This window comes from Neovison vison, chromosome 6, assembly GCF_020171115.1.
Source record: "Neovison vison isolate M4711 chromosome 6, ASM_NN_V1, whole genome shotgun sequence".
NCBI lineage: Eukaryota > Metazoa > Chordata > Mammalia > Carnivora > Mustelidae > Neogale > Neogale vison.
This window is the reverse complement of record NC_058096.1, coordinates 85,315,726-85,386,878: the sequence shown is the minus strand read 5'-3', so window position 1 is coordinate 85,386,878 and position 71,153 is coordinate 85,315,726. Positions and strand designations below refer to the sequence as shown.

The 71,153-nt window shown below is 44.4% G+C and overlaps 2 protein-coding genes across 2 annotated transcripts; one reads left to right on the top strand and one right to left on the bottom strand.

Annotated features, from left to right (window-relative positions):
- The first annotated feature begins 17,235 nt into the window (after positions 1–17,235).
- On the top strand, positions 17,236–54,560 carry LOC122910091. The gene is made up of 18 exons (XM_044254814.1): positions 17,236–17,277; positions 19,381–19,805; positions 30,103–30,137; positions 30,258–30,344; positions 32,245–32,286; positions 32,608–32,637; positions 36,070–36,114; positions 36,471–36,518; positions 36,685–36,731; positions 36,840–36,889; positions 37,164–37,381; positions 37,485–37,735; positions 39,735–39,869; positions 42,796–42,934; positions 47,781–47,834; positions 48,549–48,629; positions 51,216–51,485; positions 53,092–54,560. The coding sequence occupies exons 1-18, from the start codon at positions 17,236–17,238 to the stop codon at positions 53,109–53,111; spliced, it is 2,019 nt and encodes a 672-aa protein (XP_044110749.1). The 3' UTR covers positions 53,112–54,560.
- Positions 54,561–60,061: 5,501 nt separating this feature from the next.
- Positions 60,062–66,701, bottom strand: IL12A (interleukin 12A). Its single transcript, XM_044255092.1, has 7 exons — positions 66,686–66,701; positions 65,873–66,027; positions 62,603–62,716; positions 62,204–62,245; positions 62,086–62,127; positions 61,848–61,991; positions 60,062–60,397 (listed from the first exon to the last, which is right to left on the bottom strand). Exons 1-7 carry the CDS (start codon positions 66,699–66,701, stop codon positions 60,242–60,244), a joined length of 669 nt encoding a protein of 222 aa, XP_044111027.1. The 3' UTR covers positions 60,062–60,241.
- Between the last annotated feature and the right edge of the window lie 4,452 nt (positions 66,702–71,153).

Genomic DNA, 71,153 nt, shown 5'->3' with positions numbered 1-71,153 from the left:
CCAGAAGCTAAACGGTACAGTGTTTTATTCTCAACGCAGCTACTTAATATCCCCAGAGAATGTATTTTAAAGTTCTTTCAAAGCACGTTTTCCAAAAATTTCAAATCTATCTTTTTTCTTTCTTTTATTAGAAGCTGATGTGTGTCTAAAAAATGATAGCATATTGGAGGCTTTTTCTTCCAGTGTACCGCTCTGAGTTTGGATTTTTTTGGCATTTATTTTCAAATCTAAATATTTCTTCAACTGATCTGCCTCTAAGTCTGAGAGATGAAGGTGACAATAAATATCTTAAAGTCCAGAATTTAATTTTTTCTTTATTGTTTGAAAGACTTGATCACCCCCATAGTTAGAGTTTGTGCAACGTATTTGTGCTTTTTTATGCTTAGACACATGGCTAAGCAATTTTATCAAACCCACAGGCTTCTGAGTAATGTGAGCCTCTGTGATTCCCTCAGGTTCTTTTTGACGCCATCAATATTTCATTGTTTACCATTTGCTTCATGGTTTGGCATTCTTCCTATCCTCCTCCCAACCCAGTAAAACTGTAGTGTGAGCAGCAGTTGCAGGGAATGAGGCCAGTGAGGCTGGTTGGAGCCTTCTAAAACAGAGGCCCAGGAACAGACGTCTCAACGTAGCTTAAAATGAGCCCTTTGGACTCTGTGGCCCATGAAAGAGAGCTGTGGGAGCTGGAGTTGAAATACGGGAGACCACGCAGTTTATGCAAAGAATCGTCTCTGATTTACTTGGAACTTCAGTGTTTCTGACATAAAATGTGACCCTTAGAAAATTGAACTGCATGGAAATCTGTTTAAGGATTTATAAGAATGTTCTGGACACAGACTCTAAAAACAATAAGTGAGTTGAGTTGGAAACTGGTTTTATAAATTTACAGGGTACATTTCTTTGACAGCTAGCCCAATAAAAAGTGGGATTTTTATTCTGAAGTTGCCTTGGGCATCCAATAAAATTGTCTTTAATTATCCCTGACTTGGCTGACTTTTGTCCCTGTGTGCTGCACAATAGGTCTTTACTGTGTATTACTGTCTACCTTTCATGCCAGTAATAAGAAAACTCTATTGTCATCCTCTGAGTATGGCTCCTCAGTAAGAGCAAATTCAGCTTTTCCTTTGATGCCTAAACTGGTACCTATTTCCCGTAAGGCCCTTTTCTGTCTTGGGGGTCAATGCGGTTGAGTCTACCATGCATTGTGTACTAATGGCCCGAGTGCAGAGTGGATACATGTTTTGTACTCAGGAATGCTCCCCGCCTGGGGCGAGATGGGTGGTAGTGCTACGTGGATGTGCTATAGTCTGAATATGCCATTGGGCCTACCATAGCCTTCTTCAGTGGAGTGAGGCCATTCCCAGCGGAACTCGGCTCTACCATGTGATGCCCACTGCTTTATTCCCCCAGAAAGTCATCGTCTTTTCCTGTTCTGCTTAATACCTTGCCGTCCACCAAAACAAGGGTAGTGTGTATGTGGGCTCAGGACACTGTGGCATCCTGGGTATACTCCTGCTATTTTTGAATGACTGGAGACCTTCATAGTCATTTGATCTTCAAGGTTTACACAGTAATCAGTTGGTCAGAAGCAGTACATACACAATTCAGTGGCCCAGTGGAGTATTTTCTGGACATTGCTAAATTAATGGTATTATTGGTAGTAGATGTAAGGAAAATAAGAGCCAAAAGACACGGGAACATAACTAGAGTTCTGTTTGCTTCTTAATAATTGGTTCAGTTCATTATAGTAGGTGACTAAAATGTCACCCATTATAGTAGGTGACTAAAATAGCACCCAATGCTACTCAGGTCTGCAGATGTCTACTTGTCCTTGTCAAACTCCAAAAGCAGAGATGGTCTTGGCAAACATATGGCTTTACCCTTTCAGGCACCTGACAGAACTGTGCTAGGAGACAAGGTTCGTCTATAGCTTCGAGCCTCACTAAAGGCACCAGTGCAGCAATCGGATTTCTTCTGTTGCATAAACCCATTTATTTATTCCTTTACCCCCAGCTACTATTTCTCCTCTCCATGTGTCATTTGTTTTTACTCAAACTTTTCCACCATTTGAAGGGATGTGAGATTCAGCCACTGTTGCTGGTCTAGAGTGTTTCCCCCTCAATCCACTCCTCTACGAGTAGGATTTGTAGAGCACTGAGCAACACAGCTGCATTCCTCTCAACCTGAATTTTTGCGAGATGGAGTGAAGGCAGCTCAGAGGTCCTTAGGAATTCTGGCACATAGATTTAAAGGCATAGTTAGAGTTCCTTGGTCGGGAGCATCTTTTCTTCCTTCTGCTTTTGGTACCCACAATTGCAGTCCTGGACCCAGAATGATCACTACCAATCAGAAAGAAAGTAGGGGTGATGTGGGAATAATCATATAGTCATACTAACACCCTCCCCATCCCCTGTCCCCCCAATCCTCCAGAGAAGCAGAGGAATCTAATGAGTGGGGAGCCCTCCTTGACTCCCCACATGCCAAGTGTGAGCACACAGGCCTTTCATGCCTTTACGCCCCCAGTTTTAGGCAATAAATGTTCAACTGTCCCTGCCAACTCTCTATCAAACCACTACTCCAAGAATGACAAGCAACATGCTAAGTCCATTTGTGTGAGATCTCTTTGCCCACTCTTGGGCACTATGGGCTACAAAGTGCATCCTTGCTCTGAAGAAATGTAACCCAGCAGTCCAAATTGTACAGTATCCTCTGCTCTGGTCCTTTGATAGTGTTTTGAGCATTTGCATTACCACTGGGTATGCAAAGCCCAGTCCAAATTAAGTGTCTGTTCCATCAGGACCAATTTATAGGCTTCTAGCACTCCTGGCAATGGCCCAATATAGTCCGCTTGCCAGCTGTGCCCAAGAGTCTTCTCTTTGGGAATGTGCCCCACAGCTGCCTGTAGTTTCTGTCTTCCTAGCTGGCAGACGGGACAGTTCTGGCTGGCATTTTGTGCCTCTGGGGGTGCAAGAGGAATAGGTTGCCATCTCTGTGTTGCTGCAGCTACCCCATTGGACCCAGCTGAACAGGTGAATGCACCGAGATAACCACTTGCTGATTCCAATCACCTTCCAATCTGGGAAAGAAATTCTTTGAATAGGGCATTGACATGTCCTATGTAATGCACCCCTTAAATTCCCATAGGTCTTTGTCTCATATGGACATCCCCTTAGTAATCCAATTTTTTCATTGTCCATCTGCCTGACTTTACGGCCAAGCCATGGGCCACTGCCCATGAGCCAGACAGACACACTCTGACTTCTGGGTTCTCACTGTTGTTCAATTCCTCCATCAACACAAGGAGAATAGACGTAATCCAGCCAGTTGTGCTGATTGGCTCTCACCTTCTTCAGTTACAGTTTTTCACCAGCTTGTCATCTGCAGCCTTCCAAATAGGATGCTGCTTGTACTGTAAACTGCCGTCCATAAACCACATAGCTTTTTGTTGGTCAGTCAAGAGTCATTTGTATGACACCACCAATGAGTCAGTAGCATCTGGAGGCTCCAAAAGTTGACCCTGTAGAAACGAGGCCACCTACTCCTGGATACAATGAGAACCTCCTTTTGTTCCTCCAGGAGCATGTTCCTGAGGAGACCATTTTCATTTTATTATGAAACTCTTCACTGTACTGGTTTCCTTATTGGAATGTTTCTGTGACATCATCCAAGATATTATGCATATTTCAGGTTTCAAGATTATTTGGGGTCCTTCAGTTACAGACTCAGTTTCAATTAATGCCCATAAAGAACAAGCCAATAACTGTCTCTCATATGACATGTACCATACTGCTGCATCTGGAAATTTTCTGTCCCCAAATCCCAGCAGTCACTGCTGGGCAGTATTCATGGGCTATGACCATAAGCTCTCGTCCGTGTTAAGTGTGAGTTTGCAGATACTTTCAACATCATCTCTGAGTGTGAATTATGAGAGCCCAATATTGATCGGACTATCACTACTATTGCTACTGTGAAGTCTCCCACTCACACAAGGACTCCTTTCAGGTAGTTTTATGAGGGGAGCGAGTGGTGCTCCCACGTGCGGAATCCGTGCCCTCCACACCTACGCACCGCCACAGGCACTGGGCTCCTTACTCAGTTCCAGGGCTAGGCAATGTTGACTGTTACCTTTGAGTTTTCTGTAGAATGTCAAAGGTGGCTTTCGCTCATGCTACTCCTAATAATTGTACTGTTTGGATGGGCTCTGGGATCTTTGCTGGATTTGTCAACCAGCCTGTGTTAGTTATGTGTGTCACCATTTCATTTAAGTAGTCGTGGCTCGTTCCTCAGTGTCTGACACTGTCATGATATCATCAGTGTAGTATATTATCAAACCGAAGTATGGCAGTAAACTGGTGACTCGAATAACCCTGTGGCAGCGCAGTCATTGTAACCTGAGATCCTTCTATGAAGGCAAACTGTGGTTGGCTCATTTCTGAGACCATGATCAAGAAAAAAAGCATTTGCAAGATCTAGCACCAAGTACTGGTATCTTTGGCTTATATTTTTTGCAGTGTTGAAACCATACCAGGGACTGCTGATGCCGTAGGTGATAGTACTTTATTCAGGCCTTGATAATCTGCTATTTGTCTCTTTGAGTCATTTCTTTCTCATGGGCCACACAGGGCAAACCTACAGAGATGTCATTAAATAAAGTGGAAATCTCTTTTGTCTATGAGGCATCCAATAGTTGGGTCATATTAACAACCTGTGTGGGCACCAGCAAATCTATAGATTACGTCCAATTAATAATAGCCAAAGGGTAACTTCATTGCCTTCACTTTTATAATATAATACATAGGAAGTGTTCCCCAGTCAGACGTAATATCCATCCCCATCATGCATCCAGGTAAAGGAGACAAAACTATCTCACACAGTCTGTTCAGACAACCCAATTTTTACCCAAACTTTGGACTGTTGCATCCTCCTATGCTCCCAAGATAACTGTGGCCCCCTTTAGGACCTCACCAATAGGTTTTGAAATTTCACATTGGGATCCTGCACTAAGGGAGTCCCAGAAAAAGTTGTGTCCTGGCCATTTTGGCCACACATGTGCACAGGGCCTTGGGTCCCCAAGCCAGGTATCAGGCCAAGACACCCTGGTACTTTTATCAACCTTCATCCTGATTAACTTGCCTAACCGTTGGCACCAGTGATACAATGTCATGTTTTTCATGTCGTCTTGGCCTTCCAGCTTTTAAATTTCCTCCAAACCAGGGTAAATAGAGTGGATTTGTTTAGAGCCCTTCAGTGTCAGGGCACCAGCAGGAGCTGCTGTCTGTGCACTCAGTCTCCCATAGTGCAGCATGAAGATCAGTGTTTCAGCCTCATCAGTGTCCTCTTCATTCCATTTCCTAATAACCATTTAAAGACTATCCTGCTGGGACTCTTCCTTGACTATCCTCCTTTCCCCCCATTCTTTAGTGAATGGGCCTAATTTTCTTAGACTACAGGTAAGCTGAGAAAACAATTCTGACATGGTTTCTTGGACTGTTGCTTGTCTTTGCAATGGTATGTCTATATGGGGTATCTATGCACAAGGGGCTCCCTTAGTCATGGCGTTTGCTATGACCTGGCTGGGGTATGTGAAGTGGACGGACTCTTGATCGTCATTAAGCCAAGCCAGCGTGGATTGCATATGCAGCCTTTGAGCTGTCTCATCTGGGCAGTTCCAGTCAGCGTTTCAGGATCGGGACCACCAAGGTACTAACTTATCTTGTAGATCGATTTCATCAGCTCCTTCACACCATGTCCTCTGGTTCAGTAGTCTTGGTTTTGCATTCCCTCTATACCCCCTGCCCTCTACCGTTTGGACTGCTTTCTTGGTGTCCAGAGATTGTAGAGGTGTTATCTATTGTTCGAGCGTAATTTATCCCTTTGGTAGTGGCCATGAGGCTAGCAGCCGTAGCTCTGATGAGCCTAATGGCCTGGCGCCAGGATTTGTTAAAATGCTCTCCTTTACTTTCACCAATTATTACAGATTAAAACAGCCAAGGGATTGTGTATTAAACTTCTTTCCCATCCTTTTCTATTTTTTTTCTGTACCCAGTAAAGCCTGCCCTTTGGGAATTTGGTCTATCACTTCTAAATTCCGTTGGTAACCCTTATACCCAGTAACTGAGGGCCGTGTAGCTGCTGTCTCCCTTCCATCCTGAGAGATCAGACAGCTAATGTGAGGAGAGACAACTAACATGCCTAAGGTCATACAGCAAAGAATGACAGAGCCAGTATTTGAAACCAGGCTTATCCGATGCCAAGGCCTTGCCCTTAACCTTTAGCAAAACTCCCTCCTGTGAATAGATTGTAAACCTTAGAAGCTAGAAGCTTCTCCTATTCCATCGGGCATTTCTTCCATGATTCCATAGGGATTCCTTCTTTCCCACATTCCCTTCTCCTCCTCTTTTTGTGACGGGCTTTCCACTCAATCTTGCTCAGCTTCAGATACACATTGGGAAACAGGACCATTGTCTGGGCTCTCTTTGTGCCTTTGCTGTTTCCACCCCAAGGCCTCTGCTGGGCAGGAAGTGGCAGTTCAAATAGATCAGTAATTCTTAAACTTGGCTGCAAGTTGGCATTACTTTGGGAAACTTAAAAAAATACTAATACCCAGGTGTTCAGTGACTCAGTCAGTTGAATGTCTGCCTTTGGCTTGGGTCATGATCCCAGGGTGCTGGGATGGATCCCCATGCCGAGCTCCCTGCTCCGCGGGAAGTCCGCTTCTTCCTCCGCCCACTCCACCCCGTCCCCCCTCCCCTCCCCTCAAGCTCTCAATCTCTCTCTCAAAAAAGAGAAAAGGAAGGAAAAGAAAATTACTAATACCCATTCCACCCTTAAAGGTCTGATTTAGTTGGTTGATTTCTGTCTTAGCTTACTCAGGCTGCTGAACAGACTGCTGTAGACAGGGTGGCTTATAAAGAATAGAAATTTATTTCTTATCATTCTGGAGGCCGGGGAGTCCAAGATCAAGGCACCAACAGATTCAGTGTGTGGTGAGAGCCTGTTTCTGGATTTATAGACGGCTGTGTTTTTGCTCTGTCCTCACATGGTAGGAAGGGTGAAGTAGTTCTCCGGGACCCTCTTTTAGTAAGGGCACTCATCCCATTTAAGAGGGCTCCACCTTCCTGACCTAATCACCTCCTAAAGACCCAACTTCCAAATACCATCACACCGGAGGCAAGGCTTCAACATAGGAATTTGGGGAGCACACGAACATTCATTCTCTAGCAGCTGTTTGTGGGTGGAATGGGCACTCCCAAAAAGGTGTGTTTACCCCCAGAACCTGTGAATGTCAACTCATTTGGAAAAAGGTCTTTGCAGATGTAATTAAGCCAAGGATACTGAGAGGAAATCATCCTGGATTATCCCAGTTGGCCCTAAATCCATTGACAAGTGCCCTTAGAGAGACACCAGGGAAGAGACAGAGGGAGAAAAGGAGGCTGCAGGAAGATGGAGGGGAGATCGCAACCGTGGGGACACGAGCCCGGGAACATCTTGAGACCGCAGAAGCTGGAAGAGACGAAGAATTCTCCCCTAGAGCCTTCAGAGGAAGCACAGCCGTGCTCATACCTTGATTTCAAACCACCAGCCTCTAGAACTGTGAGAGAACAAACTTCTGTTGCATAAGCTACCATGCCTGCGGTAATTTGTTTGTCAGTCCCAGGGAACGAACACAGTTGGGGTGTGGCCCGGGGCACTGCGTGTTTCTGAGAGTTCCCCTACGGCTTCTAGTGTGCAGCCAGGGCTGGGAACCACTGGACGAGGGCATTTCGAAAGTGTCTCCCCTGGCAGTTTCCCTCAGCTCAGGGTTTAAATGCTTTCAGGAATATCATGATGTCTTCTCAATTGCATTTGTGTTACCTTCGAGTGGAGTAAATACTTGATGCACTGTGGGAGCAGCCAGGGCATATAAAATCTATAGTGAGGAAATTAAAAGCTTTACATACAGATGTTTTGGTATCTGTACCTAATTCCGTATGCCCAGAATTTTTTTCTTGAAGGCTCTTTGGGCTGTATCCGCAGCGTTGTTGGCTGCTGCTTTGTTGGGTTTCTGAGTTATCCTGTCTGCTGCTTCTCCTGCCTTCCTGTCGTCCTGCTGCTTGTCTCTGGGCAGTTTACTCAGGGCTCCTCAGCACCCCTGGAAACCTGGCCTGAAGAAGGAGAGAGACCATGCCAGGTGCTCTGTCTATGGGGCTGAGGAAATGTTGTGTAGAGTGAGGAGGAAATGGCCACGGTGAGGTTTCTGGGATTTTGCCCCTTCTCCACATCCCTGCACGGGGAGATAATGTTTCTGATGTATATACACCTTTCCATATAAACCTTGAGAAAGAAGATGTTGGGGAATGAAAGTGATGCTTGTATTCAAGTACAGAATTTGTTACTCTTTTAGGGGACCGAGGATCAGTTAATTAATTGAACTGACCGTTTGAGAGCTTCCACGGGTTAGAATTCAACACAAGTTTAATAGTCTCTGAAGCCTATGATTTCTTCACCATACCCTGCCTCTTCAAAAAAATACATGGCTATGTAAAAATATATATACTGATACTGATGTTTGTGTTTGCATTCCACAATGTGAATGACCCTTACAAACATGATGTCAACTGAAAGAAGACACAAAAAACTACATAATGTATGATTCTATTTATATAAAATGTCCAGGGACGCCTGGGTGACTCAGTTGTTTAGGCGTCTGCTTTCAGCTCAGGCCATGATCCCAGGGTCCTGGAATCGAGCCAGTCTGGCTCTTTGCTCAGAGGGGATTCTGCTCCCTCACCCTCTGTAGCTTCCCCTGCTTGTGCTCTCTCATGTTCACTCTCTCAAATAAATAAATAAAATCTAAAAAAAAAAAAAGTACAGAAAAGACAAATCTGGAAAGATAGAAAGTAGATTAGTGGTTGTCTGGAGTTGGGTGTGGTAATGGGTATTAACTGTGATTGGGCAAGAGGGATCTTTTTGGGGTGATGGAAATGTTCTAATGGGTGAAAACGTGATGGTTGCACAACCTGGCCGAGTTTACTACAAATCATGGAATGTACATTTATAATTATTTTATAGTATATAAATGATACCTCCATAAACTTGCTTAAATATATATATGTATGTATATGTATATATAATCTAATTTAACCCTGTTACTATGAGAATACATGTTAAATTTTGTAATCTGTAGTGTAGACTTGTGGCAGAGCCTCATTTTCTCTGAAGGGCTGCGCATCATGAACCTGTCTAATCCTGTGACGTCAAGAGGGTGGCACCTGCTCGAGTAATCCCAAGCCCAGGGAGTTTTTCTCACTAGGTCTTCAGGTTAGTCTATAGCCTTTCTCCTGCCAGAGAGTTTGGAAAAGTGACACTGGTTTTCTCCCCTTTCAGCATCCTATCAGGATATGTACAACAGTTTTATTGTAGTAATAATATAGAAGATTTTTTACAAGAAAGTCATTGAAACCATACCACTTCTATAGACTCTAAGTAGGGTCTTGGCTTTACTTTCTGTATCAGTCAGGATGGACTGGGTTATGCTGCAGTAACAAAAGCTATCCAAATTGCAGTGGCTTAAAAGAATAATAGTTTATTCCATACACTGCATGACTTTGAGGGTTGGTGGGGGGCTTTGCTCCATGTCATCTTTATTATGGGACTCAGATGGACAGTCTCCACCATCTAAGACATTGCCAGTGTCATGGTATGAGGAAGAAAATATGGAGAAATACACATGCTAGTTCTTAAATGTTTCTACCCAGAAGTCACAAACATCTTTTCCACTCACGTTTCATTGGACAGAGCGAGTCACATGACATCGCCCAACTTCAAAAGAGCAGAGAAATGTACACCTCCTTCCTGTTGGGAGGTAAAAGGGAAGGGAAAGTGGGTGAACAATAATAATGCTTGTTACATCCACTTTCACCAGAAGAGACATCCCAGTGGTAAGGACTCACAAGCTGCCCTCTGCTGGATGAGGGTGACCATATGTCCCCTTTTGCCCGAGGGGTTTTGTCAGGATGAGGCACTTTTAGTGCTAAAACTGGGAGAGTTTCAAGTCAATTGAGATGGTTGGTCACACTAGTTGAGTTTTGCCTTGAGTTGCACATCATGGGTATGAAGAATGGAGGGATCTCTTTGCCCATGAATACTGCTTTCAAAAATTCTGAAAGTTATAGTCCAGGCCCTAGAGTATCCCAGCAAACCCTTTTGAGTTTTTTTTTTTTTCAAGATTATTAATTTTTTGAGAGAGAGGGAGAAGCAAACTCTCCACTGAGCAGAGAGCCCAACTTGAGGCTTGATCCCAGGACCCTGAGATCATGATCTGATCCAAAGGCAGATGGTTAACCAACTGAGCTTCCTAGGTACCCCATCCTTTTGGGTCTTTTAATTAAAAATTGAGGTTACTATAGAGACTGCTTTAAAAGTTCTCACTGGTCCCTAGCTCTAATAGGGAATCTGAGTACCTGTCTCCCTGGGCAGGGTCTGGAAAATTCCCTTGTTCATTCAAAAGCCTCAAGTTAGTTTACCCCATCTTGAAAGGCTGATGAAGCTTGAGCCTCAGAGCTGCTCACTGACATGGAGCCCTTAATGTGTTTGCATGGTCGATGTGTTTTTATAAAGTTAACAACATAAGATATGTTTGTACTCATTTTCTAAAAGAGGGCTTCCCGAATTATATACTCTTTAGGTGCCACAAAAACCTGGACTGATTCCAGATTGCATGAGAACATATCCACTATGCTCCTCATGTCTCAGATGGAAAAAGGGCATGACTTTCCTCAGGAAAACCTTCCCCATCTTCCTGTGTAGACTTTTCCCCTATTGTACATTTTCAGAGCACCATGTACTTCCTATTCATAATGTTTGGGCAATTATGTGATTAAAGTCTATCTCCCTTAAGAGGTTGCTCACTCCAGCAAGGCAGAGCCCATCTCTACCTTCACTTGGCACTGTTTCTCCAGTACCTACGAGGGTGCTTGGTACCTCACCAGAGCTCGGTAAGTGTTGTATAAAATAATATACATAGTGTATACAGCATGCATAAAAATTTATTTTAGTTGAGTTTATTTTGAATAATTTGTTGTATGCTTACAAATATCTGAAGACAACCTGAAGTTTTGTCAAATGAGGCTAACATCAGTGTTCTAGGCTACTATCTAGATATTGTATCTAGATAATGCAGGTTAACACACATCTGACACCAGTGTGGTCACCATTTCTACCTAGGGAAATGAAACCTCAGTTGTCCAAGAATCTGAAACTATCTAATTTTAATATTCCATTTAGCCCCCAGAATTCCTTGAAATAGTGGTAGGAGAATGCAAGGCAATAATATAATACCGAGCAAAATAATCCTTGTTATATGCTGACACTCTAATTCAAGTTTTGTAGCCATCATACTGTTCTGTTCGTTGTACCTCCAATCTAGTGCTTCAGTCATACAGTCCTTTCAGGATTAGCAGTAGTTACCATTTATGGAGCACTTACTTTGTGCTGGGCACTAAACTAGTGACTTTACATGCACTAGCTAAATCCTAACAATATGCTTATGATCCTACTATCCTCGTTGTACAAAGAACAGAACTGAGGCTCAGAGAGGACAAATAACTTGTCCAAGGTCATAGTCACAGAGAAGTTCAAGGAGGAGAAGGCGCCTGGTTGTCCTAATATTCATTTTTCTTCTCTTTCTTAGTAAAAGCTCTCAATTTTAGGCAAATAAATGGATGTGAATAAAACTATTTCAGTTTAGAGAGGATGGTAGTCACATTTATTATCATATACTTGCATAGCCAGGACTTCATAATAGTAAAATAATAATAATAATAATAATAATAATAATAATCGTTCCTCCACCATTTTAGCTGAAAACTTGTTTCCTTGAGCAGGCTTTACCAAAGATATTTGTCCTCGGGACCTCACCCAGTTAAAAACCCTGTTGAAAGGTCTTTCACTTGATGTAACATCAATGACAAAGGACTGGAGTTAGTGGAATTCATAACAGATGAAGAAGGCACCATAGGGTGTGGCCTACTGTTAAAAGAGATAAAAGGAAACTATTGTGTCTTTCTAGAAAAAAAAAAAATAGAAAAGACCCATTATTGAGACACTCAAAATAAACACTGATTTTGAGAACAGAAAACCTGAATTCTGGTCTAATCATTGTCCTGGTCCCTTGGCTAGCCGCCTTTTTACCTCCTAGAATTGGACACGGGAACTTACAGAAGACTTTATAAAGTATGAGGACAGAGAACAAATCATTGAATTGGTGGCCTAAAATTGTAGTTCTTCAAAAATAGTTCAGAAGAAACGCTTAACATTTTCTCAGACCCTTTCTGCAGGTGACTGTAAACACTGAAAGAATTTTAGTTTACTTAGTTCTTCCATCTGGGTTCCTGTGGTTGCTCATTAATATTCACACCAGCAGTGATACTAATTATTAACTTTTCTTGGCAGTAGTTTTACCATATCACAAGGAGAGAAAGGGGATTCTGGGACCCACAGAATCATCATGGTGGTGACTCAGTCCCACCAGGAAGTGTATTTGTCAAACAATACAGGATTGATAAGGAGCACCTTTTACTGGAACAACACATTGCACTTTCAATTTACTTTCACAGGCATTAACTCACGTGACTGTGGTTATGGGTGACAGTAGTTTGAAGATTCGTGGTCTCAGCACTCACAGACCGACCACTTTGTGCTTCTCTTTTCAGACCTATAAAGTGGACATAACACTACCTTCCTTCTCTATTACATGAGTTGTTCTGTGGCTCCAATGAGAACATGCATATAGGAGTGCTTTGCAAACTGTAAAGCTCAGTGTAAATAAAAAGTCATCATACTAAAATAATATGAAAGACGAGGAAACACATATTCCTGAATTTGCTAAAGGTGATTGGGTAGGTAATGGTAGAGCTGGGCTCCAGCATTCCTCCAAAAAAGAAATACGTAGGGAGTGGAGATCTGCAGTTTTTTATGGCCAGCCAGCAGCTGCCCTTGCCTATGTTTTGAAGATTCCCTCCCCTTCTGAGGCACACCCCTCCTGTCACTACTTAAACTGAAAATACTGCTCTGTTTCCTGGCCTCCCCTAAGGTGGGGGGCCCTAGCAACCTTCTGCATCTGCCTTATGCCTTGTCTGGGAATCTAGAGGGATAAGAAGGGACTAGACCCACACGGGCTCCAATGGTTAATGGAGTCTGCTGCCTAGTAGTGTCTGCCCAGGCTCCGGTCCTCACTGAGCCTGTCTGTGGGATGATTGGGGTGTGTTCCAGACAGTAATACCCCAAATCTGGCTCTCTGGCCTTCCTGGAGAGTCTGTGAACTACCCAGTGTCTTTAGATCAGTGCTTCACATAGCTGTGCAGTGCTTACAGATCACCAGGAGGTTGTGTTAAAATGCCGATAGGGACTCAGTAGGTATGGTGGGCCTGGGATTCTGCATTTCTAACAAGTCTCCAGGGGATGCTGATGCCGCTGGCCTGCGGATCTCACTTTGTGTGGCAAGGCCTTTACTAAATTTGTTCTCAGCGCAAGCTAACACCCTGACCTTACTTACAGATTCTGTCATCAGAAATGAGGAGGTAGGATTTATACATAAAATGATACTAAAACACACTAAAAGGAACATTTCCAATTTTTCTGGAATTACAATTATCCTGTTGTCTCCTAAAACAAAACAAAACAAAACCCGGATGATATTTACTTTTAAAAAATAAAGGTGAGTTAAAATTGTGTTGAGCAATATTTTGTCGTTCTGTACCAGCCCTAGAAATCATCGGAGACACGATGATGTGTCATGAAACTAGATCTGGAAATCAGTCTTGGAGTAGTTACACTTCAGGTGCACTATTAGAATGCGGAAGTCAGGGATTGTAGGAGGGAAGAATGAAAACTTCCTAGCTGAAGTTAATTCCCTTGAATTCCTTCTCACACACTTTCTGTCTCTAAGTAAATGAAGCCAAGAGATAAAGTCTAGCTGGATAAAGGCAGAAACAGAATAGTCCTCCCCAAAATATAGTAACATTTGTTAACAACAGACGGCTAAAGACGAGTGTCCGAGTCAGCTTGGGCTGCCACAGCAAAATGTCACAGCCCAGATGCTTAAACAACAGGCATTTATTTCTCACGGTTCTGGAAGCTGGGCAAGTCTGAGGTGCTGGTAGATTTGGTTTTTAGTGAGACTTCTCTTTCTGGCTTGCAAGTGGCCACTTTTGCGCTATTTCCTCACAAGATGAAAGGGAGCTCTGGTGTCTTCCTCTTTCCATAAAGATGCTTACCTCATTTTGGGGGGTGGGTCCCACCATCCTGACCTCATGTAAACCTAAGTACCTCCTAAAGGCCCCACATCCAGTATCACCACATCAGAGGGTAGGGTTTCAACATCTAAATTATGTGGGCAGGGGACACAAACATTCAGTCCATTACAACGAGATAAAGATTCTTCTAGATAAATGATTTAACTTCAAGGCTGGCAGTCTGGCAGTTCTGGGCAAAGGGCCGTGTTGTCCAGTGTGTTTCACTGGAAGGAAGGTGTACCATTGTGAGCTCTGACTGACAGCGGAGCAGGGGGCAACACTCCTTCTCCATGGGAGCTGGAGGATGGCTTGTTTTGTCATTTGGAAAAAAACGGTGCACAGCAATTCCCTGAATGCCATGAAAAGCATCTTCAACAAAAAATGGATGCCTCATTCTAGAAAACAAACATTGCAAAACTCTAAGGTGGCTCAGAACCCCAGGAAATAGATCAATGGCCTTTAGGAAGAAAACCAAGAGCTGTTTGAATACATAACTACAGACTTCCACTAGAAAATGTCAGTAGCAAAAGAACTTCTTAGGGTTGATATCTTGGCTGCATCTGCTTTTCCAGGCCTGGTACAGAAGACAAGAGTCTGTGACACAGAGAAAACAGATGTGGAGAGAAACCTGAGTAGTTTTTGCCACACGTAAATCAGGAAATGCACGATCTTCTCCTATTCACAACTTCAAGAAACGATTCTCAGTCCTACAGTATCTTTTCTTTTTCTTTCTTTCTTTCTTTCTTTCTTTTTTTTTTTGTAAGTAAGCTCCATACCAAGCATGGAGCGCAATTCAGGGTTTGAACCCACGACCCTGAGATCAATACCTGAGCTGAGACTGAGTTGGACGCTTAACCAACTGAGCCACCCAGGTGCCCCGATGTTATAGGATTTAAGGAATTCTCCAAGACGGCTTCAGGAAACCCTCTTTCTTCAAATCTCTATCCACTAACATTCCATTGTCTAAGAATTAAGATAAATAAACTTACTGTTTAATCTAAAAACAAGCACAACTCACATACAAACTTCATATAGTATCTTTAGTATCAAAATGAGATAAAAATTATATGAATTGAATAGTGCTAAAAAGATAAATAGCAAAATTTGTCCTTAAGATGGATAGGCCTTTGAGATACACTGTAGAGTAAAATCAAACTAAAAAAACAATTATATATCATATAATTTTTGAGACAAACATATATAAAAATGGTATTTTCTGTAATATATAGGAAGATTTAGGAAAAATGGTCTGGAATGAACACTCCTAACTGAGATGAGTACTTACCCCAGGGAAAGGACTAAACAACCACCATAAAACAAAAAAATCCAAGCATGGGCTTTATCAACAGGAGTTTCCAAGAACAAGCCTCATTTGGGCCTCCGAGAGAGAAGACACACCATCTTCATGGGTTTAACCATATGTGTTGGGAAAAATAATAAACAAATATATTTAAATAAAAGGAGAGGAGATGGAAAAGTAATCACTTTATCCCTTGCTGTCCTCTCCCATTCAAATGACGCTTTGGCCTCTACTTCCTCAGGCAAAGAGAGGCCAAAACTGAGTAAATTGAAGTAAATACAAGCAATTTAGTTCTTGGCCAGGACTCCCTGATCATTTGCAGGACACAGGGCTATAGTAAAGACTAATCTCCATATGTGATATGTCTAAATATTTAAAAGTTAGATGAAATACATTCCATTTTCCTGACTTTACAGATATTCCTGTAAAATGATGTGGAAGACCAGGTCGAGTTAGACTTCTCAGAGTCCATCACCAGTGTAAAGCAGCATTAGGAGAGCTGGCTTGGGGTCCATGGGCCACCCTCTTGGTTTTCCACTGCTTGCTTTGTGCACATGGTGAAGGGCTCGGTACACACATGTGGACCACTCATCTCCCACGTGGACCACCCAAGCGCCATCCATATCCCGTCAAGCAGCTGCTCTTGGTCTCCTCTTACTCTGGCCTGTGCACTCTGGGGGTATGCTCTACCCATAGAAAGTTGGACCTGGGAAAAAGGTCTATGCAGGCCCTAGAAGTGGGTTCAGGACCATTTGGACAGGAAATCTGGGGTCTCTCATCCTGAGTCTGGTCTACAAACTGGGTGGGGGAAAAAGTCTCTAGAATGGCACATCCTTTGGGGCTCATTGGCTCCTCAAACTGTGGGAGGTACAAATGGAGGAGGAGGCGGTCCACAGTAGGGCCCACAGTTGGCCCTGGCCCATGGTCAGTACTGCTCTTTGCCTGGAGGACTCCTGGGCTCAGATCTTGATTAGTTAGGGGATTTCAGGGGTTATTTTGACCACATTATATATAGAACCCAAGTTAGTGAATTAACCTCATTTTCTTCACTTTGTACAAAACGTGGATAGTTAAAAATATGAGCAGCGCAGTCAGCATCCAGACTTGCTCCTCTGTGAGAGATGCCCAGGACCGGGGCAGAGACAGATGAATGAAACCAGACCCACTTCTTTCATCTTACCATATCATTGCACCGGAATAGCAGGCAGAATTGTCAACACTGTGTTAACTGTTCTCTCTCCCTCTTTTGCAAACCAACTAAGGTTGAATTTACCGAAGCTGAAGCACAAGTGATGTGATTCCACTGCACTAACCAAAGCATCTTGTTTCCTGTTTGTATTAGTTATTTACCGCTGCAAAACAAATTACCCCCAAATTTAACAGCTTAAAACAACAAACATTTATTATGTCATAGTTTGTGTGGGTCAGGAATCTGGAAGTGACTTGGTGCACTGGGGCTGCAATCATGAAAAAGCTCAGCTGGGGTAAAGGATCCACTTCCAAGCTCACTCACATGGTTGTTTATAGGCTTTGGTGCCTCACAGGCTGTTGGATCAAGAGTTTCAGTTCTCTGGGCCTCAGTTGCTTACCACACTATGTGGGCCTCCTGGAAGCCAAAGAAGGAGAATTTTAGGAAGGGGAGAATGGTCAAGTGAGTCAATGGCCTATGGAAAAGTATCCTTCAGATCTAGCAGCTGCAAGGTAATTGCTGACCTCAGCAAGAGTGGGCAGTGGGTTGAGAAGTGAATGGGAAGGAGGGAAAAGGAGATTAGGCTAGTGGAGTCCAAACCAGGGTTGGCCAACAGGGGCTGGGTTGGGCCACTTGGGGAGCTTATACAAAATATGCCAATGCCTTATAGTTAGTTATAATGTATTATATATTTGAAAGTTGCTAAGAGAGTATATCTGGAAGTTCTTATCATGAAAAAATATCTGTAACTGTGTGGTGATGGATGTTTACTAGACTTATTATGGTGATTTCACAATATATACAAATATGGAATCCTTATGTTGTATACTTGAAATTGATACAGTGTTGTATGTCAATTATATCTTAATTAAAAGAATACCAGTTCCTAGACATCTTCCCTTTTGGGGGGAGGGACAACGAAGTTGAGGTTGAGAAAAGTTAAGTAACTTGCTCAAATTCCCATAGATAGAAGAGGGCAGAGCTGGGGTGAGAGCTCAGGCTCATCTGGAAGCCAAAGTTTGGTGGGTAGGCAATACTCTACTCTGGCTCCCCACAAGCCCATGTGAACATGAACCAGCCTTTCACTGACAGCTGGTGGCCTGGTGTGAGTTCCATTATATGATCTAGAACCCTAGTTAGCTTGTATGTAAAGAGGGTGTAATATTTACCTTGTGTTGTTATTGCAATGATTAAGTAAATTTATTTTTAATGCCCTCTTGCCAAAGACCACTTGGAATACACCTGTAGTTATGCAAGCTGGATTTATTACTCATTGCAGTGAGGGAGACCATGAAGGTGTCTCAGTGAAAGGATGTTAGAAAATATTATTAAAGGATCTGGGCTCTTGTTAACTGACTTGGAGGCAGGCTTAAGAAAGCAGGGATCGTTTTATGAATGTGTGTCTTCATGAATCTTAGCCATAGGGAGGGCAGATTAGAGTAAGGCTAAGGCCATGAGTGGCCAAGAAGCAGCAGTCCCTCATATTAGTCAGGACAGCTGTGTGTTTGGTATTTTGTGGCTTGGACCGTGTTCACATTTTGTCTATGTTCAGACATGATTGGCGAGTCTTGTCTTGTTCTTGTTCTTGTGTTGTTCTTGGTCTTGTTCTTGTCTTGATCCATCGTGGTCCCAGAGAGGCCTCGTCTGATGCTGCTGTTCTGTGAAACTGTTGATGTTCAGCGGGAGAACACCAAGGCCCAGTAACAGTGCCAGGGTAGCTCTTAGAATATAAAGTATCGACTACAGTGTTGGACTCACGTATGTTCCACCAGCAGGGATTATGACTTTTATTGCGCTCGCCCACACTGCCAGCTCAGGACCTTGGGTCATAGTGAGGCAGGCAGGGGGCTGAGACTTTTGGAGGAATCTAAAAGACAGATGTCTCTTCAAGCTGCAATGAACCACTTTCTTCCCCAGCTTCAGGCATTACATGAGGCCATTTCCAGGAGGTTGGGGGTATTTCAGCCTGGGGAGAATTTCAGAAACAGCAAAGAGAAGGCTGGCATCCTGGACTCTGCCTTTGCCTCCTTTCTCCAGTCATCCTGTAGTGAGCCAGACCGGGGCTAGGGGCTGTGACAGCCACCACTTCATGGAAGACAGACAAGCAACCAGGCTGAAAAACAGGGTAAAAGAGAACAGTGATAGGTGAGAGCCACCAACCGTCTAGGCAGTGGTTCTCACGCTTTCCTGAGCATTGGAATCACATGGGAACTTTAAAAATATTGCTGCCTGGGTCCCACTTCACTGGTTTAATTGGTTTGAGATGCTACGTGGGGCATTGCTATTTTAAAAACTCTCTGGGTGATTTAATACATTGCAAAGTTTGGGAACCACTGGTTTAATCCATCCATCTTCATGGTTTTTTGGGGGGGTTAAGACAGCCGTTATTCTGATAAAAGCTGTGGCACCACATTCCAGGCACTTGTATTTTAGATTAAAAACCTGACAATTTCAGGGGGTTTATAGATCCCAAGAAGCAAATTTGGGAACCTCTGGGGGGGGGTGTCTCATGGTCCCCAACTGAAAATCCCCAGATACTGGAGTAGCCAGCCCCAATCTGGATGACTTGAGCTCTCTGACCCTTCTGAAAGAATGGCGCTGGTCCTTCTTCACAGAAACCGCGGGTGGGTTTCTGTGAAGCCGAGTTACTCCAGGGCGAGGGTGCGGATCAGCAGCCAAGGCTGGGCCGGTGTGCGCACGTGTGCGAGTGTGCACGCCGGTGTGCACGCCAGTGTGCGCGCGCGGGGCCGCTGGCGAGCGTGCGTTTCCGTTACCGGAGCCTCGGCAGCCTCAGGCTGCAGCGGCCGCTGCGGATGCGCGCCCGGCACCCCCTCCCAACCAGTCCCCTCCCCCGGTGGCTCTCGCTCGCCCTCTTCCCTCCCTCGTCGGCCGCCTCCGAGTGTGCAGGGCAGCGCTCCCTCCGCGAGCCCCTCCAGCAGCCGCCCCGGCGCGCATTGAGCGCCGAGCCCGGGGCGCGCGTGGAGCCCCCTCCCAGCTGCAGAGCGACGATGAGCCGCGGCGTGGGGGTCGCGGAGAGCAGGTGAGCGCATCTGCAGGGCTGGGGCGTTCGGAAGGAGAAGGGGCGGAGCGGGCTCGGGCGACGGCTGGGCCCAACGTCGCCGGGTTGCAGAAAAGGCTTTGCTCCCTTCGGCAACCCCCAGACCCTCCCGGGCTCTGCCCTTGCCCTTCGCGGGCGGGGGCAAGGGCTCCACTCCCGTCCCGACATCCCCGCTCCGGCCGCGAAAACAAAGCACACTCCGGCGGCGGCGCCGGCCTCACGCGGGCTCAGAGCGTGGAGAGCCAGCGCGCCCCCCCCTTGCTCCACTCCTGCCCTCTAGTCCTGGCCCGGGGTCTCGGCGGGCCGCACCTGGGTAGGGCCCGCGGTGGCGGGGTCGCGCGCAGGTGCCCGCGCGGGAGGCGGCGGCGGCGCGCAGCTCCGGAGGCCGGGCGCTCCCGACCCAGAGGCGGGGCCTACAGGCGGCGCTGCTGTTCCCTGCGGCCGCGTTTCCCTGGGCGCCTGGGCTCGGCACCGCCGCGGTGGCAGGTGGGCCCGAGGTAGTTCACGTCCTCCTGGTGGAGGCGGCTCTGGGCGGCCGGTGGGTGCCGTGGAGGGCAGGTCGCCCTGCGGCGCCCCCTTGCTCCCCGCCGTGGACTCGCGCGCTTCCCGCCTCCGCCGTGACTCTCCGCCCTCGAGGCTCGGTTTCTGCTGTCCTCATCTGCCCCTAGCTCCCGGTCTTCAGCTCTCGGGAGCCCCTGCGCCCTCCGTACTGGAAGAGGACTTGGGAGGTCGCTCCAGGAGGGTGCCCGGCGTTTTGCCAGACACTGTCGGCTTTTAAATTGTTGAGTCGAAGTAGAGGGTAGGATTGGTTCCCTTAACGCCCCCTCCCCGCCCCCGCCTTGCCCAAGTGTGGCGGCCCTACCCACGGCAGCCCCTCACCCCCCATGTGGCGCTAACACGTCTCACGCACGGCAGGCTCCAATAAACATTGCTTGAAGGATTTCTGCTATTACTGTAAAGGAAGCCAATGCCTCTTTGTCACCAGACCTTTAAAAGTAGCTGCTTTTTACATGGGAATGTTTATTAAGAGCTAGTTTGGAGATGCTCTAAGGGTATTGTGGGCGTGCTTTCCAGTTACTATCATTTGCAAAAGGAGTATTTAGCATCGGATGTAGAATTTCAGCAAGTGTGTGATGGGCGCTTTGTGAAATATATCCTTTAGGTAATCCTTTTATTGCCGTTAAGCGCTTGCAGGAAGTCACCCAAAGCAGTGCAGAAACGCTCAGCAAGGAGACTGCAGAAAATTTTCTTTTAGGACAGTCACTGCTGCAGAACCAAGTTTCTACAGGAACAACTAGAGCAAGGAGCGAGTGCCCAAGTTTAAAGTGTCTACGACTTAACTTTTTCGCGGGTCATTAAACATCAGGCCCAGTTTCTCACACGGAGGAGGGAGGTTTTGTTTTTTCTGCCACTGCCCTTTCTTTAAAACACTGTTGCAGTCAGGAAGGCAGCCTAGAAAAGTCTGTGTGTAGATAGGTTTGACTATTTGGTTTCCTGAGGTTAAGATCACGGGTAAAACCACAGGACACGAACGGAGTTCACATCGAGTATCAAAAACTCTGCTTACAGAGGGTGTTTACCCAACAGCAAGTCCTGGGAATGATTGTTAAAGAGCTCTGAATTAAATCTTTTCTAGAAGTAAAGTTTTCCCCCTGCCAGAACAATAAAGAGAGGAAGTGAATTGAAATATAGTATGTGACATTAACACAGTTATTTACACAAACAGAGCTAACTGAATTTTTCTGCTGACTACTCAGGACTACCAGCCCCTGTTGGTATTGCTGGAGGATATGGACCCACCCCTACTCTTTCCACCAAAACTCCTTAGTCCCCCATCTCTGATCTTTCTGGCCTCTTCAGGGAGATTGTTCCTAATGTGTCATTTTCATGTTTCAGTATGGCAACAAAGTCCATAAAATTCAGTATCAGCCAAGGGTGAGGTGCCAGTCTCTGTAAACTGGAAAACACCCCACAGATGCTAGCTACTGTTGCTTATAATTTTTAGTAGCTGCACAGCATTCCCTTCTCACAGTTTTGGCCATTTAAACTGTTTCTTACAGATTTTTAAAAATACTGAGGCATAGATTCTTCATGTCTACCCTGTTCTTTCTGTCACATATTTGTTCAGTGAACACTTTTTCCAGTGCAAATTATATGCCAAACCATGTGTTGGATTCTGGGGATGTGGACTTCTTGGCTGTACACACCCCTTTACTCTCACTCATTGTTTTTTTTTTTTTCAGTTCCCAGACTTGGAAACAAATTACAGCAGAGCGGTGCAATAGCTGTATTCCTGCAGGTGTATATCGCATGTTTTTCGTTCAGGGAGGGAAGAAGAGAAACAGGGTTGAGTCATGGGAATTCCCCTACCCCACACATCTTTAGCTCAGGAGAGCTCTCTTTGTTCACTCTGGGCACTTGGGATTTCTTTCTCTTCTCTTTTCCTCCTTCCCTTCTTGTCTTCTCACTGCTGGAAATGTCCCAGCTGCCTCCCTTCTCCCTGCCAGCGGGGTTCCAGCCCGTTTCTCTCCTGGCCCCACTTCCCTTTGGAGTACGTTTTGCAAAGCTCTCACTGACAGGTACAAGGAGGAGGAAGAAAATAAACCCTGAAACTGTTTCTCTGCGTTCCTGCCACCCCACAGCTAGCTGCCTTTTAGACCCCAATGCAGTTAGCCACTTCATCTTGCCCTCCCACCAGCCAGGGTCCTTCTCCATTCACAACTGTGGTGTGTAAAGCTGAAGTTCTAGATACTTTCCTTTTCCTTTCCCTAGATGCCAAAAACCCTTTGTGTGTGTGTACACAATCAGACAGAAAACACAAGCATCATAAGTTGCACATCACCAAGTGAACATTATGTAACCACTGCCCAGGTCAGGACAAAAACATGGCACCATAGATGGCCCTCTCATACTCTGCTTACTCACAGTCATGTTTCTCCTTCCCAAAGGAACAAGAGATTAATTTTGCTTGTTTGTAAACTTTCTAAAAATAGCATCATGCAGCATATAATCTTCATGTCTGGCTTGTTTTGTGCAACATTATGTTTGTGAGATGGATCCACAGTGTTGTGTGTAAGCAGTTCTTTCATTGTCATTGCTCACGGTACTCCATTATATGATAATGTCACATTTTTGTTCATCCATTTCTTACTCTTAGTGAGCATGATAGTTGCTTCCAGTTTTTGCCTAATACAAATAATATGCAGTGAGTCCTTCAGCCTTTTGTTACCCAAAGACCTACCAGTTCCACCATTGTTTTTTCCTATTGGAGTAACTTAAAAAGGGGATGGGGTGGGTGAAGGAGCCGGCCGGTTGAGCCAGCTCCGTGCATTTTCCACCTTTGCCAGCGCTAAGGACCTTTGGAAGAACTCAAGACTGTGCTTTCATTAGGGACCTGAACATTGAAGAAGAAAACTCATAGGATGGCTTCTTTTGTGAGCGAGCTGATTGGAAGTGGTGATCTTTGGGAAGAAAGAAGAAAAGAAAATAGGTCATGATAGGAAGCCGGCTTGGTTCAGGCAGCATCCTCAAGGGGATGGACAGCTGGTGGCTCCAGGTGCCCACATCTCTCCTGCCCCCACTCCCCCACCTGCCTCTCCCTTCCCTTTATTGAGTCTCTGATCTACCTCAGGGCTGGTCCTGGAGGGCTTGGCATGTATGAAAGTCTTTCTGTCTTGGCTTGTGGGGAGGGCACTGTTGGCTTCCAGAGTTTGGTCCTGAATGAAGACACTTTCCTTGGAGTGTGCTTTAAAAGTTACATAGCTCCCTGGGAGGTTTTCGTCACCTAGTACTACAACTGCCTCAGCAGGGGTACTGGCTCTTGTGGCCTGGGGGACTGAGGTTTTCTTTGGGGAAATGCTTAGGCCTCTGGACTCAACACAAGCAGTGTCTTAACCTGCATGTTGTCAGAGGGTCGTACGCGTTCAGGCAGTTCCCGTGGAAGACGTTGAGGACAGCACATTCTGGGACCCTGCACTATTGACTTCCTTCTCTGCTTTCATGTTTTCAGTCTTCCCAGGATGGAAATGTAGAGACTACTCAGCAGACTGAATAGTTGCCACTAGCCTCCTGGGGGTTACCATCAGTTTGGTTACAGCGTTAGGATTTCTCCCCCTCCCTGACCTTCCTCATCCCCTGCTTCGCTCCCCCTGACCACACTTGCTTTCCTCCTGTTCCTGGATCTTGATCCACTCTTTCCTGTCTCAGATAGGAGCTGCCCCACTACTTCCAGTTCTTCTCTCCTGTCCATTTCTGCTGTACTTTGTCGTTCAGCTTAAATGTCACTTCCCCTGGGAGCCCTCCCCAATTCCTCAATCTTAGAGGAGCTCTCTTGTCATTCTCTCAAGCACTTCCTGTCTCAGATACAGGAAGTCAGGCTTCACCATCAGGCTGATGGGCTGGGGAAGGCACAGACCTGTTCCTTTGTTTACTGGTATCTGGCACACACGCTTCACACGTGTTAGTTGAATAAATTGAGGAAGAAACCAGGAGACCCTGGGACAAGTTGTGATATTGTGTCTGCTTATAACTTGCTCTGTGATCGTGGGTATATATTCACTTACCCTCTCCTAGATTCCCATCTCCCCTTGTAGAATGATGCATCAGACTGGAAGATCTTGTAGGTTCCTTTCATTTTCAGCTTTTTCTGAGCCTAATAGCTAGAGGATCTTGTTTGTGGGGAAGCAGCACTCTTTGAAAATGCAAGATGGCCTTAGCATCATGGTTTAATTGGCTATGTAGTTAGCCATGTGCCTGTGACCTTAGCATAAGAGCTCAGTTCTTCCCAGTTCCTCAGAGCCTGCTCTGGGCTAACACTATACTTATGTTTATTTTTATTTTACTCTCCCTGCCTCATATACAAATGTATTTTTTTCTGATCTGTCTTCCTCCTCCCTTGGGACAAAGTTCATGTGTCTTGTGTTACTTTTATATCCCCTCTGCCTAGTGCAGCACCTGTCATAGGGTAAATAAGCGTTTGTTCTTCTGAGTTGATGGGAAAGAGATCTGTGTTATAGAGAATATTATTTGCATTGGGACTATGTCCTGGGAAGTATAGTTATTTCATGATTGTGCATTTTAGCTCTAGTTTGTGGCTAACATAAAATCTTTTTCACTTTCTTTAACTGATTTACTTACGGGTTTTACTTTACTGGTTATGGTCTGTTTTCTAGAAGGTTGATAGGGGCTAAAAGAAGTAAAACCCGGGGGTTACCATTAGTTTGGTTACAGATGGTTTAATTCTGGTGAGAAGTTAGAGGAGGATTTGGGGCTTATTATGGATGTAATTATGTCTAAAAACTCTGTTTACCTACAGTGGAGAATTACCTTCATCGGCAGTAGGAACCTTAGTAGGAAGAAAGACTGGTGTTTTGTCATTATTCTGCTTGGCAGAATTTTTAGCTTTTTGTTGTTAAACTGTACTGATAAAAGTTTGGACTCTGCAATCAGATAGACCATGATTCTTGAATGAGTCACCCAAGATCTCTGAGCATTATTTCTTCTTCTGTGCAATGGGGATACTTACTAGCCCAGTGTTAGGCACTTAAAAGATGGTCATGATGTTTAAATGAGCTGATCGACATAAGGCTGAGTCCTTGGCTTAATTTCCAGCACACAGCAAACATTTAACACATACAAGTCATTATCATATTAAATCTTTATTTTTACTTTAAGGAAGTATAGTTAAGTATAGTTAAGTTATTTTTACTTTAAGGAAGTATAGATTTTTACTTTAAAAATCTTTAGGTGGAGACTTATTACTTACAGAGCCAGATTGGAGTGAAGTCATTCTTATGCCCAATAGCCACCTGTCCAGGCTGCACAGAGTCAAGCTGGCTGCCAAGGGGGGAGATGGGGCTTCCTCTGAGAGCTTGGAGTGCTTGTGTTCTGGTTCGCTCCTGCCCCGGGTGGGTTTGGCCACATGACGCAAGCAAGACCTCTGAGCTGCAGTGTCCCCATCTGCACGTGGGGATGGCAGTCCTGGCCACGTCTTCCTGGCAGAGTTTGTGTGAGGAACTGGTGCTCTTGTGGTTCTGAAAGCATTCTTGGAAGTTTTAAGGTCCTGAACCTATGTGAGGATTTGGTGTTGCTCTCAGGTTTCATTTAATTGCAGCTATGACTTAATTCTGACAACAACTGGTTTTACTCATTTGCATTTAGTTTCACAGAATCCACATTTTCCAACAAACGGGTAATAAACACTCTCACTTAATATTAGCCCTTTGAAGTTTTTAAGCCCGTATTTTATGTCCTGTAGCAGCTCAGGGACGCAGGGTGTTTTTGTTTTCCCTTAAGGGAAGGGACTGTACCAGTCTGGGGCTGGGAGCTGATAGGTAGGAGGCAGCATTTATAAATATATGTATGTATATACATATATATATATTAAGATTTTGTTTATTTATTTGACAGAGATCACCAGTAGGCAGAGAGACAGGCAGAGAGAGAGGGGGAAGTAGGCTCGCTGCTGAGCAGACAGCCTGATGTGGGGGCTGGATCCCAGGACCCTAGATCATGACCTGAGCTGAAGGCAGAGGCTTAACCCGCTGAGCCACCCAGGCTCCCCGGCAGCATTTATATTTGATGCTGGTGTTGGAACTGCAGGAAAATTCTACCTAGTAACAGTGATGAAATCCGTATCAATATTTAAGGACCTTCAGGTGCTGAATAGATGTCCCTGCCCCTTTCCTACTTCTCTCCAGTCCCTGAATTACACTGAGAGCATTTGGACTAGCTGCTCTCTTTCGATAGTTGCTGTGGTTTTGCTTTAGGACAGTGCCCATGATAGAAGAGAGGGTGGCCACCCAGCATTCATTCTGTTGCAAGGGGCCCTCTGGGTCCCCTGGAGTCTGTTTCCTGAGGCGGGGTGGGGGATGGGGGTGGGGGAGAGAGTTGCATTGTTGGGGGAGAGGAGCAGCGTCCTCCTCATCCGGTCTAAGCCCCACCCCCATCACTGTCCCTCGGTTGGTGCCTGGTGTCTCTGGTCTCTGGGGGCGGGGGGGGGAGCTGGCCTTCTACCTCTGGGCCTCACTAATCTCATCTTGTACACCACTCACTCTTCTACTTCATGGAGAAAATAAAGGCTTTATGCAGAGGCTTTCTGGGTTTTAGCAAAAGTTGTAGTATCTAAGCAGATGGATACATGTCTGAAAACAGACAAGCCTCTGCAGAAAGGGGAAAATGAAAGTGCTAGTAAGGAGAAAAACAGTTTTGTTGAGAACACAGAAGTGGGTTTTAACTAGGCATAATTTATGCAATAAGAATGACCAACTTTCAATCCATGTTCTCATAATTCAAATTAAAAGGCATAGTGACTGCATTATAAGAGGTAGGAGTCTAGAGAAAGAAGGTGTCACATCTGGCTTATTCTTTTAGACATTTCATTAAAAACTATATTTTAGGGGCACCTGGGTGGCTCAGTGGGTTAAGCCTCTGCCTTTGGCTCAGGTCATGATCTCAGGGTACTGGGAACCAATCCCGCATCTGCTTCTCTGCTCAGCAAGGAGCCTGCTTCTCCCTCTCTCTCTCTGCTTGCTTCTCTGCCTACTTGTGGTCTTTCTCTGTGTTCAATAAATAAATAAAATCTTTTATTTTTATATTTTTTATTTAAAAAAATTTTTTTAAAAGATTTTATTTATTTATTTGACAGAGAGAGAGAGAGAGGGAAATCATAAGTAGGTAGAGAAGCAGCAGAGCGAGAAGGGGAAGGAAGTTCCCTGCCAAGCAGAGATCCCGATTTGATGCAGGGCTCCATCCCAGGACCTTAAGATCATGACCTGAGCCGAAGGCAGAGGCTTAACCCATTGAGCCACCCAGGCGCCCCAATCAATAAAATCTTTAAAAAAAAAACCCCAAAAAACCATATTTTAGCCTTTCTTGGTTTCTTAAAGCATTTCCCAATTACAACTTCGCCACCATGGCCTGACCTTTTGAGCAAGAGTTGAGGATTAAAAAACAAAAGGATTTAAGTCTGAAAATGAGGATGTGTATATTTCCTAGAACCATGGAGCTTGGGAAATACCAAATATTTGGGGACGTTTACCTAAAATCTCGAGTTGAGAAGGCTTACAACACCAACATCTGGGGGTCCCAACTGACATGGGAGAAGAAGAGGGAGAGGGAAAGCAGTTGGTCTGCCACCCTTGCTGTCTGGGTCCTCACTTTGCTCCCAGGGTTGGGATTTGGGGGTGGAGTGGTGGGCAGGGAGGGAAGGCACTGGGCCAGGCAAGTGTGTGGGCTTTGAAGTCATAAAGGGCTAGAGTCAGGTGCTCTTTCTCTAGTCCTTAGCTCTGTGACCCTGAGGAAGTTAATTAACCTGTCTGAGCCAGTCTCTGCATTAGTAAAGTGGCCTTCAGAGACTTTTTTGCGGTGATGGAATGAGAAAATAAAGATTTTAAACATGTATAAGTGCAAATAACATCATTGTTGTTTTCTTCCTCTCTTTTCATTTATTCCTCAAAGATTCTGATTCAGGTGGACCCAGAACAACAGTTTTTAGAGGGTACCTCAAATAGCTCTCATGTTCCTCAGACTATACTATGAGAAGTGCTGTTCTTCCATGATGAATAGGAGTTTTGGCATCAAGGGGAGGGCCGGGCTGTCACTTCTCTGCACACACACCTCCCAGAGGTGCCCCAACACCCCCTGCAGAGTGCATGTTCACAGATCCCCCAGAGTTGGGGCACATGATTTGCAAGGCCATAGGCAGTGACCCTAGGTGGGGGTGGTGATACAGAGAGTGATGTGTGTGTGTGTGTGTGTGTGTGTGTGTGTGTGAGTGATCCAGGGTGTGCTTGGGACACCAAAGATGTTTCACTCTGGGTGAGCGCATGGAGGGGAGACAACGGAGCAGGGTGGAGGTCATTGTGCACCCTCCCAAGGAGCTTAGGTTTAGCCAGAAACCAGTGAGAAGCCACAGAAAGGGATAAGCAAAGGTGTGAGGAGACCACACTGATAGTCCCTGATGAGCCAGGAGAGGGAGACTGCAGGCATGCATAGTAATTATGAGAAAATTACCTTGAGGGCCCATGGTGAGAGAGAGAGAGAGAGGAGAGAGGGAGCGCATTGGAACTGAGACAGAGAGTGTATGCTGAGGAGGGGACAGATTTGAGAGGTGTCTAGAGGGAAGCTCAGGAGGACTGGCTGCTTGATGAGCAAGAGGGGGCAGGAGTTGGTGAGGGCCGAGGTCCCACCTAGGTGCCCTCGGGATGTGATTCTCTGCAGAGGCAGGTCAGGAGGAGCAGGTTCTCCCTGAAGATGGAGAGCAGCATAGTTAATTTAAAGTGCTTAACAGCATAGCTAATTTAAAGTAGTTAATTTAAAGACCCTGGGCATCTGGGACTCCAAGAAAAGGACTGGGAAGGAGGTGCAGATTTAGGATCAGAAACCCTGGTGTGAAGGGGCACCCTGAGGTGGTGTGAGGTGGGAAGACAAGGGCGCACAGGGGGGTGATCACGTAGCTGCTGCTACCCTGGGGGCTGATGGAGGCTGGTGGGGGGGTGAAGCACACAGAGATGGGGGAGGTCACTGCCACAGGGGAGGTGGGAGGTGGCAGCAGACCAGGTAAGAAGGGACACGGAAGCCACGGAAAAGCCCACCACCTGCTTCATCTCGTGAGGCCGTGGTCTCTGAGGACTGCAGAGGGCCCACTGGGTCTGTCGGCCAAGAGTCTGTGGCAGCGTGGGAGAGCAGAAGCCAGGTGGCTTTGAGTGCAGGGGGGATTGTGGAGAGGGAGAGTGCATAGGGCACGGAGAGTTCAGGCATGGAGAGGACAAGGGAGAGGCCTTCTAGTTACATGCTTGCTACAGGAGCCCTCACAATTTGGGGTGCCATATGTGAGGGAGAAGGCCAGGGAGGCAGAGCAAGATGACTGGGGAGAGGGAGGATGACTCACGCAACCAGATGGAGGGCTGGATGCCAGTGCGGGATGGGCAGTTAGGACTGTGTGCCTAGGGATGTGACAGAGGAAGGCCAGATGGCTGGGCACGAACTGGCAATCCCGTGAGCCTGGAAGGTGCGGTGCTGGCTCCTGGGGGTGTGATGGGACCAGAAGGGGTCAGGCGCACTCCCAAGAAGCCCCACTGATGAGTTTGGCCTGGCTGTACGTGGGGTCAGGCCACAGGTGGAGAGTGAGAGGGGCAGGAAAACCTTTGAGGAGGGAGAGAGTTCTTTAATTTGCAGCATTTCTGGAGAAACAATATAATGATCATCTTGAAGATTTTTGTAATTATTTTATATGAAATTAGTATCGGTTTTTCAAAGTCTTTTTCTTTTCTTGTTGCAGTGATGACCCTCACAATGCCTCTTCAGAAGGAAAAGGTACGGTACTCCTAAGTCAGTGTGGAGGTGTTAAAAAACTTACACTCTCTGGAGCATTTGCTGTTTTGGAGAATGATCATTTATTTTACTTATGGATTGTGGCTACTCTGTTGCATTCAGGCATTTCCCAACTGCTGCCTTGCAAGCCGGCCTCCTTACACGAAGGGCAAGGAGTGACTGAAGAAGGAGGCACGCCGCCCCAGACTGGTAGGTGGCAGTTTCCCTAAGTGAGGAAACTGACTAGGAGGCTGGTCTTGGTCCGCTTGGTACTTTGAAGCTGGGTAAATGCTCGTTCATACCTTGAGCGTTGTGTGTCAGGGTGGGTGCTGGGCAACTAAGGGGATAAGACATGGCCTCGGTCCTCAAGGCCTTACAGACCAACCGCGAGACAAGCAGCCACTGTTTGCCGATTGGTCCGTGTGGCAGGAGGGTTCGCCGAGGAGGCGTGGCTAAGCCGGTGGGGAGGAGGACCGCAGAAGTGACTTGGGGGGGGGGGGGGTGCCGCCGGGCAGGGGTGGGGGCAGTGGGAAGGTACCTGGAAAGGCTTGGAGAAGGAGCGGCAGTCCTCCTGGCGTTCAAGTTTGGGGACTAGGGGAGTGGTTAAAATAGATTGATTCTAGGCCAGCGGTTCTCAGCCTTGGCTGCACGTTGCAGTCATCTGGAGACTTTAAAGGTAAATACCGCTGTTCAGGCCCCACCCCAGACCAGCTAAATCAGAACCTCTAGGGAAGGGCTGAGTCTGGGCATGGATGTGTTGAGAAAACTTTCCCGGTGGTTCCAAGGTGCTGCGAGCCTTGAGAACCCCTGTTCTGTGCTTCTAGCCCTGCAGGTGGGCTGGCCTCCACTTTCATGATTGGACAGTCGTGAGGAGAAAGGTGTAAATACGTTGTGAAGTGTTTTACATAAATATATAAAGTATACATATACAAAATGAATAAAAAAAATGAGTAAATACATGTAAGCAAGTTAACATATATTCGTACCTGGCACATAGAACACTCAGAACAAGCTGCTGTGGGCTGCGATTATTCTTGTTCTCGTCATTATTCTCAGATCTTTTCCTTCGTCCCTGTAACTGCTGCCACTCCTTCCGTACGAACATAGGGAGGGAGGGTTTGGGAATAATGCTAATAGCTTTTCATGTGTGTACTTGCTGAATCCAGAGGCTGTGTGGAGGGGGAGGCAGTGTCTGGAAACTGGGAGGTATAGAGAATGAGGAGTGGGGGTGGGGGAATGAACCTGGCCGGCAGGTTGGGCCTGGGCAGCTCCTGGGGTCTGCCAGGAGAGGCCCAGGTGTCCCTGGAGGTGGCAGTCGGGATCCTACTGGGGAGTTGGTGCAGTGCCTGCTGAGGGCTCTAGGGGGAAGAGAGGCTTGGAATGTGGGGCATGGGGCATTAATTGGGGAGGGGGGTGGTGGGAGAAGAGAGGAGTGGCAAGGCCACTGGTGGGAAGTTTTGAGAGAGGTAGGAGAACCAGGACAGACATCTTGGGAGGGTCTTGTGGGCAGGAGGGAGTGATGGGTGTCTACCTGCAGGAGTTCTTTTCTGGGGGTTAGTGGTCCTTTAGGGACACCAGGGAGAGGATTTCCAGCAAGCTGTGGGAACAGAAGCGTGATTGCAGTGGACTGAGACATGGAGTCGGGGGTGAGGAGGTGGAGGGAGCGTTCTTGGGGACCACTTTTTCCAGAAGTAGTTGGATAATAGGGACCACATTTGTCCTGTGCTTCAGTCAGTGGCAGGCACACTCCAGGACTTCTGCACAGTTGTGTCACTGGCCTAGTGTGTGTGACCTGTCCAGATGTGCAAATGCAGGAGCCAGACGGGAGCAGGGAGGGCGAGTCACCCCTGAGAAGGGCTTGAGCAACAACCAGAGGAAGTGGTTCCCGCAGCCAGAGGGTAACAGGAGCTCGTGCTCAGTATGTTCTATCCAGTTCCAGAGAAAAACAAGCCCCCTCTTAGAGAAACCAGACTGGTTTTGGACTCAATAGAATTTATTAAATTAGGAAGAAATTAGTTGAGTTTGGATCTATTTTGTAATAGATATAATTAAAAAATAGTTCTTATTTTTTATTCACTGCGAACTTCCCTTGGCATATGTTTCTGTTCAGGAGAGGACAGCAGTTCTGAGAGCAGCTCGGAGAGTGAATCTGGTGAGTAACGTACGCTTTTCCTTAGTCACGGAATTCTGGTTAAACCTATGAGCCTTTATTTTTATTTTAAAGTAACGCACACATCTCTTATATGGTTTGAGGACCTATTACTAGCGTGGTTTTGTGAAGTCCTGAAGAAAGGCCTACATGGTAAATACTTTCCAGTTGGCAAGCGAAGTGGGAGGACAGGATGAGCTGAAGAAGAAAGGCAGGAAATGGTTGCTGGTGGCGAGAGCCAAGCATTTTACCTGTTCTCCCATTAGCCTGTGTTTCCTCTTGGTTGTCAAAAAAGTTTGATTTAGACTTCTTTGCTTTTTGTAGATAATGAGGAACCAGAACCAGAACAAACAAGTGAGTATATCCTTCCTCTCCATTTTATTTTTTGTTGTTGAAAGGAAGAAAGGGGAGAATAGCCTCTGGGATTTTTACATTACCGATCACTTGCTCGTTATCTTTCTCCCCGTGCAAAATTAAGGTGAACGTTAGGAAACTTCTCTAAGTGTTTTTGGAAATGTGAACTCACTACACAGGGCAAAAAAAGCATGTGCCTGTGATGTGCGTCGGTACCAAGACTGTACATGTGCTGTGCCGCTCTGAGGCCCCTGCCTGAGGGGCTGGCAGTAAGCGGCCGCAGCTTGCCTCCGTGGGGCTCGCTGCTCAGGATTGTGGCCCACTGACTGTCTGCCGCTGCAAGTGCTCCATTTGTGGTTGGGGGTTTCTGGCCTGCTTGAGCTCTCCGTGAACAACTTGAGAATGAAACCACTTGAAGGGGATTCTAAATATAAAATATGGTTTTTGTCGAAAGTTTTGTGGGTGACTAAGCTTGTATTTTAAGTGATTTTCTTTTACTGTAGGATTCCCCCACCCGCCCCGCCCCAGTTCTTAGACTCTGATCTGCCCCTGAATGCTGCAGCAGGGCAGTCAAGAGGGCTCCTTTGCAGTACTTAAAATAAATGAAATCTCTTCGCTCATAAGTCCTTATATAATCTGATTCTCTCTGCAGTTTCTCAGTGGAGAACCTGTGATGGTTACTGTAAGTTCTTGCAATCATGTTATACATTGAGGAGAAGCTGTGATCATGTGTGTAATAGTGTGTAGCACCCTTGTGGAGATGTCATATTCTGATAGCCATAAAGAAAAAATGTGTGCCAACCATCTCATCCCCCGTTCTCTGTACATTATGGATTATTTCATCCTCCAAAATGCAGTCGAAAGTCTAGCCTCCGTAGATTGGATTAAAATAGAAATCAAACTAAAAAGCTGGCATTGGATCAGGTTTCTGCTGTTATCCCTGGTAATAACTGGGTAAAGGGCCGTGGAGACACTGAGTCCGGATTCAGGTCCCTCAGCGTCCAGAAGCTAGGCCAGGGCCAGGGCCTCACCCAGGCAGGCAACAGGTGGAAGGCAATGTTCAGTGAGGCTCAAGATAGGCTCAAAATTGGTGCGGTCAGTGTGGTCAGCAGGGCAAACGTGGAGCACCGAGGGGCTGGCCCTTGGCTGGGTTAGACATCTTGGTATTCTCTGGCAGTCCCAATTTTCCTGGCATCTTCTGTGGGCGGGCTGAGGATGCTTGATCGTGGAGCCCCAGGTCATGGAAGAGTCCTGCCTTCCTCCAAGATTATTCTCTTTGTTAAAATGTCTGTGATTCTTCTCCTGCATTCTCAGGTCGGGTGGAAAGACCAGGTGGGCTGCCTTGGACTGTTCGCTGCTCTGTGCTCTAGCTAACAGTGCAGGCCTACCCGTTCTCTTCCCGAGTGGATATGCTTTCTACTCACAGGCATGAACTCTGGGGTCACCCAGCGATGCTTGAAGGGAAGCTGTGGTTGATAAGTTGGGGAGAATTACATCGATTTCTCTGCTTTGGCTGGGAAGACCTGGTCAGAGGCTCAGTGTTTGCCAGCTGGTTAGGATTCTCTGATCTCTTTCACTTTCTCTGCTTTTAAGGCAGAAAACCATGGGCTGTAGATGAAATACAACGCAGACTTACAGCCAACCAATAAATAGAATGTTATGATCCTTTATAGGACAGTGACTGAGGAAATATGATTGGAGGGTGGTGTGGTGCAGGAGGTGGTCGGTATTTCAGATCTATAGTGTTCTGAGTCCAGGACTCTGAATACTTTTAATCTCTATTGCCATGTGATCTTAATTTTTTTTTTTTTTTTAAAGCTGGAGCTCCCGATAGGCTGACAAATCAGGCAGCTTGTGTGTGCTGGGGTGGAGCGCTGTCCTGGGGGGTGTCTGTACCTTCTGGGCATGGGGGATGGCATAGGACCTTGTATATGTATTGATGAGTGCCTTACCCATGGGGTGACCCTCCCAGAGCTTGTTCAATATAAAACCAAGCATTTGACACATTAGGTCTTGCCTTAAGTGACAGGAGTTGTTGTCTAGAATTTGTAAATTTTTTAATGAGTCCCACCTATCACCGTAGCAAAATAATAGTTAATAATAGTTATGTAACACTTACTGAATTAGGGAATGGTCATTTAATTTTCCTTAATTTTTGGGGGGGTGGTATTATTCTAATCCCCATTTGATAGATGTGGAAAATGAAGCATGGGGACACTTAGTAATGCCACCAGAGAGGTCAAGCTCATGCAACTAGTGACCAGTGTAGATAATAGAAAAATTCATTGCTGTTCCCTTTCTTTCTTTTTTTTAAAAAAAGATTTTATTTGTTTATTGAGAGAGAGTGAGAGAGAGAGAGAGAGAGAGAGAATATGAGAGAGAGAGAACAAGAGCAGGGTGAGGGGCAGAGGGAGAAGTAGAAACCCTGCTGTGCAGGGAGCCCAATGTGCGGCTCAACCCCAGGGTTCCAGGATCATGACCTGAGCCGAAGGCAGATGCTTAACCGACTGAGCCACTCAGGTGCCCCTGCTTTCCCTTTCTTTTTTTTTTTCAGATTTTATTTATTTATTTGATAGAGATCCCAAGTAGGCAGAGAGGCAGGCAGAGAGAGAGGAGGAAGCAGGCTTGCAGAGAGCTGAAAGCCGGATGTGGGGCTCGATCCCAGGACCCTGGGACCATGACCTGGGCCGAAGACAGAGGCTTTAACCCACTGAGCCACCCAGGCACCCCTGCTTTCCCTTTCTTAATATATTTTGTAGTATGGAAGTCTAATCATTCAGAAAATAGTGACTGAGCACTTACCAGGCCCTAGGGTTACAGTCCTCATGAAGCTTACATTCTAGGGGGGAGAGAAACAGGAAGCAGAAGACACTAAACCACAGTGTGCAAGGTGGGGAGATGCCCTGAAGGAAATGAATACGTCAGGCAGGCCCTGTTTCAGGGAGGGGGAGTGTGCATTTGTATCAGAAAAGCCTCTCAGATAAGGGCACATTTGAGCAGAGACCACAAAGATGAGAGGGGGCAAGCAACATGAGTATTTGTGGGAGGAGACAGTATATGCAAAGTCAGGAGTGTGCTTTGGGGTGGAGACATGGCGGGTGGTGACTGGAGGGCAGCAGGTGCGGGGAGGCAGGCAGAGGATGAAGTAATGAAGAGCCAGACCATACAGGGCCTTTATCTGTGTGGAAGGAATCTGCATGCCAAATCAGAGACCCTTACCGTTGTTCAGTTTAAATTGGCCTAAAATCTGTCAGTTCTTTTCTTCCAAGCTAATGTCTAACCCTAATAGCTGGAGGGCTGATGCCAGCCGAGCATTATCTTGGGCCGTGGATGAATCTTCAGTGGAGGCTGCCGCTCTCCAGCGGAGACGCTGGCCCTGGGGAGGAATAACTGATGAGGAGATGGCTCATATGCCCTTTCTTGTCTTCACAGATGGGGAGCCAGGAGGGTCTTGCGCAGAGGAAGCTTCTGCTCAGAGTAAGAACAGGGCGACGTGCTTACCTCTGGTTCCTCTGCTGCTCTCCCTGCTTGTGTGAAAGGAGGACGTGTGGGCCCCGTGTAAGGGTGATGGCCGCATAGGAAGATCACATCAAGTTTTATGTGCCGAGATGGGGTACACCAAAACTCGAGTCGCGTTCAAGCCCGTTTTCACACCTTAGACCTAGAGTGGGGTCGACAGACGTAGTGTCTCATGTGTCATTGGATTGACGTGTGGAGGTGTTTAAATACACGTTTAAAGTTCTGTGGGTTGGGAAGCTAAGGTGGGTGCTTGAGTCATGTACGATTTACCCCGTGACTGACTCCTGCCAATGCATGTGTGATCTCGTTCACAGCGGAAGAATGGGAGGAGAAGGAATTGCCCAAAGAGCATTCGCATTCAGGTATAAACTGATATTTTCCAAAATATTCTTCCAAATATTGTTATTGCTCAGGGGCATGTGCCTTTGAACTTTGTCATCTCATCCTGTCATATATACTTACGAAAAGATTTGTATTCGAAAATGCCAACCACATTCATATACATAAAACTTTTTCTCTATCATTTAGAACTTCAAAAAATCCAACCTCACTGTGAACACTGCAATGTTGAAAATGTAAGTATCTTTTCAATGTTGAAAATGTAAGTATGATTCTTTAATTTGCTTTAAGAAAGTAACATTACTTGTGTATTACCTGCTTTTATGTGTGTACTTTTTCTCCAGAAACAAAATGAGCAAGTGACCCCCAGGCCGCTTTCCAGGGAACAGTTTTTGTAAGTAATTGTGAATAGAGAAGACTTTAACATCATCAGTAACTTAACTTCACACATAAAAATGACCCCATGTAGGGGAAACACAGAACAAAATAATTAATTTCACACACTTTATGTACTTCCTTGGGCTATTTTCTTTGGTAGTGATGCTTCTTCAGAATGCTATAGAATTTCATTAGTGCTTTTGAATGGAATTAAAAACACAAGTAGTTTTAAGAAATCCTCCCCGACCAAACATAAGGACTAAAAAGGTGTTCTTATCTGTCCAATGCAGACTGAAGTTGGACACAGAGGGAACTTACCAGTGCACGGAAACTGGTCTGATATTTGAGGTTAACAGAAAAGTTGACATCAAGTATTGCGTTTTGTCCTGGAGCAAATTTGCAGACCTGGTTGTTAAACCCTGGGTTGTCGGTGGACCCTTGTTTGATGTTAAATGTGACCCAACCTGTCTCACCTCCATTCAGTTTCCACATTCCCTCTGCTTGGGTCGTAAGTACTTGTTTCCTAAATGTCTAATTTTAGTGCATGTGTGTGTATGTGTGTGCAACCTGTGTCCTGCCCAGAGTGCTGATTTACCTTCATATTTTAACAGACCACAATGCCAATATGACGTTCAAAGTCTTACATGTTAAAAGTTCTGGGGCCTCATTAGAATCTACCATGGATCATTCTACAACCCACGTCAAATGGCGCGTGAGCTCTCTTTCTCCTGTGGGGCCGGTTATTCAAAGTGAAGAGACTGTATACCACCACGGGGCCGTGATTCTCTACAAAGCCATTGACCAAAACCCATCCTTGTCTTTTCGGGTGTACATAGCAACCAATAACGAGTCCTTCATCAAGGTAAATTTAACGAGAATGAATAATAAGCGTTGACTACTTTGGGTTCCAACATGATGCCGTGTGTGTGGGTCCCATTCTTGTTAACTGAAGCGTCTGCCCTCTGTGGGTCTCATTTGGCGCTCACCTAGAGAGGTCAGAGGGTCAGTGCCTGGGGCGTGCCAAGTCCTCTGATTGCGGGAGGGCGGTCATTCTGATCGAAGCAGAAGGGGGCGGGGGTCTGGGACTTCAGCGGAAAGAAACGCAACTTACAGGAAAATGAAAAAGAATAAATGTTTGGTAAACAAGTGTCTCTTGGGCCACTCAGAGCCATGGGACATAGAAGACTTTGCTTAAACAGGCCTTGCTATGTTCCTCCCTGTCTCCCATACCTAGTTCATGTGCTAGTGTCGTTATCTCTAGAGACAGTTCTCTTTCTGGAGAAGGTCCTCTATCCGAATTCTTCTTTTCCTTTTTTTTTTTTTTTTAAAGATTTTACTTATTTATTCGAGAGAGTGAGAGAGAGCATAAGACAGGGTGAGAGGCATTGGGAGAAGCAGGCTCCCTGCTGAGCGAGGAGCCTGATGCAGGACTGAGCTCAGGATCTGACTTGAGCCCAAGGCAGACGCTAAACTGACTGAGCCACGCCGGCACCCCGTCCAAAGACTTTTAGGCAGTTGTCAGGGAGGTTAAGAGCCTTTCCTGAATCTGCTGCATTTCGGTTGCCTTTTTTAAAAAATTGTTTGAGTTAGTTAATTTTTAAAAAAATTCCAGTATAGTTAATATACAATGTTATCTTAGTTTTAGGTGAGCAGTACAGGGATTCATCAATTCTATACATTACTCAGGGCTAATTGTGATAAGTGTATCTTATCTCCTTCACCTATTCACCCATGCCCTCACCCTTGATTGCTTTTTAAAAATTTATTATTATTATATTAAAATTATTATTATTATTAATTTATTATTTAAAAATAATCTTCAGCCAAAGTGACCCATCTTGGGGTACCCAGCCCTTGGCCCCCTCCAAGGTCACACTGCCTAGCTCCAGTGTTTTCAGGTTATAGTGTTTGGATGGCTTTAAACACATGTTATATTGATTGTAATTGGCGATATATATTAAAATTTAAGAACTCTATTAAGTAATAGGTTTTTAGTTTCTTCCTAAGAAGGTGAAATATGCTTCCTATTATCTTATTTAAGTTAATACTTTCAGCTGGGAAACGAGTCTTCAAATGGAGTCAAAAGAATCCCATGTAAATTCAATTAATTAAAAGGATGTTCTCTCTCCTTCCTGGGAATCTGGGTGAGGAGCTGATTCTGCCGCTGGAACAATGGGTGCATGGCACGGTTAGGGCAGGATGGGCTTCCTGTTGATGCTGTACTTTTACACCTTCTGGGATTGACTTTTTTTTCCTGTGTAGGAAGATTTCCTTGCACTTTGCATTCAGGAAACCCAGATTTCATGTTCAGCTACATCTACAGCTGCTGCACAAGGGAGCCTGGGCCAAAGTCTCTCATTCGCCTTTGTGGGGCATTCGAACTATGCGTATAAAATCAGTAACCTGTCTGGGACAGTGGTGAGGCCAAGGCTGGAGACACATAGTGCCGGGTAGAAGCAAGCTCTGGGTCAAGGGGAACTGTGTACAATAGAGTAGTTGCTTTCTGTTCACACAACGGACAGATAATCAGTACAAACGTGTAATGCTGACACTCATTTACTTTTCTCAAATCCTTCAGAAGCAAACTTTGGGTGCTAGCCAGGGTGTGTGTATGGTTGCTTTTGGCTGTAGTGCTTGGGCGGAAAGAGGTTTGGAAACCTAGAAGCTTGCAGTGCGGGTCCGAGGTGACTTATTAGCCTCTGCGGTGTTTCTTTTTAGGGTGCCTGAAGGTGTTTCCATCGCGGTCATTTTGTGGGGGGACATGACGAGAATGCTGGGGGCACTTGCACTGCCTGGGCACTTAACGGTTCTTACAGTTGTTACTGATGCATTTCACAGCCCAAACCTATTTCTGCCTTTAGGATATTTCCAAGTCAGTAAAGCACTCCTCTAAGAAATTCATGAAAATTGACAAGCCTCCTGTTTGCCAGAAGTTATTGGAGAATGGGAAGAAATACAGACTGATCAGTGAACCAGAAGCTGAAATCACCCCAGAGGTATATATCTTAAAAATAACCACTTGGAGTAGCAGCAGGAATGTATATTTTGTAGCTAAGGTTATTTTGAAGGTTTTAAAAGAATTCATTTTGTTTTCATTTTTATTTACAGGAAAGCCATAGTTTTTCTAAACTTGTAGCTTATTCCAAAGATGCTGTTGAATTTCAGAATTAATTTGCCACCATTGCAGAAACAAGCTATTTAATATTTTTTCCTTTAGAAAGGTTTTACGTTTTCTTGAGTTCTTTAAATTAAATTCTTCAAACAATGTTAGCTTCAAAGGAATAAAAACCTTCAGTTTAATCTTAAGTCACAGAGCACTGAAGGTTAATGGGAAAGAGTTGCTAACAAGGTTATCGGCTTTTTCTTATTGGAAGGCATTTGAAAAATAGTGGTGGGAGCAAATTGTCAGTAGATTTCAACTATTCACTGTATACACCATGACATTTGTAGGCGATTTCGGTTTCCTGTAAGTGACAAAGTTATTTTTGAAACTTATTTTCATTGCATGCTCTGACTGCGTGCTGCAGCTTAGCTAACTAGACATCTCTGTGGAAATTCTTTTTGTACACCCCTTTGTTTGTTTCTTAGTCTGTGAAAAATTGAAAATGTGTTTTGATTCCATTACATTAAAATATGAAAGAAGAGGGAGCTGATGGGGGTGGCCCGTGTTGCATTATCGTATTAGCAGAGGCCTCGGGCCCTGTAGAAGTGGTCAGGTTGGCCAGACAGCCTTCCATACTTTCCTTTACAGCTGCAAAGGGTTTCTTCCCACCGGGTGTTTTTTGAGTTTCACAACTTTGAGGCTGAAGAGAGCATCCTCCATTAACGTGCAGAGCAGGCCTGGGTCCCACACCCAGGTGGCAGATGAGCCTGGCCCTGAGCCCACTCTGCCCTTGGCCCCTAATGCCACCACCGTCTTTGCACCGGGATCTGAGAGACTGATTCCTAGCCCTTGTGAGCGGATCAAGCCCTGGCAGGTGCCACCTCAAGGTGATCATGAGACACCAGCTGCAGCCTTGTCTGGGGGGTGGGATTAAATTCGAAGGGTTTGTTTAGGATGGTGTGATTCTTGGCCTTTGCTGCAAAATAGAATTTGCAGGGGAGCTTTGAAAAAAGTCTGTGGCCTGGGTCCTACCCCCAGAGAAGCTGACTTAATTGCTTTGGGAGTGGCCTCAGCATTGGGCTTGTTAAAGTTCCCAGGGTGATTGTACTGTGCTGCCAAGATTGAGAGCCACTAGGAGAGGGAATAATACACATCGAATGGTCCATCTGTCTGGGAAGGGACTGAGGTGGTCCCTAGAGGTGTCACTTACACAAGATGGTGGTGGTGGGAGGGCTTTAAATAGTCCGGTTCTGTCACCAGTTGTGTGCTCTCTCTTTACCAAATCTCTGGGCTAATGGGGCTAATCTCCCAGGATTGCCCTAATGATTATGCAAGGTAGTGGTTTTGGGGTACTCTGAGAGTTGTGAAACTCTGTTAAATCTAAGGTGTTCTTACTGATTTTAGACCATTAGTGATTTATTTAACTGACATTTATCAAAAGTACCTATTACAAGTCAGTCTGGGATAAGAGCTAAAAGTTAAAAAATGAGTAAGTTGTGATCTTTTCCTTCATAAGATGCTAGGATATAGAGAGACATACTATAGTCATGTAAAGAATAATTTTAATGTGTAATGTATTACCATAGAGATGGGTGCAGTGGGTTTCCGTGAAGAGTTCCTATGGTGACATTTGTTCTTGGTTGGAGGGGAGAGGGATTCACCAGGATAGACAACCTTCCTGGAAGAAGGAACTGAATGTGCCTAAGTGAGGTGATGGGGATGTGCAGCTGGGCTCCAGGCACCAGACAAATGGGAATGGGAAATGGGAATGCAGAGGGCTTTGGGAGAGAAAGCTCTTGGCTTTGTAGGCCTTGGTGATCCATGGCGAGGATAATGCTAGTGGTTTATAATGGAAAGGGAGGGGACAGGGTAGGAATGTTGGTTTTTAAAGGTGATGCCCAGTGTAGTTCAATGATTTTTCTTTTCTTTTCTTTCTTTCTTTCTTTTTTTTTTTTTTTAAAAAGTACATTTCTCCCTGCAGACTTGCTAGCGTCTGGAGAGGAGAGAAGGTCTAAGGCATAGGGCAGTCTATGTAGTGGTTAAGTGTAGTGGTTGTATATAGGTGTGAATTCAAATATCCCACTTCCTAGATGTGGATTTGGCCAAGTTCGTTAGCTTCTCTGAGATCTTTATCCATAAAATAGCAATGAAAGGGTTTGTGGGGGCAAGGTGGTGTTCAATGAGGAATGCGGACGAAATAAACAGTGTGGTTCTGTAAATGTCTTTAAATCGTTTCCAGGTTGTGGAATGATTGAAGTGAAACCAGTGAGGGAGTTTAAAAACACTTAGGAAAGGGTGATTAGTTTGGGAACATGAAACACTGAGCCCAAGAAAGCGCTGAAAATTTACACCTTAAAAAAATCAGGCCAGGGCGCCTGGGTGGCTCAGTGGGTTAAGCCGCTGCCTTCGGCTCAGGTCATGATCTCAGGGTCCTGGGATCGAGTCCCACATCGGGCTCTCTGCTCAGCAGGGAGCCTGCTTCCCTCTACCTCTCTCTCTGCCTGCCTCTCTGTCTGCTTGTGATCTCTCTCTGTAAAAAAAAAAAAAAAAAAAAAAACACACCTTAAAAAAAAAAAAAAATCAGGCCAAAGTACTGGAAGCCTTAATGAGGGAGAAAAGCAGGTCTGAGTAAAGAAGGGCTGGAAGAAGCAAGAGAATCAGAGGATCTGTGATTACAGGATGAGATCAGAATCTCAGTGAGCATTCAAGTCCGCACTGACCCCTTTACCATTCCTTACTTGACATTTTATGTTGCCAACTAATGCAGCTTTTATTTAAAAAAAAAATAAAAAAAAAATTCACTTTTTTTTTTTTTAAAGGAAATTGAATTTGTTGATGGTTCACTTTTAAAATTGAAAAGTTACATTGAAGTGTATTTGGAGCAACCAGTGGAATTTAAATTACTTCTAGTCGAAATGGATTCTGAGGAAATTGTGTGGAAAGCAAAACTGAGAGAATGTAAGTGTTTTGAATCTTGAATGAAAACTCAGGTTTGGGGGGCAGTTGGGGTAAGAAAATAAGTGGAATGATTGTTCCATTACCATAACATCTAAAGATCTGATTAAGAGATGAAGAGTCCAGCGAGGTTCTGGTTTTCAGGCACCCACAGCCAGACCCCTTTGTTATTGGGTAGTTCAGTGAGGTGTGGACGCTTCAGGCAGCAGGTGGGCTTAGCCAATAGAGGGTTTGGGTTTTATTTTTTTCCCTGTCTTACCTTTCTGAGGTTTGGATCTCAGACTTTTTTTTTTTTTTAATTTACTTTAATTTTATTTTTTCAGTGTTCCAAGATTCATTGTTTATGCACCACACCCAGTGCTCCATGCAATACGTGCCCTCCTTAAGACCCACCACCAGGCTCACCCATTCCCTCAAACTCCCCCGCCCCCCCGCCAAAACCCTCCCTTTGTTTCTCAGAGTCCACAGTCTCTCATCGTTTGTCTCCCTGTATGATTTCCCCCAACTCACTTCTCCTCTCCATCTCCCAATGTCCTCCATGCTATTTGTTATGCTCCACAAGTAAGTGAAACCATATGATAATTGACTCTCTCTGCTTGACTTATTTCACTCAGCATAATCTCCTCCTGTCCCGTCCATGTTGATACAAAAGTTGGGTATTCATCCTTTCTGGTGGAGGCATAATACTCCATTGTATATATGAACCATATCCTCTTTATCCATTTGTCTGTTGAAGGGCATCTTGGTTCTTTCCACAGTTTGGCGACTGTGGCCATTGCTGCTATGAACGTTGGGGTACAGGTGGCCCTTCTTTTCACTACATCTGTATCTTTTTGGTAAATATCCAGTAGTGCAATTGCAGGGTCATAAGGTAGCTCTATTTTTAATTTCTTAAGGAATCTCCACACTTGTTTCCAAAGTGGCTGCACCAGCTGGCATTCCCACCAACAGTATAAGAGGGTTCCCCTTTCCCCACATCCTCTCCAACACTAGTTTACTGTCTTGTTGATTTTGGACATTCTTACTGATGTAAGGTGATATCTCAAGGTGGTTTTGATTTGAATCTCCCTGATATCTAATGATGATGATCATTTTTTCATGTGTCTGTTAGCCATTTGTTTGTCTTCTTTGGAGAAATGTCTGTTCATATCTTCTGCCCATTTTTTGACGTGATTATCTATTTTGTGTGTGTTGAGTTTGAGGAGTTCTTTATAGATCTTGGATATCAGCCCTTTGTCTGTAGTGTCATTGGCAAATATCTTCTCCCATTCCGTGGGTTGCCTCTTTGTTTTGTTGATTGTTTCCTTTGCTGTGCAAAAGCTTTTGATCTTGATGAAGTCCCAAAAGTTCATTTTTTCTTTTGTTTCCTTTGCCTTTGGAGACATGTCTTGAAAGAAGTTGCTGTGGCCGATGTTGAAGAGGTTACTGCCTTTGTTCTCCTCTAGGATTTTGATAGATTTCTGCCTCATGTTGAGACCTTTTATCCATTTCAAGTTTATCTTTGTGTATGGTGTAAGAGAATGGTCGGGTTTCATTCTTCTATACATAGCTCTCCAATTATCCCAGCATCATTTATTGAAGAGACTGTCTTTTTCCCACTGCATATTTTTTCCTGCTTTGTAAAAGATTATTTGACCATAGAGTTTCGGGTCCATATCTGGGCTCTCTACTCTGTTCCACTGGCCTATGTGTCTTTTTTTGTGCCAGTACCATGTTGTCTTGGTGATCACAGCTTTGTAGTAAAGCTTGAAATCAGGCAATGTGATACCCTCAGTTTTGTTTTTCTTTTTTAACATTTCCTTAGCAATTCGGGATCCCTTCTAGTTCTGTACAAATTTTAGGATTGTTTGTTCCAGCTCTTTGAAAAATGCTGGTAGAATTTTGATCAGGATGGCACTGAAAGTATAGATTGCTCTAGGCAGTATAGATATTTTAACAGTGTTTATTCTTCCAATTCATGAGCATGGAATGCTCTTCCATATTTTTGTGTCTTCTTCAATTTCTTTCATGAGTGTTCTGTAGTAAAGACCCCACCACAAAGGAGAATTTCAGACCAATATTCCTAATGAGTATGGATGCCAAGATTCTCAGCAAGATCCTAGCTAATAGGATCCAACAATACATTAAAAAGATTATCCACCCTGACCAGGTAGGATTTATCCCTGGGATGCAAGGGCAGTTCAACATTTGCAAATCAATGTGATAGAACAAATCAGTACGAGAAGAGAAAAGAACCACATGGTCCTCTCGGTTGATGCAGAAAAAGCATTTGTCAAGATACAGCATCCATTCTTGGTTATGACAATTCAAAGTATAGGGATAGAGGGAACATTCTTCAACTTGATAAAATACATCTATGAAAAACCCACAGCAAATATCATCGTCAATGGGGAAAAGCCGACAGCCTTCCCTTTGAGATCGGGAACACGACAAGGATGCCCACTCTCACCACTCTTGTTCAACATAGTTCTAGAAGACCTAGCAACAGCAATCAGACAACAAAGAGAAATAAAAGGTATTCAAATTGGCAAAGAAGAAGTCAAACTCTTTCTCTTCACAGATGACATGATACTTTATATGGAAAACCCAAAAGACTCCACCCCTAAACTACTAGAACTCATACAGCAATTCAGTAATGTGGCAGGATACAAAATCAATGCACAGAAATCAGTTGCTCTCTTAGACACAACAATGAAAATATAAAAAGGGAAATTAGAAAATCGACTCCATTTACCATAGCACCAAGAACCATAAGATACCTGGGAATAAACCTAACCAAAGAGGTAAAGGATCTGTACTCGAGGATCTCAGACATTTTAATAGGAATGAGGGGCATCCTGACAAAGTCTGTCCCATGACCTGGATGTACATTTGCATTTTGGCTGATCTCCTGCCTCATTTGCGTCCCCCTGTCTATCTGATCAGTGAACTGTCGCTCCTGCTGTGTGATTATGGCTCTGCGGTGGAAACGCTTTCCCTCGTTTAAGATTTTGGTGCTGGGAAGTCCTCCGGTGACAACCTCTTCAATATCCTCTCCTGCCCTGGGAGGAGTTGGAGAGGGCTGCCGCTGGTGTGGACTGCCTCCGGAAGAGTGGAGATGGAGGGGCACACCCCCTAGCTGCCCTTGGCTGCCTCCTCAGGCAGGTCTGACCTTGACCTCCAATTCTCTTTGAAGAAGGTTATTAGAACAACAGACATGTGTCTAGTGAGCACATTTTGGAGCTAAAAGGGAAGCAGAAGAGTGGATTGGGAGTGAGGTCCTCTGGGTTCTAGTTCCAGCCCTAGAATTGACCAGCTCTCTGTGGGAGTGTGGACAAGTCTCTGAACCTGCCTGTGGCTGTTGTAGCTTCCTCTGCAAATGGCACAGGGTTCCCTCCTGCCAGTGCCACATGTTTGTAGTAGAAATTATTTTTGCATCGTTTGCATTTTGAATTATAATACCTTAACTCTTTCCCGGTGTCATACGCAATCCAGTATCATTTCAAAAAGCAGCATAAGTAGTTAAGTGCCGTGAGCAGGATATCCGAGTTTTAACCCACTCTTCTATTCATTTCATCCTCCAGAATTTTTATTTGTTATACAAATGTAATAACAACAAGGATCTGTTAAGTATTCTGTAAGCCTTTTCAACATCTGAACAACATTTGAGTCCATTTTCAGCTAGTTTCTTTTGTACTTTTGGGTCATGGATAGACAGATGAATTAGGTCGCTGCTAGTGATGACGTGGCGTGGGTGCTGTGTGCCAGGCACATCTGTATGTCTTCCTGCCGTGCAAACTGCTGCCTGTTAGGTCTGCATTTCCTCTCCTGTCTTTATACTCTAACAGAGAAACGGGATCGAAGCCTTTTGGAATTCTCAGTCCTTGTTTAAGCATGAGCCTTTTTGGAAGATGGGATTGATTCTTATTCTCAGTGTTCTACTCTTAAGTTAGCTAGTTTGAAACAGGCTCTTTTATCTGAGCCAAAGTTATTTACCCATAATCTTTGCTGGGGCTGGGTCTTGTGGATTGTGTTGTTTTTTGGGTTTTCGTCATTTGTTCAAATAAATGAGCTTGAAAGACGTTACTTTTTGGTCACAGCTAATGGTACTTTAATAGAGGTATTCAATATGTAGCAATCTGAGTAACATGTTTTCTGGGCTAAGAACCAGTCTCTTGGTCTTTTAAAGACCACTTTATAAGACCTCTTATGCTTGGCTTTTAAAAACATTTAATAATAGTCTGCATGGTAGGGTGTTTCTGGTCTCCACTGTTTTGTAGGGGAGGAAGGGCTAACCTAATGGTTGGTTGAGATCGCTCTAGGGACCTACAGAAGGCCTGGCTGAGGCGTAGTCACCTCACAGAGCAGCGACTGCGTCTCACACGGGGGAGGTGCTGTAGAGTCACAATGATGTGTTCAGACAGAACTCCCCAAGTACAGTGTTCCAGAGTGCAGAACAATAATATATGAGTTTGTTTTAGGTGGAGTACATGTAAGTACAATTTGAAATAAACAATGTTTATCTTTATGACTTCCTTAGCGATACAGCAAGTGATACCAGTGTTCTGTTTACAGTAGTTAGAGATGTAAATAAATAGCTTTTCACCTGGCATGTGGGTTTGGTAAGAATCCGAATAATTATATGCAGATGACTTGAGTTTGGGAAATTGCCTTGTAGGACCTGCTGGAACAAGTGCTCAGTATTTATCTCAACAATATATGCTCGTTGGTATACATACTAAGTTATAATCCCAAACTCATATTTGAACTTCAGAGAGATTGCTAAGACTCTAGAGCTTCATATACTTTGATAAATTGATTTAAATCAAATTTTGCCTGTTGCCCACTGCTGCTTATTATCCTTTAACAGGTGACTGGGTTCAGCATGATCAGAATCAGAACATTTCGAAAAGAAGCACAAATGGTAAGTGCTGGTTAACTGGACATTGAGTGAGTTTTAACCTATTCTTTTATTTACTTATTTGTTTTTAAAAATTTTATTTATTTATTTGACAGAGGGAGACACAGAGAGGGAACACAAGCAGGGAGAATGGGAGAGGGAGAAGCAGGCTTCCCGCTGAGCAGGGAGCCCGATGCAAGGCTCAATCCCAGGACCCTGGAATCATGACCTGAGCCAAAGGCAGATGCTTAATGACTGAGCCACCCAGGCTCCCTTTAACCTATTCTTTTATTTCTTCTGTCCACTAGAATTTATATTTTGCTGGGCAAATGTGATATTGCTACAGTCTGCTAAGTATTCTGTTATTCTCTTAATCATCTAAACAACCTTTGAATTCATTTTCAATTTGTTTCCACCTGAATGATGATTTCTTTAAAAATCCAGGTTAAAGGTAGGTAGAAAATAAGAAATACAAGGGTGGGGCGCCTGAGTGGCTCGGTGGGTTGGGGCCTCTGCCTTCGGCTTGGGTCATGGTCCTGGGGTTCTGGGATCGAGCCCCACGTCGGGCTCTCTGTTCGGCGGGGAGCCTGTTTCCTCCCCTCTCTCTCTCTGCCTGCCTCTCTGCCTACTTGTGATCTCTGTCTGTCAAATGAATAAATAAAATATTGAAAAAAAAAAAAAGAAGAGAAAAAAAAATACAAGGGAAAGCCAATTTGGTGATTTTTTTTTTTTTTAAAGGTAACAGGCGGCGAAAAATGACTAGCAGCTTACCTGATGAAGATATCTATGACAAGAGAATGAAGCAGGTTGACTCTTCAGGTGTGTAAAAAAGTCATCACTGGTTGTGAATTATTTTCCCTGGTTTTCCCCATTGATACTCATCCAAGCCCCTGTTGTTGGGTCAGTCTTCTGGGGCCATATCCCAGTTGTGCCTGCTCTCCCAGATACCTTCTCTGTGTCCCAGCTCCTCAGGCTGGGGGAAGTGTCCTGCTTGGTCTGCCCCACCCTTTTTCCAGTTTGAGTCCCCACTCCACCCCTTCATCCAGTCTAAATAGAATGGGGCACCAGGGGGAGCTCCATTACAGTCTGTAAGGGTACAGGCCACGGGACTATCCAACTTTACTTTTCCTGTAGCAATGAGCATGGAGCCTTTTATGTAGAAGATAATGAACGCCGATTGAATGAATGAAACACTGAATGGTCATGTGTACGTTCCTTGGCTTCATGGTTACTAGCTCTCTCTGGGGTAAAGAGCCTCCAGCTCAATTATTGGAGGCAAGTCTCAATTTCTTACAATTAAATGGCAGAGACCAAGTCTTGATAGTTGTGAAAATACGATAGAGATTTAAAATGTTTAACAACAGTACTCCAAGCAGCCAGAAGATGGAGTATGTAGCTCAAAATTCAAGTCCAGCCAGAATTTACAAACTTAAGTTTAAAAACAGACTCAAATTATGTGATGCTCAAGGTCTCAAGGCTTCAGGGGCCTCCAGTAACTCCCTAAATTAACTGCTTCCTCAAAATACCTTTCTTTTATTGTAAGGTGTATGAATCTCTGAAAGCAGTTAAACTCTCTGTAAAGTAAAGCAAGATACTTTCTACTTCCTAGAACAGGACACTGTGAGGATGACATGTGGATAATTTTTACTGTGTATCACTATAGAAATGTTTATTGTTGTTTTGTTAAGTAAACATCAAAATAAGTGAGGCTCTAGAATTATTTTAAAAACCTAACTAAATTGGAATATTTTTTCCTAGTTTTATTGAGATATGATTGACAAATAAAATTGTTTATACTTAAAGTGTACAATGTGATGATTTAATATACATATACATTGTAAAATATTTACCAGTCAAGTTAATCAGTACATCCATCACCTCACTTTTTTTTTTTTTTTTTTTTTTTGGTCGTGACAATACACAAGACCTACTCTCCTCAAATTACAAGTATATAATACAGAATTAACTCTAGTCACTATGTCATCCATTAGATCTTCAGACCATATTCATCTTATAGCTGGGACCCATTTTATATTAAACTGGTACATTGGAAAAGTTTTTCTTGTTATATGCATTTAACTTTTGGCTATTTAAAATTATCATCAATAGCAAGTAGGTAGAAATAGAATTAAAATGATTAAATGGTACCTGGAAGGAGTAAGGATTTCCAGCCTTTTTGGAGTTGACAGTGTGGTATCAAAATAACTTGGTAAGGATTTGCTTTAGTTTAGGAACTTACACAACGTTCTTTGAGATACAGAGTCACCCCCCATCCTGGTGGTTTTACTCACTCTGTCAGTGTGATTGATGCTTTTTAAATATGGTCAGCACTCAGTCTCAATAGAATCACCTGGAGATCTTGTTAAAGTTTAGGTTCAGAATCAGAAACAGTAGAATTGGGGATGGTCCTGAGAACTTGCAGCTTTTATTGCTGCACCGGGAATCCAGGAAAAATGCAAGTTCTCAGAGCTGGGAGCGATGCGCCATGTCTCCAAAAGCCACTAGAGGGCGCAGGCCGTGGCTTAGACCCCATTCTTCAATCTAGAAGGTTAAGGATCTGTGAGGTGGGAAAAGGTCTCAGAGCAAAGTTTACATTCCTATTAGTAAATTGTCAGCGGCAGATGAGCCGAGGTATTGTGGTTCTAGAAAGGGCAGAAAGTACGCTACCTCTCACAACCTTCTAATTTCACCTCCAGTATTTATAATCCCTTTACCGATCCTTCCCTGAATGTAGGCAGCCAGTAAACTTTGCTGCACTATGGCACAACCAACTGAAAAACATGAAAAGAGAAAATCTAGCTTAGTGATAAGGCTCATAATTTTCATGGGGCCTGTGGTTTAACAGTGGCAAACGTGTCCCTCCAAACTTATGATGCTGTTTCTTAGAGATCAACAGATGTTACAGATACCATCTCATGACTCTTCTGTGGGGTGTGCTTTCCCCCAAATGCCAGGAAATGGCATAATGGAGATTTCAATTCAGATGTCTTGCTGCCTGCTTTACTGGCCCTTCAGGTAGCATCTATGTGAGGCACTAACATTCAGATAAAGACACAGAGGTGGGCAGGGGTATAACTGTAGATTTTTCTTTTGGAGCTGTATAAATGATTTTTTTTTTTTATTCCAACCCACCTTGTGCTGCTTTGCAGTCTCTTTCTCTGAGTAACTGAATTACCATTGTGAACATTATACCCTGGTTTAATGTTATTGCACAAAATAATTCCCTTTGGTCCTTATAATCGTTTAGAAAACAGGGAATTTTGGACACTTAAATATATTTTAAAGGCAGTTAATATTACAAATCATTGCGTCCTTTTTTATAGAAGGAGAATACATTTTCATTATTAATTGCTATAAATGATTGGCATGTTGAGAGGAACGGTGGACTTCCTTGTTTGCTTTTAGATGGAGCAAAGACCAGAACCCTGTTAACAGACGCACAGTTGATCACTCTTGCTGCGAGGCTGGGGAGGGAGTGGATAAAAATTGCCATTGCCAACCTGGAGTTGGAAATTAGTGATATTGATGATATCCGGGAGAAGGAAGAAGATGTTACCATGTGTAACTTCAGGATGCTGAAGAAGTGGCAAGAAAAGGAGCAGGGTAATGCCACAGCCGAGAATTTATCCAAGTGCCTGAAGAACGTTTCTGTTGAAGTCCAAGATGTGCTGAAAGGTGAGCGAAAAATTATCTTAGTTGTTTACTTAGAATCAAGCTGTGTCTTTGCAAATAGCAAGTTTCTACCATAGAAGGTGTTCCTTGTTTATTTGTGAGCTGGGGTTCAGAGAAATGTGGAAAGGTCGAGTATGCCCGTGGACTGCCATAAGTGGAGATCTAAATAAAGATGATTTGTGGGTGGGCTCAGAGGAATGGTTCAAATCCCATCCCAAGTGCTGGCTGGCTTGGGACTAGCAAATTGTTAACCTAACTTTAAGCCTCTCTGTTTCCCTCTGGCAAATGGATGCAAAAAACTCTATGTCCTGGGTTTATTGTGAGAGTGAAAAAAGATAATGCATGGAGAGCTCCAGGCAGGTAGTAAGGCTGGCTAAGGCAGCGGCCTGGTAGGTGGGTGGGTGGGGTGGGGGGTAGGTGGGATAAAGATGTTTCCTTAGGGTACTGGAGACATTCAGCCTCATAGGCCTTGTGGTGCAGAAGCAGTGCTGGCGAGGCCACTGGGTGGCACCAGTGAGCCTCCAGTGGCAGAGGAAAGAGGAAAAGCAGAGTCCAGAGTAAGGCTAAACTTTGTAGACTTAATCCAGAAAACGACACAGCTCCTTCCTTTGTCTTTAATCACTTCTTTTTGTGTGTGTGGCTTGATTTGGCGTGTTGGCCAAACTGGTTCAAACCTTTGTTACCTATTGTTACCGTAGTTGAGGAATGCAGTGTTACTTCTCCACAGCCTCAGTAAGTCAGAGAGAGGGCTTTGTTGGAATTGTTTGTACTTTTTATTCCAAAAAGGATGTGAAGAATGTGTAGATACCCCCACAAGTTTATGTGAATGGTAAAATCATCCTGTGATCTGTCAGGATGCTTTGAGATACCATGATCATGTTTCCTCTGTAGATTTTGGATGCAGCAGCTGCAAGCAGATAGAATATTGAGTTTTGGTACCAATTTTTTCATTCATATTCCTGGATATGTTGAAATTTTGTAAATTACTGAGGCCCATGTGTGGAAATCTGCTTATTTGCATATAGATGTTTCTGCCTGTTGCTGACAATGGCCTCTGTGTTGTCATAACCAAATAATCACAGCCTCTTCCATCAAAGTAATAAGCCTTGAAAAGTCTCTCTCACAGGCTCTTTATAATGGGTTGTTATTCTGTTTTTTTGTCTCTGCTCCTGATCTCACTAGACACCTGACTTATTGATACATTAGAACTGTAAAGGGGTTTGTGAAATTTTTTTTAGCGCTGAAAGAGATCGTAAAACTGGCTGATCAGCCCAATTCCCTCATTACATAGGACAACAAAACTCTTCTGAGTTAAAAACGAACAAACAATCAAAAAAAAAAAAAAACTACCAAAAAAATTTACCAATATTTTGTGCCTTTGTGTGTGGCCAGAATATCCAGTTAGTTGGTGGAGTTTTGCATTTTTTATCAGGACGTTTTAGTATCTTGTAACCACAGTCTTGAATTTGCGATGGCTTATCTTCAGCTCAGGAAAATGCAGCTATTGCAGAAGATCGTTTTTGAAATTCCAAGTGATTTTCTATAAAAGCATGCTCCCTTTCCTGCCCAACAGTGAATCCCTGAATTTGTTTGATTCTCTCTGCTTTAGGTTTCTTACAGGAAAGGTGAAGTTTGGGAGATGAGCTGAAAAAGGAAGGCTCAGGAACTTTTATCTGCAAAAGACCACTTCAACTGGTAATTGGGTATGGACTTGATGAGACCTTGAACTGCACAGTCTGAAGGCAGCTCCTTTCACACAGGCGGAAACTCTGCAGCTCACATTATTCAGGGGCACAGAAAATGTAAAATATTTAGACAACTTAAGGCAGAAAAAAATCTCTATAACATCAAGATTCATTTATTTATTTCTCTCTTTTTTTTTTTGCACCTCCTGCTCATACCATCCTGCCCTGCTTCCCCAACCAATATCTGTCCTTACAAAGGTGCTTAAAATGACTCTACTCAGTCAGGTGAGAAATGTGGTAATTTTCCTTTTGGAGTCTGCGAATTATGAAAGCAATTAAGTGGTAGTGTGCTTAAACTCATGCCAGTGTAGTTGAGCTTTTTTTCCATCATGATATTAATAATGAAGAGAGATTTCCTTTTCTTTTAGCCCCCACTGTGACAGGCCTGTCGCCACCCCCCCCCCCCCGCCCCCAGGTACAATGTATCTTCTTAGGTGGGATGATTTCCATAGCTCACTTTACCAACCTATCTGGCTAGTGGTCTATTAAATCGGTAAACCAATCATGTTACCTGGACCTGGAGTGATGAGAAGAAATGTAATCCTGTCCCCATCACACATTGGAGTGCATGCTCAGAGGCGATCTTATCTCAGGCGGTGAAGACGGATGGATGGTCAGAGAGTCCCTGGAAGTTTCATCAACCTTCCAGAATCACAAGGCCAAGCACTACATTTCTTGACTTTCACCCTGGGATCATTTACTTTCTGGGGGGACAAATGCCACTCAGAAATCGCTGTAGAAGGACCAAGGGAAAACTGTCATGTCTTTTTGAAGAAGATTTGCCCCAGGGAATACTGAGCCACATTGGCTCTTGTTAATTGGTGAAATGGTTTTTTGGGGTCTGTATAGCCATTGTCACTCTCCCAGAATCATGCATGTAGTTGATTAACATTTTGGATATGTTTTGTTAACTTATTTGAAGAAACTATAAATTACCATCAGTCTACTGTAAGCATTAGCTGGAGAATAAAATAAATCTCAATGAATTAATCAGAGAAATACACTTTATTGTTTTGCCTGTGAAGAACAGATTCACTTTATAGGGGAGAACATATTTTTAATTGTCAGGGATCCTGTGGAATTAAATCAGTGTCGCTTTATGAGTTTTTTTTTAATTGTCCTATATTGTAGGAAACAAGGAATTTTAACATTCAGGAGTATAAATACTTTATTAAAGAACTTGAATTTTTAAATGTTTATGATTTTTTATAAGTTGTTTTCCGAAGAAAAGCATAATTTCAGAGGTGCTTTGTATGTATCTGGTTTCCCAACAATTTTCAACCTTTTTCATACTATGGATGAAAGGAAGAAAAATAAATTTGTACAGTACTAATGTGTCTCCTTTGTATTATTGTTTACTTACAAAGCATCATATTTCTCGATTGCTATTATCTTGGCTATTTGGGTATTAGCTGGTTTTGTCGCCGGCTCTCCAGTTCTTGGACTGGGGCCCAGCATAAACCATGGTGAGCTGGTTCACCTGGAAGTTTGCAGAAATGCAGAAGAACCTGCCCGTCCCCTTGTTCCCCTAACTGCAGGAATGACAGCGACACTCCTGCCCCCTCGTTATTGGAAGGTATGTTTCTACTTGAAACCAGGTGGGTTCGTATTAGTTCCTCACCTGTGCATCTTCCTAACGGGACTTTTCTGCACATTTGGGACGCATTTTGTAATTTTATTGAATTGCTTTAGGGGGAAATTCTCCTCCCGTTATTTGACATGTGGAAGCACATTTTCACTCTCATTTTCTGCAGAGGCCATTGTATTTGCTGATTTTTCAAGAGGTTCTCATGAGGATGGTGGTTTTTAGCTGTTGGCCTTGCCCGTTGCCCGTTGTTGGAAGTTCTTGGGGCTAAAGCAGCACATGGCCTGCTGAAGGGTGTGATCCCAACTGGGTAACTGCTGTGAGTTTATCTTTTCTAGCCCACACCCTGTGGTTTGAGCATTTCTGGTAACGGCTCTGGAGCTGCGGTCCTGTTGAATTCTGAGCACGGAGTTCTGAGGTTTTTCCTGTTTCTTAATGAGGACATGCAGCTCTGCCCTGAAGCCCGCTAGTGGAATTTAGATCCTGTGTGTTTCTCTTATGATGTGGATTCCTGGTGAGTTAGTCAGCCATCGTTATTCTGTGGAAATCCATTCGTGCTGTTTGCTGTAAACTCTGGCTTGAGTTTCATTTTTATTTATTAATTTTTATTATTATTATTTTTTAAAGATTCCATCCATTTATTCAGCAGAGAGAGATAGTGAGAGAGGGAATATAAGCAGGGGGAGAAGGAGAGGGAGAAGCAGGCTTCCCGCAGAGCAGGGAGCCCGATGCTGTGCTGGATCACAGGACCCCGCGGCCAAGACCCAAGCTGAAGACAGACACTTAACAGACTGCATCACCCAGGCTCCCCTTGAGTTTCATTTTTAGAAGAGGGTATGCTATATGCATTTACAGTGTTGCTTTATTTTCAAGCAAGTTGGGAAGTCTAAGAGATGGTTTTGTTACTTATAAAAACGCAACTGCTGGAGAAACTTGGACTAGTTCAGTGAGTTTTTTACTTTTCCTTAGCTGTAAAGGCCATTTGTGAAATCTCGTCTGGAACCTGCATGGGTAACGCGGTCAGAAGAGGAGCTTCTCTGGTAGGGGACTGCTGGGGGCTATCGGGGGTTGTTGAGGAGCTCGGCTGGATCTCTGAACCACTCCTGTCAGGGGCAGTGTGGGAACCGGCCGGTGAGGTGATCGCCTGGGCCTCTTGGAACTACTGTCGAGAGAGACCGGTGCAAGGGGAAGTGGACGACACGTTGGTTCACCAGTGTGAGGGGTTGGCTTCTGAAGGACAGTGACCACATAATGCCAAGCTATAGACACGTGGGTTATATATAGCTACAGGCTTATGCATTTTGGATTTTTCCTAGTATAAGCACGCAAAAATTGTTTTGAGGTAAGCACACATGTGCATTTTTTACAATTTTAAACTTTTTTTTGGTAATTGGGAATACTTTGATTTTTTAAAGACTAAAGACTTTCTTTATTCCCAGATTAGAAAAATAAATGAGAAACATATGGGAGCCCATGAAGATTTGCCATTCTCTCGCTTTCTACCACCTTTCAGTGCCAGCGCCTGAGAATACACAGACGTGGGTAACATGGCATTTCCTGTACTTGAAGTTTTCCTAGTGTCGGGAGGGGGAGACACGTATAGATAACCATGATGGTGTTTGTATGGTGGTGATGAAAATGTCCCTTGACTTACTGGGCCCCTACTACCAAAGGTGAAAGGCTGTGACTGCACAGACCCGAGCCACACCGCCCCGGGATCGAATCACAGCGCGTCACTTCACCATCATGCAAGCATCCATGGTTTCTTACCTGAGTTTCCTCATCTATAAAAAGGGGAAGGTTTCTCCTCCTACCACTATTGAGAGGATTATATGCATTTATGGTAAACACTTAGAAACATGCTAGGCATGCTAGGCCTAGCATTTAGTTAGCACCCAGTAAGCATTAGTTAATGTTGCTTCTAAAAAAGTTCACGTGAATATATTCTCTGATGTTAAATTGATGTCATAATCACATTTATGTTTTTAAAGCGATTTTATTATTTTAGAGAGAGCAAGCGAGGGAAGGGGCAGAAGGAGAGACAGAATCCCAAGCAGACTCTACACTGAACACAGAGCCCAGTGTGGGGTTCCAACCCATGAGCCTGAGAGCATAACCTGAGCCAGAATTAAGAATCAGATGCGTAACAGACTGACCCGCTCAGGTGCCCCTTCATATAGATATATCTTTAAGTAAGCTGTATGTACAACGCAAGGCTTGAACTCACGATCCTAAGATCAAGACTCATGCACTCTATGACTGAGCCAGCCAGGTGAAAGAAGCTATTCCTATTTTTAATATCATATTAAAAATACATAAATACAATGGGAATTTTTGACCTATTCTCACCAAATACATTTCAACCAAAAAATTGATACAATTCAATTTTTGAAAATGTGGCTTTAAAAAAAATTTAAATAGAAGTTTAAATTTCTATTTATTTCAGCCAGCTGAGACTATTACAATAAAATACCACAGACTGGGTGGCTTAAATGTCAGACATTCATTCCCCATGGTTCTGAGGGCTGGGAAGTCTGAGGTTAGGGTACCCAAGGATTTGGTGTCTGGTGAGGGCTCTCATGGTGGTTTGTAGACAGCCACCTGTCACTGTGTCCCCACAGGGAGCTGGGGTGTTTCTCCCACTCTCTTCTTACAAGGGCACTTATCCTATCATCAGAACACGCTTATGACCTAACATACCTCCCAGTGCCTCACTTCTAAGTACCATCGCTTTGGGGGTCAGGGCTTCAACATAGGCATTTTAAGGGTCCCAAACCTTCAGTCCGTGGCAATACTGTAAAGCACTCTGCCCTAAACTAGGAAGCCAGATCCCGCTGTAGAACCAAGTATTCGGTCTTTAAACAAGGACAGCACCTGAACGGTTCAGGGTGATACCGCCAAGGGGACTCACTAGTTTCTGTCCGTGCTGGCCCCAGACAAAGCTGATTTTTCTTCTCTTTCTGTCCCCAGGTTTTCTTTCCTCATTGGATTGTCTCAGGTGCTTTTGTATCTCTAGAGTTGTCCAATCCCTGCCTTTGGATGTCTGGCCTGACCATTATCCAGAACTGTTTCCTTTATCCTAAAGCTCTGCATCCTCTGGGGGGCAGCTGTCAGCTGTGATTTTTCATCTTAATTCTCTGATTAAGTCATTCTCAGGTGTGAGAAATACTTTCACTGTTTATTTCCTTTCCAAAATAATTTGTTAATCAAGTGAATCTCTAACAGGCTAAGACTGGGGAATATTTTTAGGGGAAAGGTATCTCAATCCTACCATGTTCCTTTGCTCGCTATCCTTTATTCTGGGAGGGCAGGGGCTTGCACCAGACCCCTGGGGAGCACCTGATGTGCTGAATGCTGATCAGGGACCTACAGTTTTCTGAATTTCACAGGTAAGAAAATAGTAGCAAAGGAGGGTTTTACCAATTTGGCCCAGTCACCAAGCCCAAAGATTACTAATAATTTTTTAAAATTGCTCACATTTATAGTGCATGTACTACATGTCAGGAACAGTGCTAGTGCTCGACATGAGCTGTTCTACGTAACCCTCCCTCTGACCCTCTGAGGAAGGTTCTGGCATCGTCTTCCCTTCTTAGGAGAAGAAACAAGGAGAGGTTAAAACAACTTGGTCATGTTATACAACTTGTAGACAGTAGGCCCAGGATTAAATGGAAAAAGAGAAGAACTAACCACATAATAAAGAATAGAAGAGGTTTTTCAGGCCAGTCATGCGTCTGAAGCATAGGTCATGGTAGTTTCTAGAACCAAAGTAACACCTGTGTTCCTCTGTATAAGCTCTGTCCATAGACAGATGATCTGCTTGCCTCTCCTTGTTTCTAGGCACAGACAGCAGGCCAGTCATCATTCCTAGTGAAGGATGGCAGCAACTCTAAGGCCCCAGGCCCATCATGCCATTGAGCTCTTCTTTCCATTATCAAAGCCACTGAAAACCAAACCCAACACTTAAGGCAAGAAACTCCTGTCTGTGAATCGCTTGCAGGTCATTCAAGTTTGTGGAGGAATCCCTCAAGATAAGGAGAGTATGTGTTGGGATCTAGTTTCTGATGACTTCTATCTGTGTATCCAGTGGGCAGGATGAGTCATTCTGCCACACAGATGAGGGGGCCTGGGATAGCTGTACACATCCCCTCTCAGTCCTCAGGGATATGAGCTGGACTGTGGTGGGGAAGAGTCACATGAGGTAGGGGGCAGGACCCCCTAAATAGCTCCTTTCTTATGGCCTTTTCAGATGAAGGAGGAAGATGATTATCAGAGCACTAAATTACATGGTATTTTGCCAGGTGAGTCTTTTAAAATTCACATGGTTTAGATAATTCAAAAGATGGAATTTAATATTGGGTCGTTAGGAGCACATCTCTTAAGTTAAAAAGTGGCAATTATCCATGTGGTTTAGGCAGAAGTTCTAGATCATTTGAAGCAAATGGAGAATTTTTCTCATGTAATTGGGAAACAGCTTCCCCCTAAGGGCCCAAAGGGTCACAAAACCAAAGGGTCACAAAAATTAGAATAATTTAACTAGAAGACCTCTAAATGATGTTTTTCCCAGTTGAAGGATATTATGTATTTGTCTAAGGCACACAGTATATTATGGGGCTGCAGTTAATGGGGAAAAAAACACTTTTATGTGTTTTACTTTTAGATGTAGATGTTGAACAAAACATACTCTCAAATACCATAACTCACTTGATGGCCTTAGTATTAAAGCATATCTAGTCTTCCAAGTCTCTTTTAAAATAAGAGATTAGAGGAAGTAGGACTTGGGTAAGAATATTGTGACATTCTTTCCAAGGAAATTTTGTTCACATTGATGTTTTCAGTTTTCCCACAATGTGTATTTTAATGCTTAAAGTATTCCAATCATATTAGAAAAAATGAGACTTATTTTATCCAATCATTTTATTTTTAGAACACAAGGTATTTCTCAAATCCATTTGATAATAAATACTTTAATAAATATGACATAAATAAATATAAGTTAATTCACATGCCGTCGTGAACACAAAATTATATAAATAAGTATTTTAAAATAAATTATGCTTGAGTGTTTGTTTCTACAAACACTCTGGTACAGAAATAGCTTATAAATTCTTGCTCTTCTAGTAAAGGGAAAAGAAGAACATGTTGAGTGAAGACGTTTCCCACTTTAGCAATTTTCTCATGAAAACTTAAAAACAACTTATCTGTAGAAAATGTGAAGTCTACTTGATCAAGGGCAACCTGGGGATGGAACAGTCACATTGTTCATATTTTGGGGGGCAACTAATGTAAACAAGCATAAGAATGATCATACTAGCTTAGGCAGGACCAGGTCAAGGCACTCCCTTCTGGTTCTTAACCCACATCCTGTGAAAAATATTTTTGATTCACATTATTTTAAGAATGGCTTTAAGGTCTGGAGGGACCTCAGCTTTTTAGGAAGAGTTCAGATAGCTCATCATTCTATCGATGGTCACGGCACGAATTCTGAAAGCATGAAGAAGTATGCAGAGCTTGATTTTAGTTTTATAAAAATCTGGTTCTTCAAGGGAAGATGTCTGTGGCACAGTCACACTGTTGAAATTCAGGGCCTATAAGGATAAATATTAAGGATGACATGCATGATATTCCCAAATTAAAACATTCATCCGTAAAAATGAGTGAAGCCAATACATGTCTCAGAGTCTGCAACCCACTTCCTCATTACAACTCCTAAGCCCGACCCAGATCTACTTCCAGCCAGATGGCCAGGCAGAACCTGAGAGAAGAAATACTCATTATCCAAGCACATGGATCTTCAGTGAGCTCTGAAAAGACCCTTAAAGCTATTTAGAAAATCGTCAGTGGGAGTTGCATTTTCAAAAGGAACAATTCTGTTCAGATGACATCTGCTGCAATATCTAATTAATTTTTATATGTTATACTAAGAAGCTAAGTCCTTTTTAGAACTTAGAGGTGATGGATCGGTATTGATCGGAACTCCCAGAGTAACGGACCTGTCTGCTACAGGCACTCGTTTGTGCCAGATACATAAACCTGGCCACGGAGCGCTCAGTGTTACCCTTTCATTTGATAACATAATGCGACATCTTCTATTTGTACAGGGATCAATATGTCCACTTGTTCCTTGCAAAAAGCCCAAGAGAAAGGTAGGGTGGGTGACGTCACGCCATTTTACAAGGGAAAATCCTGAGTCCCAATGGGAGTGAATGGTTTGGGCACGGTTGGCTGATTCCTGGCAGAATGGATTCCAGTACTCAAATCATCTGAATCTTGGATGTGAAAATGAAATAACTCTCTAGATGCTAACATTCTTTGATAATTGCAGGCAGCTCACTGCTGTATTTCCAGCAATAATTCGGCACAAAAAGAGAACTCATACTTCCTTTTATCCATGCCTTGGCCACCAAGGTATTCACCCTGCTCTTTCTTATGTGACTATTTCTGTTTTGTATTAGCATCCATGCTGGGGTGATTCAGAAAATTACAGAGCCAGTTCTTGTCTATGAGTGACGTTGTGGATATCCCAGGTGATGGGTCATTGTTTTATGTCATACACATTTTAGTTAAGAATGGGTCACACCTAGGTATCAGGCCCCACTTGTTTTCTGCCACAGTATTTGCAGGTACGTCTAATGGCCCCTCGGGGCACACCCTGGAGCGTTCAGACTGAGCGAGAAGCTAAGAGTAGTGAAACCCCTCCGATGTGGGTTTCAATCCTGGCTCTGCCACTTACAAGCCACTTGGACAAGCAGTTAACTCTGAGCTTGGCTTTTCTCCTTTGAACACACCCCACATGGTGGTTGCAGGGATGGTAAGAGAGAATCTGTGAAAACATCTGCAGGGAGCCCAGTGTGTACCACACACTCAACAAGCGGGAGTCTGCTTGTCTTCCCCGAGGCCTACTCACGAGTGCCCTTTGTTGAGAGGCTCTGCAGCGGACAAAGGAGGGGGATTTCCGGCCTCTCCCAATCATCACGGACTCTGACTAGCCATCTCAGCGTGAAGAACGTGCTCTCCCTGGTAGTATGAAGGTCTTACCTGCAACAGGTCATCAATAGCCGTCAGCATGCTTTGATCCAGAAAGATCTGCCTCTTAGGATCCATTAAAAGCTTTGCGTTCATGGCCTTGAACTCCACCTGGTACATCTTCAAGTCCTCATAGATACTGCTAAGGCACAGGGTCTAAGTGATAGGACAAAATGGGGAAGGAGCTACTGAGATGGCTGAAAATGTTTCCCCCCACATTGCATCTGAGGAAAGAGTATTTGTGTCTTACCGTCATAAAGGAGGCCTTTCTGGAGGCCAGGCAACTCCCATTCTAGAAGAAAAAAATAATGAGACATCAATGACATGAATTCATCATAGGGGCTGAAACCTTTAATTTTCTGACTTACAGTTATCAAAGAGATCTCTCTGGAAGCCAGGCAACTCTCATTCTAGAGAAAAAAAAAATCACATCAAAAATATTAATTCTTAATATACATTTTCCTGGCTTTTCTCAAACACATCTTTTTCATTGTAGTAAAAAACACATAACATAGAATTTACTATCTTAACTCCTCTTAAGCATACTATAGTTCAATAGTATTAAGTATATTCACATCGTTGTAAAACACATATTTGTTGTATGTATATACATATTTTTTCAAATTCAACTTCTGAAGTGGAACCTATTAAAATCTCCAGGTGATGGAGACCAGATACATGTACATTTTTGTATTTTTGGAAGAAGATGAGGTTTGATGCCTAGCTCTTAACTGTGTTTCTTGCTTGGGGAAGAAAATCATCCATACCATGGTTAATTCCAATGGTAAGCAGGCCTCCACGGTGCTGGTTTTATCCTTTGTGATATCTTCATGATCAATCTCTTCGGAAGTGCAGGAGTAAAGTTCTAGAGTTTGTTGGGCCTGTAAGAAACATAAAGAGTAACCCAGTTTATAATATTAATAAGGCATCTGGCCCTATAGGAGGCTGACACCGCAGGCTGCTTCTGACATCCATCTCTTTGACAGGTAGGAAATTTGGGATCTTCCTAAGACAAAAGGAAACAGGTTATTTACATTCTCTCTCCCTCCCTCCTCTCCCTTGGCCTAGGACGAATTTCTCTGAATGATCCACTTTTCCATTATGTAAACACCATAAATCATTTCAACAGGCTATGCTAATCACCGTCTACACCACGCTGTGACACTTGCTTCCGGTGAAAACAGGTTTTTTTCCTTTTGTCAAAGCACCTGGGCTTTATGAATATCCTTTTCAAGCAGAATGCCTAAAGGCAGAACTGTTAAGGTCCCAACTTGATGGATATAACAAACATGTAACCTAAAGACAAGTGGTTCACATACACACACGCAACCACACACACGGATGTCATCTTAGAAGCATGCTGGAAAGCACCGTTGAATAGACTTATGAAATTTATCTAAGAAGTCAGTAAATTTGATTGAAGACTGAGATCGTTTTTCCATTCATCAAGCCTAAGGTGTCCAAGGAGTACCCCCCTACTCTTATCTGTGGCTTCACTTTCCTTCACTTCACTCTTATCTGTGGCTTCACTTTCCTTCACTTTACCTGCCAGTAACTGTGGTCTGGAAGGAGGATCACCTCCTTCCAGATCGGAGTCAAAAGCTTCCTAGTAGCCTAACAGCACATCACAATGCCTGTGGCTGCTCACTTCGCTTCAAGTCATCACACGGGCATTTTATCATCTCACATCATCACAAGAAAAAGGGTGAGTATGGTACAGTAAAATACGTAGAAACCACATTCCCTTAACTTAAATTCTTATAATTGCTCTATTTTATCATCAATTATTATTGTCAATCTCTTACTGTGCCTAGTTTAGAAATTAAACTTTATCATAGATATGTGTGTATAGGAAAAAACACAATATAGGATTCGGTACTGTCTGCGGTTCCAGAGGCCCACTGGGGGTCTCGGAAAGTATCCTCCATGGAGAAGGGGGGACTCACGGTACTAAGGAACAGGACGAAGAAGGGGACTTTCATCCCCCGCTCCCTTTCCAGATTCTAAGTTCAATTGCAGAGAGAGGAAAGTGCCCAAACGACAAGGAGTCATGTCAGCATGTAAGAAGTACTGAGAAGGGTATGAAGGCTTCTCCAGAGAGAAGACATTGGCATTAAGAGGATTAGAAGGCCTACCGGCAGAGGAGAGCAAATTTCAGGCAGAGGGAAGTGCAGGAGCCATAATCAAGGCTTGAGATGCAGAGCATGTTTGGAAACAAGTAGTAAAATCTCTGGGGTAAGCAGAATAATGCCCCATCCCCCCACCCTCCATCCACTTCCTAACTTCTGGAACCTGAGAAGAGGTTACATGGCCAAGGGGAATTACGGTTGCTGATGAAATGAAGGTTGTTAATCAGCTTGCTTTAAATTGGGAAGTCATCTTGGATTATCTGGGTAGGTCCAATGTCATTGCTGGGTTGCTATAAATGGTAGGCGGCAGGGAGTCAACGTCAGAGTCATGCAGCGTGTGGGCAGCTCAGCAGGCCACTGCTGGCTTTGAGGCTGGAAGGGGGCCATTTACCAGGGACTGTGGGCTGCCTCTAGAAGCAGGAAAAGGCAAGAAAATGGATTCTCCCCTGGAGTCTCCAGAAAGGGACACAGCTCTGCTCCCATCTGGATTCTAGCTTATTTCAGATTTCGAACTCCAGGGTTATAAAATAATAAATTGGTGTTGTTTGAAGCCCCTTACTTTGAGGTATTTAGTTACAGCAGCAACCTGGAGCTATACACTGTTCCTGGAGGTACACACACACGCGCGCACACACACACACACACACACACACACGCACCCGGGCAGCCGCTGTCCTGAGCAGGTGGTAAAGAGTTAGATTTGGAAATATGGGCCCTTCTCTCTTCAAGAGAAGCCGGAAATTTGGATTCTTATATAAAAGGCCCATTTTTTTCAATGGTATCAAAATCAAAGACAAAACGTCCGGGTCAAACTCCACACATATGTGGGCTGTGAGCAGCATGCGTTTGCCACCTCTTTCTTCTGTAAGAAGCCAGCTGATTTGTTCTAGCAAATTTGACAAAGGAACGCTATAAAAAACTATCAAGTTGAGTCCTGCAATCTTTTGACCTTTAGAGCTGTACTGGGGAGTCGAAGGGTTAGCTTTTTCACATAAAGCACCTATTTAAATTGCGGCTCCTAAATTTTATCCAGATTGAAACTTTCTTCAGGAGTCCAAGCACTTTTCTCTGCAGTTTTCACTTGCTGAGCTGCCTTTTTAATTAAGATTGACTGAACTATTAGGAGCAATTGGCATTGTGAAAGCCTAGAAGGGGGAAAGAATTCTTTAAGAAGGCCTTGTGGCCTTGGGTATATTTTAAGAGAGTCATAAAACAACAAGCTAGAAAATATTCAGGAAAGATTCACCAGAGAACAGGGAGCCAAAAGACAGCTTTTAAAACATCAGTCTTTGGCTGTTCCAGAGAAGGTATAGGTATAGAAGCACTTTCAAAAGGAAAAAAAAAGATGTTTTTGCATTAAAATATGAAACCTAAATAAGTGAATGAAGCTGTAAATTGTATTAGATAACCCGTGACACACCCACTGTCACAGGCCCCTGGGAACATGTTGCTCAGACAAAGAACTGTGTCACCACATTGGAAGCTGGTGAATGATGTGTGGGGCAAATCTAATTCATCTTTGTAGCCCCTGGAGGACAGGGGCTGCACCTAATAACGCTTTCCTGGATTGATAAGTGTGTCAGAGAAAGAGTGTGGGCCTGACACAATTCCATCTCTGTTGGCAGGCTACAGGGAACACTGTAAATATCCGCTTTCCTCTGTGTAGACATAGCCAAAATGAGTGCCATTATAATTTATTACCACTCTTGCCTTCTCTGGAGACACAATTTCCTTGAGACTCTTTTTAGCTAATAGTTGGGCCCTTTGTAAAGTTCCCTCTCCCCATCCTGACGGCTCCTGATTAACGTCCCCAATTTCTCTGCAGTTCTTTTCAGGTGACCAGGGGTTCAGAGAAACCCCTTCCCTAGAGAGGCTGCAAAGTGGGAACAAGGATATGGAAAAACTCACCTTCTGAAGCGTGCTGCTGACAGCTCTCAGCAGGTTTTGAGAGTGGTTGAGGCACTGGAACATTCCTGGGTTTGGGGACGCTGTGGGGAGGCTCCTGGCCAAACTGAGGTCGTCCACGTGGTTTAGGAGGACCAAGATGGTTACAAGGAAGAGGCCTGGAAAGGAAGAGGAGCAGGCTTAGCTCATCAGCTTGGTTTGCCCTACTGCTACCTTCCATCCATTCGGTCATCTGCACCCATCCACATCTTACCCTCCCCTCCAGCATTTCCAATCTTCCTTCGACACCTGAGAAATGAATCAAGTTCTTGGAAGGCAGTGCTCTGGTGTAGGGCTAGAAGGCAACTCCCTGTGAGGGCCCCCTAATGAGCTCGGACAAGGCGGTTGAATTCAGAGCTCACCCTCTATTTCACCAGTAGGGAAACTGAAGCCACGTAGTGAAGTGACTAGCCCAGGCTCGGCCAAGTGTTTTGGAAACAGTGGGGTGACGGCCTCACTTTGAAGCTGGCTGGGATCTGCCCTCTTCTAGGTGTAGCTCAGGGACCCCGAGTAAGAAAGTTAGCGCGTGGGGCCTCAGTTTCAAATCTGTAAAGTGGGCCTGATGATAGCCCACAAGGCCGCTTCCAGATAAGGAGACAATGTCCTACTTAGCGCGCGGTAAGCACGCAGTCATTCCTTCTGTCACCCTGCACGAGGTTGCGGACTGCCTTCCGGTCTCGGCTTAGCCGGTCCCGGGCTGCTGCCGCGTCTCCCCGGGCTGCCGCCCCCTCCGCAGCCGAGCGAGCGCCGAGCCTCCCGGCGGGGCGGGTTACTCACCGCGCGGCGGGCACATGCTGAGCGGGCGCGGCGTGGACCCCGGGCGGGCGCTGGACGCGGACTGAGGACGCAGCAGGTGAGGGCGGTGGTGGGAGGCCGACCCGGGGGGTCACATTTTTATAATTGTCCCGAGGCGCGGCAGGACTTTCCCGGGACTCCGGTCTCCTGCTTGCTTTCTCTCTCTGTCTCTCTCTACATCAGCTTCTCGGTGACACGTGGAGCTGGGCCCGCGGGGTTTGCGGCGCTTTCGGATTAACTCCGCCGGTGCCCGGCCGCAGCCTTCTGGGGACGGCCCCGCCGCCTCCAGCCCGCCCAAAGCGAAAGCGAAATTGGCGCAGAGTCAGGGCGCCGGGTCCCCGGGCCAGCCCGACCCCTCGCCGGCCGCCGTCGGTCCCGGCCTCAGAGGCCCGCCCACCCCTCGCCCTCCGGCCCTCGCCCCGCCGCCCTGCAGCGCCCCCTTCCCACCCAGCGCCGAGTAGTGCCGCTCACTGTCCACCTGTGTCCGGGATGTGCCCTGATCGCGACCGCCCACCCAGCCCTGAGAGGGCCTTCGTCGGTCGTCCGCTCGCCATGTATTCATTCAGATGGTCCGCCGGTGCCGGCTGGGCACTGCTAAGCGTTTGACACCCACTGCTGAACAGGTCCCTTGGGGGACACTCCCACACCAAATCTGACTCCGTGTATTTTATTTGCGTACCTATTTTAAATGTGAAAAGGGATGAGAGCAGACTGGCGATGCAATAAACTGTTGTTCCGGAGACTCCAGTCTCCTACAGGGAGAGAAGGGTATTATTTAGTGGGATGGATGCACGAGGCCGTGGGAGAAGCCCAGAGAGAGGACACCTCAGCAGGACAAGGCGGTGAGGAGACAATGAAGGCTCCCGGGAGCAGGGCCCCCCCAGTATGCTTCTAGGGGCAGTAGACTGTTCCCAGTAAATGGGATGCAGTTTTTAGGTCGGGGGAACAGGGGTCTGAAGCACAGTCAGGGAGGGTAGTGGGGATCTGGGGCTCCTGCCATCAGGGTGTGACGTCAGAGAGAGCGATGGGGCTGTGCTATGAGGGTAGTAGATGCCACGCTAAGGAACATCCGCTCTGAGGGTGGTGGGGAGCCTTCTCAGGTTTTAGGCAGGAGGCATGGTTAGAGAGGCATGATGGGAAGAGTCCCTTCAGCAATAGTATGGAAGGTGGATCCCAGGCGTCAGGAGTAGAGCACAGGGAGCAGCTGGGAAGTATGGCCAAAGCCTCAGTCAGAATGGGGAGGACAGAGTGGGCCAGAGAGACTCTCAGGGTGCTGAGGGGCCAAGACTTGGTAACTTCTTAGGTGTGATGGGCAGGAAGGTGTTGAGGATGGTGGAATGGGGATTATTCCAGGGCCTAGGCAGGGGTTAGTGTAAGAGGGGAGCGGGTTTGGAGGAGACGGTGAGAAGTTCCATTTTGGATGACTGGGGGTGAGGTTCCTGTGGGACTTTTCAGTTCACTCATCTCTACCACAAGTGTTAGTCACCCTGGGTATGTGTAAAAGGGAGGGGTGTGTTTGGTCACCTACTCAGAGCTTTGGATGGGTCTGACAGTGCTCAGGCCCCAGGACTGCATAATGGGGCCATCAGTACCCACTTCTGTGCAGATGAGCCCATCTTGAATAGGGAAAAGCCTTGAGGCTACAAAGAAGAGTGGATGCTTCCTCTTTCTCTCCTCTAGGTTCCTACTGAAGTCAGGATGGATGAGTCCCTGTAAACCTTGAGACGCCGCCATGAAGACTAAGCAGGACCCATTGAAGATGGAGCGAAGAAGCCAATTAGAAGAAAGCTATGATGGGCCCTGGTCTGATTCAAGCTCTCTTAGTTGTTAGCATCAGGCTCCCAGGGCGGATCATCTGTTCAAGGGTGAGGAGGCACCCACTATAGGGACTTTTAGATGTGTGTGAAATGAGAGCACTGGTTGCTCTCTAAGGCTCCTTGCAGTGGTGCTGTCTGTGAATTCCCCCATGGGGATAGAGACCGATGCGTTGTCAGAAACAATTGCGTCTAGCAGATTGTGTGAAGCAAGTGACAGGTGCAGAGCTGTGTTGTTGCTATAGGGCACTAGGACGGAATTAAATATACTTAAAGTCAGAATGAAGTCAGATTCATCACAACTGAACTATGCCTCCCCTAGAAGGACTCTCCCCTATGGAAAAGTAATTTCTGTGGCATAGATAAGTACAGGGCCTGTCTGCCTAGAATGGATTTTGGACCACCAAACACAATTTCTTTCTTTCTTTCTTTTTTAGATTTTATTTATTTGACAAACAGAGATCACAGGTAGGCAGAGAGGCAGCCAGAGAGAGAGGAAGGGAAGCAGGCTTCTTGCTGAGCAGAGAGCCTGATGCGGGGCTCGATCCCAGGACCCTGGAATCATGACCTGAGCCGAAGGCAGAGGCTTTAACCCACTGAGCCACCCAGGCGCCTCCCAAACACAATTTCTAACCTATGCTCTGTGAAACAGTTCTCTGATATGCTGTGTATAGTACAACCAAGATAAAATTAAAACTTTCTTCTGGGACAACACTGCTTTTTTAAAGACACATTCTTTGCCCGTGATCACTACTACAGAGAGTCTACCATTTATTGGAAGTCTTGGCCAATGCTGTAAGGCAAGAATAAGAATGGAGAGACTTAAAAATTGGAAAGGAAAAGACAAAATGGTCATTATTTTATAATGGGATATACAGTAGATATCCCAAAAAGGGGGGGGCAACAGAAACAAGAGAAAAATGTAGAACTAATTAGAATTACTTAGAAAAATCACCAACTTCACTGGATGAAAATACCACATTTTAAAAATCAACTACATTTCTGGAATTAAAATAAAAAAAAGAATACTGGGTGATGTATGGAATTGTTGAATCACTGTATTGTATACCCGAAGCTAATATAACACTGTATGTTAACTATACTGGAATTAAAATAAAAAAAAAACCCCGAACTACATTTCTCTACAACTGCAACAATCAATTAGAAAATATAATAAAAATAATATACCAGATAATGAATGAATGACAATACAAAGAAGATACCATTCACAGTAGCAGCCAAACTATAAAGTTACTCCCTGTAAACTGAGAGACAGTCCCAAGTGGTTAAGAGTATGAACTATAAACTGTTTGAAGCTAGGCTCTGTCACTTACTTTACTTACTTCTTATGAGATCTTGGACAAGTCCCTTATTTCTCTGGGCTCAGTTTCTTCATTTGGAAAGTTATGGTGATAAAAGTTTAAATGGTGGTTGTGATTATTACATGAGTTAGTGTAAGTGTAGAATAGTCTTTGGAAAAAAATTTAAAAATCTAATCAAGAACATAGAGTGATTTAATGTAAATGGAAACACATTCCATACCCTTGGGAGGAAGACCTTAATACATAAAGAGCTCAAGTCTATTCTAATTAATTCACATATTCAATGCAATCCCAATGCAAATTACAAAGAATTTTCTGAGGAACTTAGTAATAAACCTACTCTAAAAAATATATATGTAACAATAAAAGTCTGTGAATATCAAAGCTAAACTTGTAGAGGAGGCATAAACAGGGGTATTAGCCCAGATACAAACATGCCATTCAAAGCAATAGTAATAAGAATAGTGTTTAGCAAAAGGATGGCCAAATAAACCATTGAAACGGAATAGAGAAATTAGAGACAGACTCGTACATATGAGTATTTAGTATAAGATTCAGATGGCACCCAGGTCAATGAGGAAAGCATGGATTGTTTAGCAGAAAATGTTCACTATGTGGTGAAATATAAAACTGGATTCCAACCTAAAACAGCATACAGAGATAGTAAAGTCGCTTGGAGGACTAAATAGGAAAAATAGGAAAAAGTAAAATGGTTATAGTGCTCGATGAAAATGTAGGAGGCTCTCTTTGTCATTCAAGAATGGGGAGGACTTCTCAAAAACAGCAAAGCCCCAAGCCATAAGGAAAATACTGATAAATACTGATAAATCCTTTAAGAATTTTTTTAAAAAGATTTTATTTAGTTATCTGAGAGAGCTAGAGAGAGCGAGCACATGTGTACATAAGCAGGAGGGAAGGGCAGATGGAGAGGGAGAAGCAGGTCCCCACTGAGCAGAGAGCCCTATATGGGGCTGGATCCTAGGACCCTGAGATCATGACTTGAGCCGAAGGCAGACACTTAACTGACTGAGCCACCCAGGTGCCCCCAAATGAAGAATTTGTGTAGTATGAATTCCTGTTAATCATGGACAGTTAACAGACCGCTGACTGATGGGGAGAAGACATTTTGCACTGTCCAATATGAGAGTAGACCTGGACCTCCTGCAAGTCAACAAGAAAAAGACAGAAACTCCAGTAAAAATTGGCAAAGCTAATGAACAGATGATTTACAGAGAGGAAACCCTCAAGGCTAACCAGCATAATGAGATGCTCAGATATATTATAATCAGAAACACACAAGTGGAAAAAAATGTG

Excerpts from the sequence above, each read along its gene's own strand:
- LOC122910091 (XM_044254814.1), top strand. The coding sequence starts at position 17,236 with ATGGCCTATGGAAAAGTATCCTTCAGATCTAGCAGCTGCAAG. Across the intron at positions 36,115-36,470 it reads AGAGGAAGCTTCTGCTCAGA|CGGAAGAATGGGAGGAGAAG; the intron begins GTAAGAACAGGG and ends TCTCGTTCACAG. Across the intron at positions 36,519-36,684 it reads CAAAGAGCATTCGCATTCAG|AACTTCAAAAAATCCAACCT; the intron begins GTATAAACTGAT and ends TCTATCATTTAG.
- IL12A (XM_044255092.1), bottom strand. Across the intron at positions 62,128-62,203 it reads GAGAGATCTCTTTGATAACT|AATGGGAGTTGCCTGGCCTC; the intron begins GTAAGTCAGAAA and ends TTTTTCTTCTAG. Across the intron at positions 60,398-61,847 it reads CTATTGATGACCTGTTGCAG|GCCCTGAATTTCAACAGTGT; the intron begins GTAAGACCTTCA and ends TTATCCTTATAG.